Raw genomic sequence first — 72,089 nt, forward strand, 5'->3', positions numbered from 1 at the left:
GAAGGATCTCTGGTCAGCTCCACAGGTTTCTTCCTTCCCTCTAGATTCTGAAATGGAAGAGGAGGAAGGGGAGTCAGACCATGAGTGTGAGCTGTCTGACGATGAGGGGCCTCCTCCTGACCAACCTGCCTCTGCAATGCTTTTCAAACCGGCTTTGTTCGACGTCCTTTTGAGGAAAGCCAAACAGGTGGCCGCCTTATCCGCAGCGTCTAAGCCTGTTGAAACATCAGCTGGCGCTCAACCAGCAGTGCGCCTATTTACCGAGCCCCATCCCGAGTCATGCCACATACCATCATCTCAGATCTTTTTAGACAATATCAAGAGACCGTGGCAGCAACCGACGGCGGCTCAGGGTCCATCAATGTTGGACAGGAAAATGTACACCTTCGACCCTGAGATTGAGGACGTGCTGGCCTTTCCGACCATTGACCAACCGGTGGCCAGCTTAGTTTCAAGCGCGTTAGTTCCGTCTGAGCTCGCAGAGGGCCTCAAACCTGACGATAAGAGGGCCGAAACACTTATAAAGAAGACCCATCAGATGGCTTCGTGGGCCTTAAGAGCGTCGCTGTCCGCTTCGTTCTTCAACAGAGCTTGCATTCTCTGGTTGCAAGAGATGCAGGCCAGGGTAGGACCGGAGGAAGGACGCCTTCGACAGGACATAGGCAAGCTTCTTTTGGCCTCTGAGTTCTCAGCGGATGCTACCCTAACGGCAACCAAATTTGCTTCCCGGGCGATGGCAGCCACATTGTCCTCCAGGAGATTACTCTGGCTGCGTTCCTGGCAAGCTGACGCAAAATCTAAGTGGCGGCTGGCTTTGGCTCCTTATCATGGGGCGGAGCTCTTCGGGCAGGCCTTGGATAAAGTCCTTATCGAGGATAAGGACAAAAAGAAGGTCCTGCCCAAGTCTTCCAAACGAGCAGATCGCCGCCAAACACCATTTTACCGCCGTCAGCCCTTTCGGCAGGAGCCTGCTACGGCGGGCGCACATAATCCAAGGCCGTATTCAGGAGGATTTCACCAGAATACGTTCAGGAACAACAGAGGAGGCTATGGTAACAGGGGGCGGCAGTATCAACCAGCCAAAAAGCCCTTTGGCAATGCAGGCCAGAAGGGGTTCCGTGGCCAAAAGTGACTGCACTACGGGGGTTCGTATCGGAGGCCGCCTGCAGGCATTCTCTTCGGTTTGGGAAGGCTCAACCACAGACTCTTGGGCCATCAACACTGTTTGTCAGGGCCTCAAGCTCAATTTCCTCTGTTTGCCACGTCAACGTTTTGTTCAATGTCCTTGGATTGCATGCCCCCACAAGAGGCTTCTCCTTCAACAAGAGATCCTGCACCTGGAGGACATAGGGGCCATAGAGCCGGTTCCCTTGAACCAGAGGGGCAAGGGTACTACTCAGTGGTATTCGTGGTACCCAAGACTTCAGGGGGATGCAGGCTTATTCTAAATCTGAGGCAGCTCAATGTGTACATAAGGTATGTGCGGTTCAAAATGCACTCGCTCCGTACGATACTTTCTTGCATCAGGAGGGGGGATTACATGACCTCAATAGACTTAAAAGAGGCCTACCTGCACGTACCTGTACACACGGCACATCGGCAGTTCCTCAGGTTCTGTGTCAACGAGCGCCATTACCAATACCGGGCGATGCCGTTCGGATTGTCCTCGGCGCCCAGGACATTCACAAAACTTCTCGACATCCTGACAGCCTCCCTAAGATCCAGTTCAGTGCGCCTCATGGCGTACCTGGACGATATTATCATTCTGTCCAGGACTCCAGAGGGAGCTCGAGCGGACCTGCAGCTGACAATCCAGACCTTGGAGGACCACGGGTTTACCGTCAACTTCCCAAAAAGTCATCTCAGTCCCACGACCCGTCTTCAACATTTGGGAGCGGTCATAGACTCTCAACTGGGCGAGGTTTTCCTTTCAGAGGAACGCCAGATGAAGATTCGGGACATGGTAGGATTTCTTTGCCATCAACGTCAAGTGACCTTGGCCCTGCTATCTCAGACGCTAGGGTCATTCGTCTCCTGCATAGACATAGTCCCTTGGGCCAGATTCCACACCAGGCCCCTGCAGTGGTTCCTCCTCCCTTACCAGCGGATTCGAGCGAGCCACTCACAACGTTTGGTCTCAATCCCAGGGAGCGTCAGGAAGTCGCTCCCATGGTGGCGCTCGCCCGCGCTTCTTCGATGCTCCCCCTTCCTAAAACAGAGGGAGGTGGTGATCACTACGGATGCGAGCCTCAGAGGCTGGGGGGCTCACTCAGAGACTCAAGTGGCTCAGGGAGTTTGGACAATGGCAGACTTAACCGACAACCATATCAATCTTCTGGAGTTGAGAGCAGTCTTTCTGGCTCTCCAGGCATTTCTAGAGGAGTGTCAGGACTCTCGTGTCTTAATTCTCACCGACAACGTGGCGACTCGATCCCACTTGAATCATCAGGGTGGGACGAGGTCAGCCAGACTGATGCAAGAGACGAACATGCTATTCTCGTGGGCAGAGACAAACTTACTTTCAATCAGAGCAGAGCACATCTCTGGGGTAGACAATGTCCAGGCGGATTGGCTCAGCCGGTCCACCATCCAACCGGCCGAGTGGCGTTTGGGGGATCACGCATTTCAGGCGGTGACGAGAAGGTACGGGACTCCGCGGGTGGATCTATTTGCCACAGCAGAAAACACACATCTGCATCGCTTTTTCTCTCGTTTCCCTTGCCCGAGGGCCGAACGGATCAATGCCTTCAGGAGCCCCTGGCCGGCGGGCCTGTTGTATGCGTTCCCTCCGCTATGCCTCATTCACCGTGCAGTGGCCAAGATAATCGCAGAAAGGGCCGAAGTAATATTCATTGCCCCTTATTGGCTGCGCCGCCCCTGGTTTGCGGATTTGATGGATCTGTCAATCACACCACCATGGCGAATCCCGATCAACCTTGTCTCGCTGTCCCAGGGATCAGTCTACCATCCGGATCCCAACTGGTGGAAACTTGCCGCTTGGCGCTTGAAGGGAACAGATTGAGAGCAGCAGCGCTTCCTCCAGCAGTGATTTCCACCATACAGGCAGCCCGTAGACCTTCCACGACAAGGATTTATCAGACCACCTGATCTGCCTTTCATAAATTTTGTGTTGCCACTGGAACAGAACCACAATCTGCTTCGGTAGAACAAGTTCTCTCCTTTCTGCAGACCGGACTGGACAGGGGTCTCGCCCCGAACACCTTACGCAGACATGTGGCAGCTATCTCAACCATCGTCAAGCTGGACGACGGGAGAAGAATTGGCCATCATCCGTGGGTGAGAGATTTTCTCAAGGGGGCAGCTAACATACGACCTCAGAGGGTCCATAGGTTCCCATCATGGGATCTTTCCTTTGTGTTAGATACCCTGACGGCGCCCCCATTTGAGCCTCTCCGCACCATTTCCCTGCGGCTTTTATCCTTTAAGACCGCCTTCCTGGTGGCCATCACATCGGCCAGGCGAGTGTCTGAATTGGCGGCTCTTTCAGTAAGGCCTGACCTTTGTCTGTTTCACCAGAATCGAGTAGTGTTAAGGCTTGACCCTACATTCCTGCCCAAGGTAAACACCTTCTTCCATAGATCAACGGATATTGTGTTACCAGACTTCTGTGCCAGGGGCAACCATCCGCTGGAATTACGCTGGCACAAGATAGACGTACGTCGAGCGCTTAAAATCTATGTGCGTCGCACTGCCGGTTTCCGTCGAACGGAGGCCTTATTTGTGTCTTTCGCATCATCTACTAGGGGTTCTAAGGTGTCTCCTACATCGATTAGTAGATGGGTGACGTCGTGTATTACTACAGCTTACACCTCACGGTCTAAGACAGTTCCCGAGAGCATTACAGCTCACTCTACGAGGAGCGCGGCTACTTCGATGGCGTGGTCCTCTCAGGCACCTTTGGAGGACATTTGCCGAGCCGCAACTTGGGCTACTCCGAATACGTTTGTAAAACATTATAAACTAGACTCATTCGGATCCTCGGAGGCGGCCTTTGGCCGAAGAGTGCTGCAGCGGGTGTGTGATGTCCATACGCCCCTGGTCCAGCCTTCTCCCGCCCTGGCATAGTAATCTTGGGTATATCCCATGTTGGACTCTCCGCAGCAGTGCATTGGAGAAGGACCGTTGAAACTTACCTGAACGGTCTTCTCGATACACTGCGAGGAGAGTCCAAACCCATCCCGGCCATTTGGCCCAGGGGCTCAGTGTTGTTGAAGTTTGAGTTAATAAAGTTGTGTTAATCGCACTACTCCTTCATTTTTATTGACTGAGCTATAAGGGGGTGGCTACAGGGCGGAGCTAATTAATATTATAATTTAACTCAGTCCCTAACCAATCAGGCTGAAGTATCACCCATGTTGGACTCTCCTCGCAGTGCATCGAGAAGACCGTTCAGGTAAGTTTCAACGGTCCTTTTCTCCCAAGCAGAGCAGATGGTACTCGCTGAAAGTCACTTACCTATGCTGAGCTGAATAAAAGTACCGTTCTCAACCAACCCTGCCTCTGGGTTTACTTCACTGGCGACGACGGACGAAAGAAACTACACGTGCAACATGAACAATCTCCAAATCGGCCGGGCTCCTGAGTTCTTCGACCCAGAAAAGACTTCCTGGGACGACTACCTAGCCAGCTTCGAGATCTTCCTCGAGGCAGCAGGAATACGGGACGCCGACGCCGATCGAAGACGGGCCATCTTCCTAAATTACTGCGGTCCAGAAATCCGCGCCCTCGCCCAGACTCTCACCGAACCGCTGCCGGCAAGATCCGTCGCATGGGACGTCCTACAAGACAAGCTCGTGAGCCATTTCAAGCCAACAAAACCAGCCATGGTTTTCCGGCACCAGTTTTCTAGAATGGCTCAGCGCGAAGCGGAATCAATCAACCAATTTGCAACGCAACTTCGAACGGTGCTTGCGAAATGCAAGTTTGACAACCCGGAAGCTCGCCTCACCGATGCCTTAGTCTTTGGCATGAGAAACGCCACGGTCAGGAACAAACTCCTCACCGAAGACGAATCGACCCTACAAACAGTGATTAAGCTAGCACAAACCGCAGAGGTCGCCGACGCCGCTGCTAAAGAGCTGATAGATCACGAAAAGAAAGAAGTCATCGCCAAGATAGACTCCACGTTCTCCCGCGCCGAGGACCCAGATGACCGCAGCCCACCAGCTCGCAACGAGGACAGCTGTTTCCTGCTGCAAGACCAGCCGAGACAACACAGACTTCCTCACCCCGCCGCCCCCTGCGCCGGCTGCCGAGGAAACCATCAGCGCCAACGTTGCCCCTTCTGGGACGCCATATGCCGCCGCTGCAACCGATGCAGCCACATCGCCGAAGCCTGCAGAGCATCAGCACCGGAGGAAACCTTCTCCACACCGCGCCACCAACGACCCCAGAATCAAACACCTCAACCGCGAGAAAACCGACCTTTCCATTTTTCGAGCCGTAAGAACTACTCAGCCGCTAACCGCGACTACTCAAGAGGTAATACTCAATTTTCCGTGAATACCACGGCAACAAAAAATGGGGGCAAGATTGTTATTTCTTTACTTTAAATAACAAGCCTGTCTAACAATGCCTAGCCTGTCTAAATCTGAGCTATTGCAAACCTCGTTGGTAATTAGAGATTTTCAAGGGGGGATAATCTCTGTTCTGGGCAAAGTGAATGTACCTATCGTATTTAAGAATGTTAAATGTACCCTACCCATGATTGTTGTTACAGGGGCTAAACACTCTCTCCTGGGGTTGGCTTGGATGGAACCTTTGGGAATTGAAATTTCTGGTATTTGTCATGTTAACTGTGATAGCATGCCTAACTTTTTACAAGAGTTCCCTGAAGTGTTTAGCCCCACCTTGGGGTCGTATAAAGGGGCCCCTATCTCGTTTTCCATCGATCCCAAGGTCCCACCTGTCCGGCTCAAACCTCGCAGGGTACCCCTTCCGCTACTCCCCAAACTTGACCTGCAGCTGGATAAGCTCATAAGCCAAGGCATTTTAGTTCCTGTGGAGCAGGGACCATGGGAAACACCCATAGTCACCCCTCTAAAACCGGATGGCTCCTTAAGAGTTTGCGCTGACTATAAATCTATGCTTAATAAGGCCCTCCAACACCTCCCTTACCCCATTCCGGTGGTACAACAACTCCTGCACTCTCTGGTGGAAGGGAAAAGGTTTGCAAAGATCAACCTCGCCCAGGCTTATCAGCAGCTGCCGGTCGATGAAGCGACAGCAAACGCGCAAACGATTGTGACCCACAGGGGTGCCTTTAAATGTACCAGATTACAGTTTGGAGTAAGCATAGCCCCAGGGATATTCCAAAGCATAATGGAAAGATTGTTATCAGGGATTAAAGGGGCCATTTCCTATTTTGATGACATCTTAATTGCAGGGGAAAACCAAGAACAGCTCAACAAAAGGATTAGGGAAGTACTCCAGAGACTTCAAGACAAAGGGTTGAGAATTAAGCCTGATAAATGCGTATGGGGAACCAACAGTGTAGAATTCCTAGGTTATGAAATCGACAAGGAAGGTATCCACCCAACCACTGAGAAACTGAGAGCTATTAGAGAAGCCCCAGAGCCACAAAATAAGACTGAATTGCAAGCCTTTTTAGGCCTTCTTAATTTTTACTCCGTTTTTTTAAAACAGAAGGCAACAGCAGCAGAGCCTCTACACCGTTTGCTACAGAAAGAAACCCCTTGGGCATGGGGGAGAACTGAACACGAAGCCTTTGTACAAATAAAACAATTATTGACTTCTAAAAGTGTGGTAGTCCAGTATAGTACTTCGCTACCTATCAGGCTTACGTGCGACGCTTCCCCGTACAGCGTGGGAGGAGTCTTGGCTCACGTTTTGCCTAACAAAACAGAGGCCCCAATTGCTTTCTTTTCCAGAACGATGACCAATACTGAAAGGAACTATAGCCAGCTAGATAAGGAGGCTCTAGCTCTAGTGGCAGGAGTAAAAAAGTTTCATAATTACCTTTTTGGGAGGAGTTTCGAATTGGTTACCGACCACAAGCCCTTATTAGGCCTTTTAGCCCCCAACAAGCCTACTCCTCCATTTATGTCCCCAAGATTAATCAGATGGGCCCTTTTCCTCTCAGGATACCAGTACGAGCTCATCCATAAAGGGGGTAAAACCATCAACCACGCAGATGGCCTCAGTAGGTGCCCCATGCCAGAGTTAGTGGAGGACCCTGCCCCTTCTGCTGATGTCTTAATGATAGAGCTCGAAGACAACCCACTAACTACTGCAAGGGAGGTGGCTGCACATACGCAGCAAGATCCAATCCTAAAACAGGTGGTTAACTGTGTACTAAAAGGATGGCAAAATGACTCTGTGAAACCTGAATTGTGTGACTTCAAAACCAAAAGACTTGAATTGTCATATGTAAAAGGTTGTCTATTGTGGGGGGATAGAGTGATCGTTCCTAAAAGCCTAAGGGAAAAGGTACTTGAAATGTTACATGTGGGCCATCCTGGGATTGTCAGGATGAAAGGCCTAGCTAGAGGGCATTTATGGTGGCCAGGTTTGGATGCTGATATTGAAAATTGGGTAGCCAAATGTGACCCATGCCAAGAATCACGGCCTAACCCCCCCCCAAAACAACTCCAGCAGAGTGGGAGCAACCTGCAGGGCCTTGGTCCCGGGTCCATATTGATTTTGCAGGGCCAGTGGGGTCACAATACTTCCTAATAGTGGTTGATGCATTTTCCAAATGGGTGGAAATCATAGCAATGAACAACATAACCACAAGTGCCACCATCAAGGTTTTGCGCAGACTGTTCACTACCCATGGTTGCCCCGATATCCTAGTGTCTGACAATGGGCCTCAATTAACGGCCAGGCAGTTTGAATTATTTTTAGATAACCTAGAGGTCAGACATGCACTCATCTCACCTTACTCGCCCTGGGCTAATGGGTTGGCGGAACGTTATGTTCGCGTGGCTAAGGAAGCATTACGCAGGTCAGGCCCAGGAGATGTACAACAGAATTTGGACCAGTTCTTGTTAACCCAGCACATTACCCCAAACTCTCACACACACGTGAGTCCTGCTGAATTACTAATGGGAAGGAAATTAAGGTCCCCACTGGATAGGTTACACCCAAGGTTTTGTACTAATGACCCAATATATGTAAACCCGGAAAGACAAATGTATTTGGGACAAAATGTATTTGTAAAAAATTTTGATGGAGGTGTAAACTGGATGAAAGGAATTGTTGTTAAACAGACTGCTCCAAAAACATATATGGTGAAACTGGAGGATGGTCGAATGTGGAAACGGCACATTGACCACATTCGGAAACGCATGGGAAACCCCCTGGAGCAAACCGCTGACAAAGACTCTCCCATTCCAACAGACTATAACTCGCAACCCGATTTACTAGACATTCAAATGGACTTATCGGGTCAGGGAGAATCCTCCAGCGACGCCGAACCATCGTCCTCCTCCGAAGCCATCGTCGTGCCTGCCAGGCCGAATCAACAGGCCGGAGCCCCAACCAGGCGCCAGCCGCGCCGGGGGAGCAACAGCGAGCCAACCTCCACCGCCGATAGCGAGGACGCAACTGAACTGCGCAGGTCGGAGCGAGCCTCGCGGCAACCCAACAGATTGGACGACTTCGTCACATGGCTTTTGTGATGGATGCATCCAACTAAGGAGGGAGGAGTGTTGTATCCTGTAATGGCTACCTTGTATCTCTGTAAATAGTTTGTTCCTTGCTAAAGCGCTGTCTGAGCTGGAAATCAGGAAGTCGCTCCTGATTGGCTCAGACGCGCCCTGCTCTTGCTTTGGTGGGAACCGCAAATGTATAAAAGAAGCGGTTTCTCCCAAGCAGAGCAGACGGTACTCGCTGAAAGTCACTTACCTATGCTGAGCTGAATAAAAGTACCGTTCTCAACCAACCCTGCCTCTGGGTTTACTTCAGGCGGGGTTCGGTCCCTGGTAGGGGCAATGATGTCACTGATTCCCTAGGCAATGGGAACGTTCCAGATTTTCAAAATCACAGTCCCTCACAGCATCCCGAAGGGCAGCCACGTGAGTGATTGACTCCTCCTCTACCTGGATACGACGCCTGAAGTGGAAACGGCATGAAATGAAGAATGGAGCGGGAGCATAATGTTTTTTAAGCTTGTCCATCAACTCTTCCCATGGTACCTCGTAAACCACTTGGGGTGCCAGGAGGGCGCATGCCATGTGGAACATGGGTTAGCCACACGCATTGAGGAAACATGCAGTAAAGCGAGCTTCTGATAGTTCAGTAACATCGTGCACTTTTAGGTAGCGTTCAAAACGGTTGAGGAAACTTTCCCAGGTGTCATTACTGGGGTCAAATGGATCAAAAGAAGCAGGAAACAAACTGTGGCTCACCATGTTTCTTTATTTCTTTATTCTTTTATTGTTATTATTTTCTTCTTTTTTAAAAAAAAAATTTCGTTGGTGATCAGTGGCAAAGAGTTACGGCCCCGGGAGATTGCTGGATATCTGGGTGCTCGGCGGCGATCGGTGGTGGCTTCTGAGGTCACGTGGCTGCCGAGCCACTGGGAGAACTCAGCAGGGCAGCGGGCGGGTTTCCCATTGGCCGCCGAGCGGCTAGGACTCCGCAGCAGTGCCGGTGGCTGGGCGAATCCCGTTGGCCACCGAGCACCTGAGATTCGGTGGCAGCGGTGGCAGAAGCTGGGGGAATCCCGTTGGCCGCTGAGCAGCTGAGAGAGGCGGCAGTGGTGGAGGGTTTCCTGTTAGCTGCTCAGCGGCCAGGACTCAGCGGCGGCGGCCGCTGAGGGAAATCCCTTTGGCCACCGAGCAGCTGAGAGGCCCGGCGGCGGCGGCAGAGGGGTCTCCCATTGGCCACTGAGCAGCTGAGACTCCGGGGTGGTGGCGGCGGAAGCTGGGGGAATCCCATTGGCCGCTGAGCAGCTGAGAGGCCTGGCGGCAGTGGTGGAGGGTTTCCTGTTGGCCACCCAGCGGCTAGGATTGGCGGCGGCCGCTGAGGGAAATCCCATTCGCCACCGAGCAGCTGAGAGGCCCAGCGGCAGCAGCAGAGGGGTCTCCCGTAAGTGTATGTGTCCAACTCCCATCCAGTCAAATTACCCTCCTTTTCACATACTTATTCCTTCCTTCTTTCCATCCTCCCTCCTCTGATTTTACCTTCCTTCCTTCCTTCCTTCCTTCCTTCCTTCAAAACAATATCCTGTCTTCTTTGATGAAGCCACTCCACCACAAAAACATACCCTCTCCCTATGTCTTTCCTTTCCTTTATTTCAACCCAAAGTAAGATTTTTTTTTAAAAAAAGATTGGAGACTCTGAAAAGAAACCAAATGGGCCTTATCTACCTGTATCTGGAAGGAAGAAAATAAGCAGTCCAAAAACTGAGGAGCATGTAGCTTGAACGCATCATAGTGGTGAAAATATCCATTGCTGAGTTTTATAGATGGTTCAATAGGGAAGTAGCCCTGGGCATTCATGTAATTGGAACAAGGAGGTCATGCCTAGGAACCTTGAGTCCAAGTCCACCTGTCATCCATAAACAGTGCTATGTAGAGTGTAGCAAATGAGTAAGGAATTGTACCTGAATTAAATTGAAGGAATGAGGAAAATGATAAAAAAGGAAGGAGCTAGAATGATTTTGCACCACCTTACTCTCTTTCTCTTTGTCTCCTTATAAACCACTTTTTGTTTTGACCACCACAATACTTGGCTGTTTATTTCCACATCTTGAAACCAGAAAATGAAGAAATCTGAATGACAATGTAATGAAATATTTGTTTGTTTGTTTGTTTGTTTGTTCGTTTGTTCGTTCGTTCATTCATTTTGTCGAACAAGTATAGAATTGTAGTTTGTATAAGCGTAACATAAGTTGTAAATAACGATAAAAGAAGACAGTTATGCATGCCCATCTTAAAAAAGGGGAGAGGTGAGCTGTAGGTAATCTGAAGTTAAAGATTTTGGGGTTTGAGGAAGAAACCACAGAGTCCGGTGATGTGTTCCAGGCATTGATCACTCTATTGCTCAAGTTGTATTTTCTGCAATCTAGTTTGGAGTGGTGTACTTTAAGTTTGAATCTATTACATGCTAGTGTGTTGTTGCAGGTTAAGGTGAAGTACAGTGATCCCTCTATTTTCGCAGGGGTTACGTTCCAAGACCTCCCGCGAAAATCGATTTTCCGCGATGTAGCGGCGCGGAAGTAAAAACACCATTTTTAGCTATGGACAGCCAAAAACTACCCCCATGCACCCTTTTTCAAGGCAGCACAAGGAGCCGGGCTTGAAATTAGGGCAGGGAGCAACGAAAGTGCGGAAGCCGACAAAGATTGCTTTGAATGTCGGCTGCCCCCACCACCCCCAGCGCCTCTGGCGCCCTCGCCGCTACCGCCCGCCCGATCCACCCCTCTCACCGGCTTTCTTTGGACACGGGTCCTCCTGCAGCAGCGCTGGCGGCCACCATTCCCCGTAGGCACCCGCCGTTCGCCCGCCCGCCATTCGCCGCTCGCCCGCCGTTCGCCGCTTGCCTGCCCGCCGTTCACCCGTCGTTCGCCCGGCCACCTGCCGTTCGCCCGGCCCCTCGCTCGCCGCTTGCCCGTTCGCCTGCCATTCGCCTGGCCGCTCGCTTCCCGCTCGCCCGTCCGCTCGCCCGCCGTTCGCCTGCCGTTCGCCCGCCGTTCGCCCGGCCACCCGCCGTTCACCCGGCCGCTCGCTCGCCGCTCGAGAGCAAGAGGGGGAGAGATAGAGAAAGAGAGAGAAGGAAAGAAAGAGATGAGAGAGGGAGGAAGAGAGTGTGAGAGAGGAAGAAGCAAGATAGAGAAAGAGAGAGAGAAAGAAAGATGAGAAAGGAAGGAAGAGAGTGAGAGAGAGGAAGAAAGAGAGAGAGAGAAGAGTGGAAGGAAGAGAGAGAGAAATGATAGAAAAAAGGGGAGAAAAAAAGAGAAATGAGAAAATGATTGAAGCAGAGAATGACAGGAAAGAAAGAGAAAGAGACAAAGAAGTGACTCTTGGTGATGACGTATGACGTCATCGGGTCGGAAAAACCGTGGTATAGCAAAAAAACCGTGGAGTATTTTTTAATTAATATTTTTTGAAAAACCGTGGTATAGCGTTTCGTGAAGTTTGAAGCCGCGAAAATCAAGGGATCACTGTAGTCACTAAGAGGAAAACATTTTGGTATATGATTTTATGATTTTATGAACTACTGTTAGATCAGATCGGAGGCGACGCAGTATTTACATTCTGATGGACTAAGGTGTTTTGTTGTGAGAGGAGGAGTGAAGGACTCTTCTTGTGAAATATATCTGGACTATTTTGATCGTATTTGTTGTGTATACTCCCGTTCAGCCTGAGGATTATTCAGATTTCGAAGTGGAGAGTGATTTTAAATTGGCAGATGGGCCTGATTTACAGATAGAAAGGAATATTAGTGAAGAGGAGGATGGGGAGGCAATTGACATAGAGATGCATTCAAGATAGAATGAGGAGAACTAGAATTCCTATATTTTTCTTTTTTATTTATAAACAAAGAGGAACTTCACTGTAGACCGCATTGAAAAAGCAATCCGTTACCTCAAACCTTCCCTATCAGTCGGACCAGACGGTCTTTGTGCATACTTCCTAAAACAGCTTTCTTCTGCTATAGCTGAACCTCTAAGCATTATATTCCAAAAATCCTTCAGGACCAGCACACTCCCCAAGCTATGGTCAAAAACAATAGTCATCCCCATCTTCAAAAAAGGAGACCCTTCTCTCGTTTGACAACTACAGACCAATATCACTATCCTGCGTCTCATGTAAAATCATGGAATCAATTATAAATCAATCAATCACCCTTTACTTAGAATCTAATAACCTACTCTCTAACAAACAATTTTGATTCAGAAAGAAATTATCCTGCAACCTACAACTACTTCACTGCAAAAACATTTGGACTACCCACCTAGATCAAGGAAAATCCATTGATGCAATTTATATTGACTTTTGCAAAGCCTTCGACTCAGTGGTCCACGACAAACTACTCCTAAAACTCAAATCCTATGGCATCTCAGGATTTCTTCACAGCTGGATTACTGCATTCCTGTCAAACAGGCAACAAGTTGTCAAAATTGGAAACGCCATTTCCACCCCGTCCCTGTCAAAAGTGGTGTTCCCCAAGGCAGTGTACTAGGTCCTACTCTTCATTCTCTACATCAATGACCTCTGCGATCATATCGCAAGCAACTGTGTTCTTTTTGCCGACGATGTAAAACTTTTCAACACCACTGACAACACATTTACTCTCCAAAAAGACGTGGACTTTGTCTCAGATTGGTCTAACACCTCACAACTTCAAATATCAACCAACAAATGCTCTACCCTCCACATCGGCAATAAGAATCCACACCTCATATATAAACGGAATAAACAAATTCTCACAGCCAACCCACACTCAGTAAAAGACCTTGGAATACTAATATCAAATGACCTAAGTGCTAAAGCCCATTGCCAAAAAGATTTCTAGAGTTGTTAACCTGATCCTACGTAGCTTCTGCTCCGGCAATCTCACACTACTCACAAGAGCCTACAAAACTTTTGCCAGACCCATCCTTGAATACAGCTCATCTGTCTGGAACCCATACCACATCTCGGACATCAACACCCTTGAAAACGTCCAAAGATATTTCACCAGAAGAGCCCTTCACTCCTCCACTCGAAACAGAATACCCTACGAAAATAGACTAACAATCCTGGGTCTAGAAAGCTTAGAACTACGGCGCCTAAAACACGATTTAAGTATTGCCCACAAGATCATATGCTGCAACGTCCTACCGGTCAATGACTACTTCAGCTTCAACTGCAACAACACAAGAGCACGCAACAGATTCAAACTTAATATTAACCACTACAAACTTGACTGTAAAAAATATGACTTTAACAATCGAGTTGTCGAAGCGTGGCACTTATTACCGGACTCAATAGTGTCAACCCCTAACCCCCAACATTTCTGCCTTAGACTATCCATGGTTGACCTCTCCAGGTTTCTAAGAGGTCAGTAAGGGGCATACATAAGTGCACTAGTGTGCCTTTCGTCCCCTGTCCAATTGTCTTTCCTTTATCTCATATATCATATATATTTTCTTCCTTTCATATATCTTCTCTATTTTTACATATTATCTTTATATATATATTACTTCATGTCTATTCTCTTCCATATGTATTGTGTATTGGACAAATGAATAAATAAAAAATAAATAAAATTACCGGAAGAGAATATAAAAAAAGAGTTGGAAAATATGTCATCTATCGCCATCGTGTGGCCAGACGAAATATAGCATCTGGCTATTTGTTTAAAGACTTTGACATCGCAGTTTAAAAATATACTTTATCTGTTTGATTTTTACACATCTGTTTGGCTTTCACACTGACTGGCTATGAGAAGGAGGATCAGCTATGACATAGAAGGAAGAAAATATTTAAGATGAAATTGACTGAACTGATTTGAAATGATTGGCCTGTTTGATTTGACTGAAAAGACATTGGACAATATAATTTGAAATTAAACACTTTTAAGAGAACCCAGAAGATACTAAAGTTTAAAGCACCATAAAGAAGAAGAAGAGGATTGGTCTTTTCTCACAAAGTTATATGTTATAAAAGGAAATGAGTATGCATAAAGAATTGGAATTATTAATATTTTAATTTTACTGGAGTTTATTATTGAAAAATATATACATCTTATACATATATATAAATATATAAGCAAGAGATATAAAATGTTAAAATGGAAGAACTGTACAAGGGGCAAAAATTTAAATGATTTATGAAATAAAATTGAAAACAGTTATGATTATTGTGATTAATATGGACGAGATAATTGAAAATAGTTATGATTATTTTTGTATGATTATTATTTTTGATATATTTTTTCCTTTTTTGATTGATTGAATTATAAACTGATTATCTGATTTATAGTGATAAATAAAATAGGAGGAGGGAGGAAAAGAAAAGGGAAGAGGGATATAATATTAGGAGGAGGACTAATATGAGATAATAATTAGTATTGATTATGTTAGGCATCATAGTGAAAGACAGATGAAGCAAGGAAAAGTTAAATTGAATAGATTAGGGAAGATTATCACACTGAGTTTGATAGTGGAATATATTTAGAATTAGGGAAAATATATAGATTATGTAAATATATTATACTACAATTATCAGTGAAAGTAATTAGAATAGGGAAGATTGTTGCACTTATATGACAGTGACACATATATTAGGGAAGATAATTATACTGGGATTGGCAGTGGATTTATATATTAGGAATATTGTCATGCTAAAAAAGGTAGTGGAAAACATGCAGATTAGGGAATAATATTACTACATTGGGTTTTCTAATGGAAGATACTTTTCACAAAAAATAATGGAAAAATATGATTTAAATGATATATTGGTATAATTAAAGAAATGAAAGAAATAAAATGAATAGGAAATACATTTTAAATTTCTAACAACAACCCTACCTCCTATGTATATTGACAATGTTATAATTAGATTTACTGTTGCTACACAACAGTAAAAAAAAATGCTTACTGGGCCTTACCAAGAGCAGCTGTGGGCCACTCTAATCATTGCATGATTCATCTTGTACCTGCTTACAAACAAAGATTTAAAGCCACAAAACCAACAATTAAATCAGTGAGGACTTGGACTGACAAAGTAAAGTTAAAGCTACAGGCTTGCTTTGACTGCACAGACTGGAATATTTTTAAAGACACCTCTGCAGGATGAACTCACAGATACTGTAACATCATATGTTAGCTTCTGTGAAGACCTATGTGTACCAACCAGGAACTTGCAAATACAGTGAACCCTCGAGTTTCGCGTCCTCAAGCATCGCGAAAGGGCTATTTCGCGAGTTTTAAACCCGGAAGTAAACTCCACCATCTGCGCATGTGTGCGTAGATGGTGGAGTTCCCCAGCTGGGAAGCTGGGCGGCTTCCCTGGGTCTTTCCCCTCTTGCCCCGTAAGACCCCAGCGGCGGCGCGAGCAACGGTGTGGGCGGGCGGGCGGCACGCGCGGGGACACCCCAGCTTCGCTGCCCAGCTGGGGAGCGGAGCTGGGGTTTCTCCAAGCGCGCGCGCGTTGCTGGGGCCGCTCCCCAGCTGGGGAGCGGATCTAGGTTTCCCCAAGCGCGCGCGCGTTGCTGGGGCCGCTTCCCAGCTGGGGAGCGGAGCCGGGGTTTCTCCAAGCGCGCGCGCGTTGCTGGGGCCGCTCCCCAGCTGGGGAGCGGATCTGGGGTTTCCCCAAGCGCGCGCACGTTGCTGGGGCCGCTTCCCAGCTGGGGAGCGGAGCCGGGGTTTCTCCAAGCGCGCGCGCGTTGCTGGGGCCGCTCCCCAGCTGGGGAGCGGATCTGGGGTTTCCCCAAGCGTGCGCGCATTGCTGGGGCCGCTTCCCAGCTGGGGAGCGGAGCCGGGGTTTCTCCAAGCGCGCGCGCGGCCCCAGCAACGCGCGCGCACTTGGGGAAACCCCAGATCCGCTCCCCAGCTGGGGAGCAGCCCCAGCAACGCGCGCGCGCTTGGGGAAACCCCGGCTCCGCTCCCCAGCTGGGAAGCGGCCCCAGCAACGCGCGCGCGCTTGGGGAAACCCCAGATCCGCTCCCCAGCTGGGGAGCAGCCCCAGCAACGCGCGCGCGCTCCCCAGCAACGCGCTGCGGGCGGCGGTGGAAGTAAAAACACCATCTGCACATGCGCAGATGGTGTTTTTACTTCCGCACCGCTACTTCGCGAAAAATCGATCATCGCTTGGGGTCCTGGAACGGAACCCTCGCGATGATCGAGGGTTCACTGTATACAGTAACAATAAACCTTGGTTCACAGCCAAACTCAAGCAGTTACGTCATTCCAAAGAAGAAGCCTATAGAAAAGGTGATAGAATGCTGTACAATCAGGCCACAAGATATATTAACAAGAGAGATCAGAACAACCAAAAGGAACTAGTCTGAAAAGCTAAAGAATCAATTCTCAACAAATGAACCAGCAATCATGTGGAAAACTCTCAAAAACATCACCGGTTACAGCAAACCACTTTCCCAAGCTGAAGGAGATCAGCAATTGGCAGATGACCTGAATGTGTTCTACTGCAGGTTTGAAAAGAAACCACAGCCCAAGTAGAATATAATATCAAGAAAAAAGGGGAAAATAGTAGAAACAGAAAATTCAACAGGGTCAGATCAAATCAACATCTTACTTCTTAGTTCTTAATTCTTAGTTCTTATAAAATATTAAGCCTCCATTTTGGATATTTTTTACTGTATTCCAAGCTGCAAATATATCACACACAGTCCATTCCCAAAGCGAATTGAAGAAAAAAGGATACCAGAATATTTAAATTTAAAATTCAGTTTAAGTAGTTCTTATCCCCTTGGTTTCAATATGCTAGATAACCTTCCAGGAATAAGTTTAAATAAATTTAAGAGGATTTGGGCTAGTATTCCGTTTGCTGTCTCTGTAATTACGTGAGCTGAGGCCGCTTTCGCTTGTTAAAGTCCACTCAGCTGGCAGGAGTTCTTTTTTTAAAAAAAAAATTCTTCTTCAAGACTTCTCCAGTTTTTCTTTGTTCTTCCTCCTTGTGGAGAAGCCACTATTGCCAAGGGCCGGTGGAATCCGGCCCCCGGATCTTTGCGCCTGACGCTGCGGGTGAATCCTGCACCTGGGGTCAGCGGCGAATACCCCCTCTGATGCACGGAGCCCCCTGTTCTTGATCAGGCTCTCTGGGTCCGATCGTACTGCAAATTTGCGACCACCAGGGCAAAAACGGAGGTCTGGGGACGGAGCTCCGTCTCCACCCTCCTGACATTTTCTTTTGGGAAAAACCTTGTCAATTAAGATATACAGTGGTACCTCATGATACGAACTTAATTGGTTCCAGGAGGAGGTTCGTAAGGTGAAAAGTTCGTAAGATGAAACAATGATTCCCATAGGAATCAATGTAAAAGCCAATAATGCATGCAAACCCTTCAGGAAAATCCCAAACTTTAGAAGGGAGGCGAACAGATGGCAGGGAGGAGCAGCTAAAGGGGGCAGGTGGAAGAAGCAAGGCTAGGCTAAAGGGTGAGTGGGAAGGAAGAAAGGCAAGGGGGGCACCCCTCCCTTTTCTTTCTTAAAAAGACACTCCCCTCAGTGCTTGCAAACACGGCCTTCTCCTAGTTAATTAAATGGAGTCTTTTCCGCACTCCAAGCCACCCCTCCCTTTTCTTTCTTAAAAAGACACTCCCCTCAGTGCTTGCAAACAGCCATTCTCCTAGTTAATTAAATGGAGTCTTTTCCCCACGCCAAGCCACCCCTCCCTTTTCTTTCTTAAAAAGACACTCCCCTCAGTGCTTGCAAACAGCCATTCTCCTAGTTAATTAAATGGAGTCTTTTCCCCACTCCAAGCCACCCCTCCCTTTTCTTTCTTAAAAAGACACTCCCCTCAGTGCTTGCAAACAACCATTCTCCTAGTTAATTAAATGGAGTCTTTTCCCCACTCCAAGCCACCCCTCCCTTTTCTTTCTTAAAAAAAAGGGGGGGAAAGAAACCCCTTCATCTTAGCAGCAGTGGCTTGGGTTTGTAAGATGAAAATAGTTCGGAAGAAGAGGCAAAAAAATCTTAAACACCGGGTTCGTATCTTGAAAAGTTCGTTAGAAGAGGTGTTCGTAAGATGAGGTACCACTGTAGCTATTTTTTTAAAATTCAGAATACTATTTGAACTATCTGGATTTTACAATGGAGTTATTGGATTAAAACCTGTTCTTTCCTTCTTCTTTGGGAAATAAATAAGGACATGTTAGTGACTTAAAATTGGCCTTATATTATTAAATGAAATTAGAACATTGAAAATTGATTTATTTTCAACTTATTTTTAACTTGGATTTGGATTCAATCAAGGGGAAAAAAAGAACATAAGAGTGAACTGTTTCATTTCAACCGCAAGAAGAATAACTTTTAATTTTATTCCTTAAATTCTATTTACTATTAATGAATTGCTATTTTTTTCTTCTTCCTCCCCTTTGTCTGGTGGCCCCTTGCACTTCTGTATCCCCTTTTTATATACTTTGATATTAAGTATTTTTTAATGCTTCTGGATTGTTTAAGACTTGTTTAAAGATATATAGAAATTGCTTTAAATATATTTTTAGCTTGTCTTTTCATAGCTGCATATCCTTTCTTCTTTTTTAGGTTATTTTTTAAGCTTTAGAATATAAATAGACTTGATATCAAAGCAGATTTATAAATAATTGTATTTTTCTTTTGATTTTCTTTCTTACCTACCTTTCCTATTTTAACGAAATTCAAATGAGTGTTTAAATACTGATCTTCTTTTTTATATTAATTGATATTTTTATACTCTTTAATTGATAATAATTAACACATTTGAATATTTTAATTATAATAATTACACTAATTGACTTAGTAATTTAGTGATTTGGTATTATATTTGATATTATATTTCTACATTTTTCAATTGAAAACCAAGTTTGCAGAGCATTGGAAGCATTCCCCTATATATATAAGTTACCCAAGTATTGCTGATATAATTTTTGCCTTTTCTTTTTTTTATCAATTATTGGCTGTATTCTTCTTTTTCTTTTAAAATTTCTTTTATTTTCCATTAATATCATTTTTACAATAACAATGAAATTGTAAGCTTATTAAATTGATGCCATTTTGGAAACAATTAAAATTTATAGGTTTTAAAAGATTTAGAAAAGCACCTAAGATGTCTACTACATCCACTATTATAAAAACTTCAAAAAAACCAAACTCCAACTCGAACTGCTACACCATAAAGCTCCCCCTCACCATCGCCATCTCCCTTATCACAAAGAACAATAACAAGTATGTTGAGCAAGGAGAAGGAGAAAGAAAAAGAAAAAAACCCAGCACAGCCAACTTTGCAGACTATTCAAGACACATTGGCCTTGCTCAAAATTTCTATGAATGCCAACAGAGATGATGCATGTGAAGAAGCTCAAAAACATTATGAAGGGATAAAAGCAGAAATGAGTGATCTAAAGGCTGAAATAGGGAACATGAAGGGAAGTGTACAAGCATTGGACGGGAAAATTGAAGTGATGCAGCAAACTCTAAAGGAAAAGGAACAATGAATGAAAAAGGTTGAAGATACAATGGAAAAGACCGAAAAGAGAATGGATGAATTTGAAGACCACAGTACTGTGGTAAATAGAGGATTTGATGAAGCTATCACTAACTTAGAACTACAACGAGCCTCACATGGGTTGAGATTCCAAAGTGTGCATGAAGAAAAGGATGAAAACTTGGGATCGAAAATGGCAGAAATAGTAGGTGAGATTTTACAGATGGACCCACAGGAAGTAATTAAGGAGATTGATGAAATATACAGAGTCCAAACTAGCTATGCCAGAAAACATAACCTACCAAGAGAGGTGCACATTAAATTTATCAGAAAAACCATAAGTGACGACATCCTGAACTGGTCAAGAGATGAAAGTTTAAAGGACAAAGTCAAAGACGTAATAATATTAAAACAAATGCCAAGAAGAGTATGAGAAAGGAGGAGGGAATTCTACTTCTTAACAAGAATTTTAATCAAAGAAAAAATAATTTTCCAATGGCTGATTTCAGAAGGGGTATTTTTCTATTGGCAAAGATCCAGAATAAAACTAGTGACTGTTGATGAAGCAAAAAACATTTAGGAACAATCTGGTCTATATAGATATGATGTATGATACAGAGAAATTGGAGTGGAAGGAGAGGAGTGGGGTGCGACCTCCAAGGGGAAGGAAGAAACTGAAGATTCTAAGAAAAAACAATCACAACCACAACAAGAATTGGTACTAAGCACTAGACTTTGAGAACCTAGAGAAACAAACAAATAATATAAATAGAAATGTACTCAGATGTAAAAAAAAATTCTGTAAATGTAAATGGATTGAATCACCAAAGAAAAAGAAAACAGATATTTTCCAAACTTCAAAAATTAAGAGCGCAAATTATGATTTTACAAGAAGTCCATATCAAAAATGCAAACAGAGAGTTATTATGTAACCCTAAATTAGTAACCCTAAATTAGGTAATCTGTTTACCAGTGTAGCGGAGAAAAAAAGGAGAGGGATAGCTATTTATATTGATAAAATGATTGAGGTTAAACAACTTTTTAGCGACAATGAAGGCGGAATCTTAATCTTGCAAATAAATTTAGAAACGGGACCTCTCGTTATTATATGGATCTATGCTCCAAATGAAAATCAAAAAATATTTTATAAAGAATTGCTTGAGAAAATATTAGAGTTATCTCTTGAAAACATGCTTATAATTGCAGATTTTAACACGATAGCCAACAGCCAAATGGATTATTCAGGTAAAAAGAAAGATAAGAAAAAGAAAACAATCCTACCTACAACTTTTTGGAAAATGACTTCAGAATTAATCGTGCAAGACTTGTGGTGAAATCGCCACCCTACAGATAAACAATATACTTTTTATTCAAATCCACACAAAATTTGGACCAGAATAGATATGGCATGGATTTCAACTCAGATTTCCGAATATGTTTCAAATGTTGAAATTGAAACAAACAATTGGGCAGATCATAACCCATTGACAATTACTTGGAAGGGAAACCAAGATATTGGAGAATGAATAGAAACATTCTTCGAGACCCTCAATACAAAGATTGGATTGAAAAAGAATTAGATTTTTTTTTAAATTAAATAACAACATAGACACCTCACCACAAAACTTATGGGCTTGAGGGTCATGTGACTGGGTAGGAATGGCTTGCCAGCCATGTAACCAGGTGGGAGTGGCTTCAATGATCATCATCGTTCAAGGTTAAGTCCTCGACTTACAACCTCACCAGTGTCGCTCGTTGAGGTGACAATTTGCTTCGCGTTTCCCCTGCTCTCCTTCCTGCTTTGCCCCATGCCTCAAGCTGGGTAGCTAGGTGAATGGTTGCAGATCAGCTGTTGAGAAAAGAGGGGGGAGGAAAAGGGCCCCCTGCAACTCCTGCCGGTGCTGGTCTCCCTGGATGGGGGGGGGAGGGAATTTAAAAATATCAGAATGTCAAGGAAGAGTCACAAGGTTATTATTGCCACATGATGCCTTTTCATCCCAGCTGCAGGCAGAGTGAGGACTTTTCAATGGGGAAAAGATTGCAGCCAAGAATGCTTTCATGTGGCTCTGCTCTGCTGCTGCTGTGTGCTCCTCGCTTTTTTCCTCTTTCCTCCTTCCTGGCCTTGGGAGGTGGCCACGTGAGGCTGGAGGGGAGCCGGGCAGGAGAGAGGGAAGCTCATCCGAGGCTAGGAAGGAGGAAAGAGGGAAAAAGTGAGGAGTGCAGATGCAGCAGCAGCAGGGACAAAAATGAAAGCCCATCCGAGACTGATAATCACAGAAGTGAGTGCTGCCAGTCAGGTGGAGCTGGGCATGCAGCTTCATTTCCGCTGGTGGAACTGTGTTCCACTCCATCCTACCTACTTTGGGAACCACTGCTGTACTACAATAAAACTTTGAATATTTCCTGAATCTGATATATTTTCTGAATACTCTGTATTGTATGTCTTATTTGCAATGTGGTAAAAAGTGTGATGGAATAAAAGGAGCTGTACAAATCAGAAACTGGATATTAGTGTGTCAAAGCATTCATATGTTTATTTAAGATTATGATTAGAGTCAGATGTATGCAAGGTGTTTCAGTGGGAGACTATGTGGAATTTGGATTCCTTCTTTAGCTGTTGAATCCACTCCAACTGTCAAAGGATCCCATCAGTGAGATCAGGAAATAGAGTCCATGTTATCCTGGAAAGAGAGAGAATCAAAATCAAATTTTCAGCAGAAGAGGCAAATATGTAAATAGTTTGCGTTGGACGGGGAATGAACACTCAAACACAAGAGCTGGATGAAAAATGGGTCACTTTATTGAATTACAAAAGAGACCTGCAGAGGAAGCTAAATGGGGCGGAATACCTGAACACAACATACCTGGGCAACTAATGGGTATACCTCCTTGCTTGGTACGGGTGAAGCATGACACGCCTTCACCCAAATGTGAAAGCCACGCCCAATGTATGGGAGGGCTCACCCCCGTGACCTGGGAAATGATGTGGATGAGCCCAAGCATTCCTTCTTCCCACCACTCCGTCCTGTGAGGAAGCATGAACCCATCACCTTTCAAAAGATGCCAAGTTAGAACACACAGTTTCAACTGACACCCTTTCCGCCTCATTTCTGCTAAATAGTGACCAATAATTTAAAAAAAATCAAATCAACCTAATTACAAACGAATACACCCCTAATCCCTTAAACCTCACACATGACCAGGATGGAGAAGGCAAAATAAAACAATCTGACATAAATTTACTAGATTGCAAAAAATTCCTTCTCAGCCCTTACGGGCAACCTGTTGAAAGACATCCTGGATATAGCAGAGGGTGGGTGGGTAACAAGCCCACCTGAACCCCTAAGTCCAACTTCACAAGGAGGGACTCACAACCTACAATCTCAGGGGGAACGAGTGTACACAGGCGAAGGTTCTCCTTGGCTACAATAGCCACTCCTCCCCCCCTTCTCTGGGATCGAGGCTGATGCCATACCTGAAACCCAGCTGGGCATATTTCTCAGAGAGGGACTCCTCCCTCTGGGCCCCGCCAGGGTTCAGTCACACATGCCAGATCGGCCTCCTCATCCAGGATCAAATCCCGGATGAGTAGAGCTTTGTTTACTACCGATCTGGCATTGAGTAGCAGCAGCTTGAGCCCAGGACCCGGATTACACTCGTCACCAGTACCCCGGGTTGAGCTCACAGCACTGGAACAGGGGATCGCTTTTAAGCAGCGATCCCTTCTTCCTCCAGAATGGCTAGCCCCGTGACTCCCGCCATATCTACATCTCCCCAGCAAGACCGAGATATTCTGGCCCTCTGCCACCTCAGAGATAGATGCCCCCTTCCCTCCTTCCTCTCCATCGCCAGGTAAGCTAAATTCAACATTCATACTATTCCCATTAGTCATATACATATCATCCCATCCACCCCACTCATTAATTTCATACAAATCAGCCCTCTCACCCTAATCTTCCAACCTTGGCACTCTCCCTTCATTCAATTCATATATATCATTCCCACCATTCCACCCTTCCCATTCATCATTCTTAAAAATCCCCACAATAATTTAATACAAAGCTAAAAATTTAAAATATAGAACTAAGTACTATGCAACTATAAATATTAATTATTGTAAATATAGGAAATAGTCAATAATTCATTAATCAAGTCAGCAGCAAAAAAGTGCCAAGATTTAAGTCAGCTGAGTTCTAAAATTGTCCAATATGAATGTCCAAGTCTCTGGTCAAGCACTTTGGTGTTAACTGCTGCCACTGGCCAGGGCTCCCAGTTTCTTTCCATACTCTCGCCGATTACCCTGGTCACCCTCCATTGACCACCATTCTCACCAGTTAACATTTCCAGTCCCCCATGTTCCCAGCGGTATCCAGAGCCTCCACGCAACCACAATATGGTCCGTTGGTGTTCATGATATTCTCCTCCTCGGCATCCTCGCCTTCTCGCAGACCTCCTTCTCCTCCTTCTCCTCCTTGGCAGCCAGCTCAGCTTCTCCATGCAGCCCCCCACCTGACTGGCCCTCCGACACCGAACACTCCCATCATTCAGCGTTCTGACGTCCCTGGTCCGTCCGGTGGGTCTGGCTGCCTCAATTCAGCTGTCTCAATCATTCAGTCTCTCGGCGTTGTGGCTTAGCAGCAGAAGAAAAAACAAACTGCAGGCGGCTCTATTTTAGCTGGCGGATGCCATTTTCCGAGCCCCAGCTGATTCCTCAACAGAATCTCCACGGCGAAAATAATCCAAAGCAAACGCCGAGGAGCAAGGGGCAACGGGATCTTCTCGGGGTTGGACACAAGGATATCTTCCTCTGGGACTCCAAACCCATTCTCTGTCCTCTCTGTCCTCTGTCTTCCCGAATGCAGGTAATACACAAGAGGAGGCAAGAGGCAGCATGCTGCGATGCCGCGAATGACAAGCGGCTCAGCTTTGTCCCTCGGTCGCCATTTTCTGAAGCCCAGCTGACCAAGCTACAGACTCTGGGGGCAGAAAGGGACATGGAGCACAGAGCAATAGAGAATGAGTGTCCTCCTGGGCAGCAAGTGCTCACCTTCTAAAAACTGTAAGTCCTAAATCGAATTAAGCTGCAATTTCCTTTTTTACGATGTTATCTGCCGTAGTCCGGTGGAGCAGCAACTCCACCCTCCTCCTTGCTCCCCTACTGGATATAATATTAAGCTTGAATCTGTTGTGTGCTCTTGTGTTGTTGTGGTTGAAGCTGAAGTAGTCTTTGACTTGCATGACATTGCAGCATATGAACTTGTGGGCAATACTTAGATCATTTTTAAGGCGTTGTAGTTCTAAGCTTTTAAGACCCAGGATTGTAAGTCTAGTTTCGTAGGGTATTCGGTTTCGAGTGGAGGAATGAAGGGCTCTTCTTGTGAAGTACCTTTGAACATTTTAAAGTTAGGAATTTGTTGTTATTCCCTTTACATCCACTGTAATTGAATTTCTCACAGTTCTTTGTTGCTGTAAAAGTGAATAAGCACAGCTTTTCGTGGTCCCACAACTTTGGGAAGTTGACATATCACTTGAGATACAGATGAAAGTAAAAAGAAAAAAAATAAAACGTTTCCATTTCCAAGGGAAAGTGTAAAAAGAGTAAGCTACTTTTAGGTCCTTCCTTAATGAAATTTCTTTTCGTGTTTTTAACATTTTAAATGTTTACTGATTGATCCCAATAATGAGCTCCTATTTCACCTCTTACTAGTACAGAACCTAGATTGCAATATTTCCTTACCTTTTCCTAAACATACGTTTTGGCATTCTTCAATGGAAAAGAAGCTGTTTTCATTCATTGCACATTCAGGATAAATATACGCCGTACATGTCCCAGTTGTCATGTTGAAATAATAGCGCTTCCTAGGAACAAGGCACCAGGTTATTCTTCGGGGAAGTGTACATTTCCTAGGAATTGGATCTGAAATTGAAGAGTTTTTGAATCAACAATTGGCTGACAACACAAAAATGGGCAGGTAGCAAAATTGCTCACTGACACACAGGTGCACCGATCACCTGGGGTGAGCACACGTCACCGTTCCACCTTAGCAGCCCACTTCTGCTTAGAACCCATTCTGCTTGGGTCCCCTTAACTTTTCAGTCCCAGAAATGGTGCTATGGCAGCTGTAAAATGCCTTTTTTCTCCTATTTACAGATAGTCAAATGCTTCTGTTTTTATTTGGGTTTCCCTCCCACCCTGAAAGCAAAAAGAAGCGAGGAGGGAGGGGGAGGAAGGATAGTTCGGAGCCTCAGGCTATGGTTTTTTTCTGCTCCTATATTCTGTTGCTTAGATTAAAAGTTTTACCTCGAGTGTGTGTGTGTGTGTGTGTGTGTGTGCGTGTGTGTGTGTGTGTGAATGTGGGGGAGGAGGAAGGAAGGGACTGGTGCAGACTCACTCTGTGAGATCTTTAGATGGGTAAAACCTGAACAAGGATCCTTATAATGGAAGCTACACTGCTTTTTTTAAAAAAAATTACATTCATTCAAATCCATGTAATAACCTAATGGGACAATTCTTAACTGCTGTATTGACAGGCAATCTAAATTAACTGAAGCAAGGAATCTTTCTTTCTCCATTGTGCAACAGAAATAAGAAACCATCAATTACAGTTTGCTGCAAGTACATATGGCAAAGTCATTTAAAATATTAATGCTAAAAGGGAATAATATTTTTGGGCTCTGGTAGGAAATATTTAAATCCAAAATATGCCTACTAGAAATTGTCACACTGAATTTAAAAAAACATACTGTATTTTCAATTTTTTAAAATTAAGGTTATAGACTACTAAATTAGTTTGTTTCATACATCCAATTGGTTTAAGTTATCCAGCATTACACAATGCCTTTAATATCTAGAAAACCATACATGATTGGTTTGATAAATTAAGGAGCAGAATCATTTAACTTTCCAAGTATGCAGTTTGCAATGGTGATTGGAAGCATGCTTATCGCAGGTTATTGTTCACTAAAGATAATTTAAAAGAGAAGACCAAGTGGGGCAGTGGCAGGGGAGGGCTGCTGCCTGGACAGGGGGGAACGCAGTGGGGTAGCGAAAATGGAGCTCCACTCCGGAGCACCCTATTTACACTGAAAGATGTTGAAAGAAAATGCATAAGCCATGCCCACATTGTGGTAGTACAAATTTTGGTAGCCCTTCATTGGTGGGAGAGAAGAAAAGTGTCAGTGGTACACTGATTGTTATAGGCTGACAGATTCAGGCTTCACATCAGCCTGGGGGACCCCTAAACTGATTGCAATTTAAAAGGGGGAACAGCAGCCTGGCTCAAGCCATTGCACCCCAACATGCAAATCTTTGGCTGCTTAACACTTTTAATCTGGATTTTGAGTTATCCCATTATCACCCAAATAAATTGAATCATAAGATTCTCCAGAACAGGTAGTTATAGCCAAGTTTAACTCTTGTGAATACATTTATTGCATGAGATGGGATTCTCTGAACAGCATTTTTCCCACTTTTAAGTTTGGCAGAGTGGTTAGCCTGCTTATTTTGTCCTTTGTCAGCCACCTGAACTAGAACAATAACATGTGCAAAGTCAGCCATTCCTCTGGACTGCCAAAGCCTCCTTAAGCACCACCGAAAGGCTGCTCTTGCAGCCCACATGGCCAGGATTAAAGGGGAACTGGCAGGAAACTGGCCGGGCCTTCGGGCCGCTCCCAAATTTCCTGGGAAATTTTTTAAGGCTTTGATTCTTAAGTAGAAAATGGTTCTTAAGTAGAGGCAAAAAAATCTTGAAAATCCGGTTCTTATCTAGAAAAGTTCTTAAGTAGGTACCACTCTATTTCTTTATTCAATTTTTTATGCCGCCCTTCTCTTTAGACTCAGGGTGGCTTACAACATGTTAACAATAGCACTTTTTTTAAGAGAGCCAGCATATTGCCCCCACAATCCGGGTCCTCATTTTACCCACCTTGGAAGGTTGGAAGGATGGGTCAACCTTGAGCTGGTGATGAGATTTGAATCGCTGACCTACAGATCTATAGTCAGCTTTAGTGGCCTGCAGTACTGCACTCTACATGCTGCTCCACCTCGCCACCTTGAGGACCATTGCACCCCCATGATCAAAATCCAGATGCTTGGCATCTTGGTCACTTTTACGACAGTTGCAGTCATGGAGTCATGTGATCCAGTTTTGTCACCCACTCACATGACCTTTAAGCCACCCTTGGTCACCTGATCATCAAGCCACTCCCACCCGGTCACATGCATGGCAAGCCACTCCTACCTGGTCACATGATCATCAAGCCACACCCATAAAATAAGGCACTCCCACAATGTAGTAGTAAACATTTTTGCACCGCTTCACTGACTAGAACTCAAAGATCTGTCTCATAGTTTTTGAGCCTGGTCTCACCTGATCTATACTTATACCTTTGATTTTTTTCCTACCCAAATGTAAAGCTTTAATTTTCTCCACATTTCAATTCATCTTGTTGGATTGTGCCCATTGTTCCAGTTTCTCAAGATCTTTTTAGAAGCTGAGTTTATCTTCTGGGTGTTGCCCATTCCCACCAGGTTAATATAAGCTCAAAATGTGATGAGTTCCTCTTCCATTCCCTCATCTAGGACATTTATTTATTACTTATTTATTTATAAAGCAGATTTATATGCCGCCCCTGTCCGTAGACTCGGGGAATCTAACAACAATAATAATAATACAATGTAAACAAATGTAATATTTAAGTTAATTTTAAAAACCCCAATTTAAGAAACCAATCATATATACTGACATAGCATGCATAAATTTTATAAGCCTAGGGGGAAGGGAAAGTCTCAATTCCCCCATGCCTGACGACAGAGGTGGGTGACATAACTGGTCGCTGGGATTCGTATTATAAATATATTGAGGAGTCTTCAGATCAATGATTGTAGACAAGAGTAACATAATACTGCATCTGTATTTATGGGTATGACAATGGAAAGATTAAAATTTCTGCCTTACCAGAACTTAAACATGTATCTCTGCATCTAAGCCAAGTTCTATAGTTGTTTTTATTTCCTTTACATCCACTATAAATGAATTCCTCACAGTTTCCAGTTGCTGTATTAAAATAAAAATGATGATACTCAGCTCTACACCTTCCTACGTCTGGGGAATGATTACACATTTCTTCCCATTTTTCACCTGAAAATATAAAGAGGAAAATAAGACAGACTGTCCTCCTTAAGGAAACCCAGAAGATCATCATGTGAATAGATATTGTATTCTGACTCCAGAGTACAGGGCAATGTGAATATTGAGCATTTACTGGAAAAATAGATCCTGAGCAATCTGCTCCAAAGGTCAGAAAAAATGAAAACCAACATATTGAGAACACTCAAATTTGAGCCATTGCCAATTGCTATTAGAAGCCTTCAAATAACTGCATGCATGCTCACTGGCCAGTTGATTTTTGGCCTCCCGGAATGCGGGGGAGGCTTCTTTTGCCATCCCCAGACTTCAGGAAGCCTACCAGAAGTCTGGAGGCTTCAACGAGGCCTGTACACATTTGCTGGGGTGCAGAGCTGCGGGTGAGCATTGCATTATGGGTGTGGGGATGCAAATTATTTTCTCCTGAAGGAGAAGGGGGGGTCAGACTAGATGGCCACTGAGGCCCCTACCCTCTATCATTCTGTAAATCTCCTGAATGAGAAGGGGGGTCAGACTAGATGGCCACTGAGGCCCCTTCCCTCTCAATCATTCTGTAAGTCTCCTGAATGAGAAGAGGGGTCAGGTCAGACTAGATGGCCACTGAGGTCCCTTCCCTCTCTATCATTCTGCAAGTCTCCTGAATGAGAAGGGGGTCAGGTCAGACTAGATGGCCACTGAGGCCCCTTCCCTCTCTATCATTGTGTCAATCTCCTGAATGAGAAGGGGGGTCAGACTAGATGGCCAGTGAGGTCCCCTCCCTCTCTATCATTCTGTAAATCTCCTGAATGAGAAGGGGAGTCAGACTAGATGGCCACTGAGGTCCCTTCCCTCTCTATCATTCTTTAAGTCACGTGAATGAGAAGGGGGGTCAGACTAGATGGCCACTGAGGTCCCTTCCCTCTCTATCATTCTTTAAGTCACGTGAATGAGAAGGGGGGTCAGGTCAGACTAGATGGCCACTGAGGCCCCTTCCCTCTCTATCATTCTGTAAGTCTCCTGAATGAGAAGGGGGGTCAGACTAGATGACCACTGATGTCCCTTCCCTTTCTATCATTCTGTAAATCTCCTGAATGAGAAGGTCAGACTAGATGGCCTCTGAGGCCCCTTCCATCTCTATCATTCAACTGGTGTGTGTGTATATGAAAGAGCAAACTGTCCCATTCTTTCCTTCCAAAAGTAGCGCTTTGTAAGAACCGTTCTGATTCGATGGTGGTGAAGTGTCCCATGTGGCCAAAAGGCTGTGGCTGAATGTGGATTTTTGTGACCAAAGGGCTGGGGCGAAGAGCTAGGGGCCTTTGGGCGAGGGAGAGAAGGCAGTGGCCGATCAGCTGCTGTGGAGGAAAGAGCTTCATCCAACTGGTGGAGGCAAAAAGTCCCATCCCCTAGCATGCACCCATGTTCTTCCTGCAACCTGCAGCCAAGGAATAAAAGGCTCACCATCACTGGTATGGGATATGAGATATCCTGCTTGAGCAGGGGGCTGGACTAGATGACCTCCTAGATCCCTTCCCTCTATTCTGATTGTGATTCACTTGTTGCTTCTTATTGATGTACAAAAACAGTATCTAAAGGTTTTGGGCAGACTATATTATTAATAGGAAAGCTTATAGTTTTTTAATATATTTGTACAGCAAGGGAAAGATTTCAGTTTCTTCCTTACCATGGCTTGGACATTCACTTTTGCATTGCTCCAAAGATTTGAAGTTATTGGCATTGCCTCCACATCCACTATAAGCAAACATCTCACATTTCTTAGTGTTTAGGTGGAAATAGTAGCGAGTTAATTTTTTTTGGCATCTTCCTTTGTTAACTCCAAGTGTACATTTTGCGCGATATAGATCTGAAAATGAAAAGAAGAACATAAGACAGAGTGTCCCTTTTAAGGAAGTCTAGAAGATCATCTCGTGGAAATATATTGCATTCTGATTCCAGAGTCCACGACAATGTGAATATCTGAGCATCTACTGGAAGGACCTGGGCATCTGGAAGGGAGCAGCTGGTAGGGCTATTTTCTTTCCTTCTCTTCCAGAGACTTTACATGGACCTTTCTTCAACCATTTAAAACTTTGTCAGCTGTCCATTTTCCCAACATCTGAATAATGTTGACACTGCACAACTAAGGTCTGACCTAAATACTGCAGAAAAGGGACTTTTATACCTGAACTCGGAGTCGGGGAGGGATTCATTTAACCATAAGCAGGACATGTCATTTTCTCTTATTTTGCATGCTTTTCCTCTCCCCCCCCCCCCCTTCATAAATTCTCAAGACAACTAGTGGCTTTCCTCAATTCTCTCCTCCCATGTATGTGACAGCTGCCCCTTCCTTGGGAATCTGGCCACATCTTCTATGCCTGGTGAGGAAGGGGCAGACGCGCTTCCCCTTACTCAGCCTCGTCCTCCTCACAAGGCTCCTTCCATCCCATGGGTGAACTCTTCCTGCTCACCTAACTCCTGCAAGGCCAGCAGCAATCTAATAAGTAAGTAAGTAAATAAGTAAGTAAGTAAGTAAGTAAGTAAGTAAGTAAGTAAGTAAGTAAGTAAGTAAGTAAGTAAATATTTTTCGTGTGAACATTATACCAACTACACAGTGTTCACCTCTGTTCCTGCTTCCCGGAGCTTTACATGTCCCAGATTTCTTGAAGAGATCTGCAAGGACCTTCCCAAAGATGTATTCCCTTTGTTTTTATGTGTTTTATGTACATATATCACCTTCTACCATTTCTGCATGTTTCTTTATTATTTTTATTTATTTGTTTATTTATTTATTTGTCAAACAATTATAGGGTGATAATTTGTACATATTAAACATTAGATAAGTAATGATAAAAAGTAACAAAAGAAGACAATAGGACAGGGGCGGGGCACAATGGTGCGCTTATGCAAGCCCCTTACAGACCTCTTAGAAAGGAGGAGAGGTCAATTGTAGATAGTCTAACGTTAAAGGTTTTGGGGTCAGGAGTAGAAACCACAGAAGCAGGTAGTGCATTCCAGGCATTGATTACTCTGTTGCTGAAGTCGTATTTTTTGCAGTCAAGTTTGGAGAGGTTGACATTTCGTTTAAATCGATTTCGTGCTCGTGTGTTGTTGTGGTTGAAGGTGAAGTAGTTGTTAACAGGTAGGACGTTTTGGTATATGATTTTATGAGCTATAATTAAGTCGGAATGGAGACGATGGAGTTGTAAGTTGTCTAAACCAAGAATTTCAAGTCTTGTGGAATTGATTGATTTCAAAACTTTGCAGGTGACACAACACAAGGAGATAGGTTCTGTTGCTTGGATCTCTTTTTTAAAGATAGGGATGACTGTGGCAAGTGACCATAGTGTGGGTAGGGAGCTAGTACTGAAGGATTTATTAAAAATTATGCTCAGAGGTTCAGCCAAGGTGGAAGAGAGCTTTTTTTAAAAGTATGCACATATTCCATCTTGTCCAATAGATAAAGATAGTTTTAGGTTGTGCAATGCCTTTCTAATGTCATCTTCCGTAAAATCAATTTGTGTAAGATCGTTGAGGTTATTTGTGGTGCGATTAGGAAATGTTGGGCATGAGCCATTGTTGTTAACAAAGACTGAGCTGAAGAAGGTGTTAAAGAGGTTGGCTTCGACTGATTCATCATTATGGTCTATGTTGTTTGTTCCTTTAAGGGGTGGGATGGATCTAGAGTTTTCTGAGTTTATTGTTAACAAAGTTGTAGAAGGCACGTGTAGACTTTGTCCATAGAAGGTTTTCTTCTTGGATGATGTGATAATTAGTACATTCAGTCTTTATTTGGTGACACAATTTTTTTTACCGGCTTTTAAAGTTTGAAACATGACCTGCTTTATTTTTGCGCCAAAAAGTTCTTTTTTTGGTTTGGAGCTTTCTTATTTTTATGGGTAATTTGTTTTTCTTAGTTTTGGAGAATATTAGTGGTACATATAATTTGATGACTCTTTGGATTTCAAGTAAAAACATATTGTAGTGGTCTTCAGTAGTGATGCAATCAGAGAAAATTGTGTACCAGTCGAGAGGTGAGAGGTAGGCTTCGATGAGGTTGTAATTGGCCTTTTTGAAGTTATAGTTGGTTGTCCTTTCATTAAGATGGTTTTTGTCAGGGTGTATATTTAGGTAAAAGTCAATCATGCTATGGTCACTGTTAGAAAAGGGTTCTTATATTTGTAGTCCATATATTGAGTGTAGACTGTTGCAGAAGATGATGTCAAGACAATTGTTAAGTCTAGTGTTGTTAGTAACTAGATGACCGAGAAATATAAGAGGATGAGGGTGGGAGCTTGCCCACATTAGTAGTGAGGTTAGTTTGTTCGCGTATGTGATATCATAATCTGGAGCTCTATAACATAGAAAAAAGCGAAGTGTGGTATCTAAAGTCAGTTCAAAGATGATGGTTTCAGGAAGATAAAGTTCTTGTTTAACTTGCACTTTTTAAAGATTGAGTGATGTCTTGTAGAAGATTGCAACACCACCTCCTCTGCGGGATTCATGGTCAGAACGGTAAACTTGATAGACACTTACTGTGATAACGGAGTCAGGGAGGGATTCATTTAACCATGTTTCACAGATAAATATGATGTCGAAATTAGCAGTTTGCAGTAAGAGAAGGAGTTCAGGTATTTTATTAACGATGCTTCTTGAGTTCATCAGTTTACATTTGAGATTAGCAGTGGATGTTGTTGAAGAAGTAAGGGGCATGCATACCTGTTCTGCCGGGCTCTCTGGTATGAGCCTCCCAAAAATTCAAGGGTACAAATTTCAGACACACACACATTTGAAAATTCAAAACAATGTTGTTTCTCACAAAATGCAAAATAAACTAAGCGTTCTTTTGTCTTGCAAAGAGCACTCAGGAAACACAGGGACCAAAAGAAAAAGGGTGGACAACAGGGTGAACACGCAGATTGGCAGGCAAAGTAAGTTGATAGGCCACTGGATTGATGACCTTCTCAATCATGAAAGGGCCCATGAAGCATGGATCCAGTTTACGTCGAGGTAATTCCGACGCGATGTGTTTGGTGGATAACCACACCTGGTCACCAACAGCCAACGGGGGGACGTCTCACCAGGACTGGTCCACCACCCGTTTGTAGTCCTCTTTGGCCTTGATCAAATACTGCTTTACCATCTCATGGACTGCTTGCAGTTCCAATAGGAAATCCTCTGCTGCGGGGACCGGGGAATCTAACAGAGTTAATGGGAAAAACCGGGGATGGAAGCCATAGTTCGCATACAATGGCATGAGTCTGATGGAGGTATCCTGGGAGTTATTAAACGCAAACTCCGCTACTGGGAGGAAGCATGACCAATCAGCCTGCCGGTCTGACACAAAGCAACGCAGGTATTGTTTCAAAATGGCAATGGTTTTTTCTGTTCCCCCATCAGTCTGAGGGTGCTGGGTCGAAGCGAGACAAACTTGGACCTGTAAAGCAGACATAAGCTCTTTCCAGAACCGTGCCATGAACTGAGTTCCTCGGTCCGACACAACTCGATCTGGAAGTCCATGAATCCGGAATACATGTTGCAAAAACAATTTAGCGGTGTCAAGTGATGTGGGTACCCAGTGACAGGGGATGAAATGGACCATTTTTGTCAACATGTCCATCACCACTACGACTGTGGTAAACCGCGATGAGGTAGACAAATGTGTGACAAAGTCCATTGACAGAGCTCCCCACGGACTCGTGGGCATTGGGAATGGCTGTAATAATTCTGGCAGGGCCCCTGTGGCTGACTTGGCCGCACGACACCGTTCACATGTGGGAACATATGAGTTAATGTCATCTTGGACTCGCAGCCACCAAAATGTTCGAGTCACTAAGTCCAAGGTTTTAAACAAACCAAAATGACCCTCCGCAGGATTGTCATGGCATTGGACAGAATCAATCTGTGAAGCGGCCCTGCTGGCACATTCAACTGCCCCTGGTACCAGAGCAGTCCCTCAGCAAATGTCCAGGGAGAATTGGGCCCCATCTCCCTCACCCGCTGTGCGAAAAACCCATCCCCCCCGCTGCATCTCACGGATACACCTCCACAAGTTGACGGGTTCCTGGGTAGCAGCCAGCGCTTTTTTTTCTGAGGGCATGAGATTTCTGGTGTGGTAGGCACACGGAAACAAGGTACCACCTTCGGGACGGGCCTGTAGAAGTACAGTGCTGACGGCAACATCAGAGGTGTCAATCTCAATGACAAATGGCTGGCACGGATCTGTTGTTGCTGCAACAAGGACTCTTTCATGAAAGCGTCCTTAAGAACTACAAAAGCCCACTGCTCCTCCTCACTCCAATGAAACGAGACCTGTTTTTGCAACAACCGGGTGAGAGGCGCGGTCAACTGGGCAAACCCTAGTATGGATGTGCAATAGTCGTTTGCAAACCCCAACAACCTCTGCACATGCCTGACTCTCCTTGGGGGTTGCCAGGTTTTTAGTGCTGACACCTTGCCCGGGTCCATGGCTATGCCCCCTGGAGAAATGACATAACCTAATAATTATATGGTGGTCTGAAGAAACTGATATTTCTCCAGCGTAGCATATAAACGATGCTCTCTCAACCGGAGCAGAACCCGGCACAAATGTACCAAATGACTAGACATGGAGGGGGAGTACACTAAAATGTCATCCAGGTATATGAGCACAAAATGGTCTAACATGTCCCTGAATACATCGTTCATCAAATGCTGGAAAACAGCAGGGGCATTGGTGAGTCCAAAGGGCATCACTGTATATTCAAAATGCCGATATCGGGTACCAAACACTGTTTTCCACTCATCCCCTGTCCTGTTGCTCTCCTATATCTCCTAGACCTTTCTTTCTATTACTATATCTTCTTTTCTATTATTTCTTAAATATATTTTACTATGAGTATCTCCTCTATAACCTTCACCATGTATTTTACTATGTTTATATAGATATATACCCACTAAAACCCTCATTGTGTATTGGAGAAAATAAATAAATAAAATAAATAAATAAATAATCCTCCAATGGAAGGAGAGACAAAAGTTAAGTGACAGAGTGGGCTGCCCAATGGAATCCAAAAGTAATCTTATGGGCGGAGCTTCCATGCCCCTTTGAATTAATGGGATAAAGAGTCTCTCAGCAGCAGCAGCAATCTGGAAGCCACCACAGGATAAAAGGTACTCAGACCCCTGGAGTTCTTTGCTCAGTGGGAGGGTGGGTAACCTGAGTTCAGGCTCAAACTTCTCTGTCAGGAGCCGGAGGGGAGTCCTCTGCAAAGAGCCTGCATCTTCTCTGTCTGGGGTCTGTGCTGCAGTTGAAAATGCTGCACACCAGTTGATTATCGCGTGTGCAGCCGCGCACCTTAGAGGAAACTGTGGTCAGGTGTGACGGCCTTCTCCAGGTCCTCTAAACTAGACAATGCCATTTGGCAGGGCGCAGGTGAAGAGCCTTCTCTGTGAGGGCCCCGGGCCTCTGGAATCAGCATCCCCCAGAGGTTCGTACTGCCCCCACCCTCCTCGCCTTCCTCAAGAGTCTTAAGGCTCATCTATGCTGCCAGGCTTGGGGCGACGAGACACTGAATGGGAATGATATGACGGTCTGGGTATATTCGGGTTTCTTCCCATGTAGGATTTGGAAATTTCTGGCGACGTTTCAACGAGGTCCCACTCGTCATCTTCAGGCTGGTGTTTCTGTCCTTGTGCTAGGGCGAACACTGCGAGACCTGAGCTGCCTTCCTTCTATAAATACTGGTGGCTGGGTGTGGTTTGATGGCTCAGCAATTGCCTGCTGTGTAGAAACTTCCTGGTGAGTCAGTGGGGTAACACCTGGGGTCATTGATATAGCTGAGGTATGCTGATTAGTTAATGGTTGTGGATTAGGCATGATATCCTGAGTAGTTGGAGCTTGCAGGCTACTTGATTGTTTTGCAATGTGTGTTCTGAATCTGGTTTCAGTTTCTGTGGCTGGGATACGTTTGAGGGCTGGTTTCCAGATGTCTGGTAGGCGGGAGGTATCATCCCGCTTGTTCATATTTTGGGGATGTTTTTCTATCTCGATGGCTTCCATGATTATTCTTTTGCTGTAGTGTTCTGTTTTGGAAATTAATTTAGTACTGTCAAAATCAATTTCATGTCCTGTAGTTTTGAAGTGTTGGAAAAGGGAGGAGGTTTTTTCTTTTTTCCTTAATGCATTCTTGTGTTCTGCAACACGTGCATTTACTCTCCTGTTAGTTTGTCCAATATATGTGGCTGGGCAGATTTTACACGGTATTTGATAAACTCCCTGGTTTTCTAGCTGGATATTGTCTTTCGGGTTTCTTAGGATGTTGGCTATTTTTTTATCTGTACCAAAGGCTGTCTTGATGCTGTGTTTACTGATTTTATCTGTGGTGCCTTTGATGTAAGAGAGGAGGGCGATGCCATTGTCCTGTTCTGTGTCTTGGTTCTTGGGGGGGGGGGTCTCTTTGGATTAAGTTGTTGATTGCCTCTCTTTGGAATCCATTGGAAATGAATACATTTGTGAGAATGTGTAATTCAGGTTCCAGGTGGTCTTTGTCGGCTAGGTGTTTGGTTCTGGAAATGAGGGTTTTGGCTACGGAATTGATCTGTGCAGGGTGGTGGTGGGATTTTGTGTTCAAGTAGCGGTTGGTGTGTGTCTTCTTCTGGTAGACAGTATGTCCTAGGGAGCCATTGGTTTTTTTGTAGATTAGGACATCCAGGAAGGGAAGTTTGTTATTGGTTTCTATTTCCATGGTGAATTGTATTTTGGGGTGTAGGCTGTTGAGATGTGTGAGAAAGCTGTCCAGTTTTTCTTTCCCATGTGGCCAAATTACGACAGTATCATCTACATATCTAAGCCAGAGTTTGGGTTTGTGTTCAGATTTGTCCAAGGCGTTGGTTTCAAAATATTCCATGTATAAGTTTGCGATGACGGGTGACAGGGGTGATCCCATGGGGGCTCCTTCCATCTGTTTGTATCTTTGTCCATTGTGGATGAAGTATGTATTCATCAGGCAGTGGTTGGTCAGATCTAAGATGTGCTTCGGGGGGTTGTATTTGTTTTGGATGGCTGTCAGGGCTTCTTTGATAGGCACTTGGGTGAAGAGAGATATGACATCGAAGCTTACGAGAAGGTCACTGGGTTGTAGGTGTTGTTCCTTTATGATTTCTATGAAGTGGATTGAGTTTTGTACATGAGACATGATGGATTCTGCATAGGGCTGGAGTTGTTTGGCAAGAAATTTGGCAAGATCCTGTAGGGGTGAACCTATGGAGCTGACTATGGGTCTGAGTGGTGTTCCTTCTTTGTGTATCTTGGGGAGGCCATAGAGTTTGGGGCATCTGGATGATTTTTCTCTGGGGATGATTCTTTGCTGGATTTCTTCACTGATGGGAGAAGCTTTTATTTTGGATTTGGTAGTTTTTTCCAGGTAGGTGGTAGGATCTGTGCTTAGAGGTTTGTAAGCGGGGTCGTGGAGTAGGTTGGATAGCTTGTCTTGGTAGTCAGATGTGTTCATCACCACAGTGGCATTGCCTTTGTCTGCTGGGAGGATGATTACGTTATTGTCTTTCCTCAAGTTGGTGAGTGCTTTTTGTTCATCTTTATGTAAGTTGCTTCTGGGTGGAATGCTGGAGCAGAGGACATTGGTGACTTCGAGTCTGGTTTTATTGGCTTCATCTTGGTTGATTTTGGTTAGGGTGGCTTCAACTCCGCATATGATGTTTTCAGTGGGGATGAGTTTGGCGACGACTGCAAAGTTGAATCCTTTGGAGAGGACGTTGGTTTCTGCTGTGGTGGTATATAAACAAACAAACAAACAAACAAACAAACAAACAAACAAACAAACAAACAAACAAATGAGCCTCCACTTGTAGCATTACTCCCAGAAGGGCTGCTAGAGTCTGACTTACCCTGTCACTTTCTCCCTGATCTCTTGTGGACTTTTGGCTCACAGCCTCTGATGTGGCATCTCTGGAGCTCTTGTTCCAATCATTTTCTCAGTCACCTCTACTCACCCGGCTCAACTCAACCCTCCATTCTCCTGGTGTGCCTAACACTCCATCTGCCCACTGTTGTGTGAAACCATCCCTTCCTCCCCCATCCCTGCAACTGCTGCTACCACTAACCCTACTGATCCACAAATAATAGAAGTTACAGTCATACAGTTTAAGCAGAAGGAAAAGGATGATAGGAAAGATGAGGAAAAAAACTAGTAGAAATAGAAGTGCAGATTTAGTAAAAAAAATCTGAGTGTTAAGGGAATTATTTGTTTAGTAGAGTGATGGCATTCTGGAAAAAAATGTTCTTGTGTCTAGTTGTCTTGGTGTGCAGTGCTCTGTAGCGACATTTTGAGGGTAGGAATTGAAACAGTTTGTGTCCAGGATGCTAGGGGTCAGTAAATATTTTCACCGCCCTCTTTTTGGCTCGTGCAGTATACAGGTCCTCAGTGGAAGGCAGGTTGGCAGCAATTGTTTTTTCTGCAGTTCTGATTACATAACACAATTTTTGTTCCCAGCTTTTAAATGTTATATTCCAATTGCTTATGTCTAAAACAAATTAAAAATTGCTTACATTCATCATAAACTTCACTTTGGTGACCACAGCAATGAAAATTATGCATTTTTACCATAGAAACAGAGAATTTTGCATCTTCTCATTTATACAGTCAGACTAAGAACACTATATGCATTGCAAATAGACACACAGATTAACAAAAACTGTTCAGAAGTGTGCGGTTTTCCAAGATTTATGACTATACTGCAAATCAGTTTCATGAATCTATCCCCAAATATAGTTGCCCATCATGTTTTTGTTATATTATCCTTGGTAACGGCGTTCAAAGTTCATAATGTCTTGCTGAAAGCGCTCACCATGCTCCTCTGAATAAGCTCTCATGTTCTCTTTGAACTTATCAAGATGAGCATCGAGGATATGGATTTTGAGTGACATCCTGCAGCCCATTGCAGCATAGTCATTTATCAGAGTCTGAACCAGTTGTACATAGTTTTCATCTTTATGATTGCCTAGGAAGCCGCGACCCTCTGCGACAAAACTGTTCCAAGCTGCTCTCTCCTTCCTATTCAGCTTCTTGGGAAATTTACTGCACTCTATGATCTTCTTGATTTGAGGTCTGACGAAGACACCAGCATTGATCTTTGCTTCAGACATCTTAGGGAAAAGATCTTAGAGGTAATTGAAAGGTCTTGACTCCTTATCTAGAGCCCTGATAAATTGTTTTATGAGCCTCAACTTGATGTGTAGTGGTGGCATCAGCACCTTGCGTGGGTCCACCAGGGGCTCCCACTTTACATTGTTCTTCCCCACAGTGAACTCTGCCTGCCATTGCCCACTTACTATGCAATCCCAATCAATTAGATCCTGTCTCTCTGTCTCTCAGGAAGGGCTATAATGGCCCTATATAATTGTAGTTATACAGCTACCTACAATTCTGTACAGTCCCAGAAAGTTCTAGATAATTCTGGACAGTTCTAGAAACCTTGATAGTTCTCACAATTCCAGAAGCTTCTTAAGTATCTTGAAATATTGCAAATATCTTTAAAAGTAGGTCAATTTCAAAATATCGTTGTGCTGACCAATGTTCCCTCTAATTTTTTTTCGATGTGGGCAGAAAAGTATAGTGTCAGAGCGACAATCCCTTTGGGGCTGGGCGGCATAGAAGTATAAATAAATAATAAATAAATAAATAAGAAAAAAAATTCCCTTCTTTTTTTATTAAAACAAATTAATAATAAAACAAACCCGAAATCTATTACTATTATTACTATCTTCTCCTCTTTTTCCATCTCTGTCTCCTCCCCCCTTGTGTGTGTATTTGTGTGTGTGTGTGTATGTGTGTGTGAACTCTTGAACCATTTCCAATAACACGTGAGCTATTGGAAATGGTTCAAGAGTTCACACACACACACACACAAACACACACACAAACGGCTGGGATTTTTTTCTCTGTTATTATTTGGGTGCTTTTTACCATATGCTTTAAATCAAGAGTCATTTCTCTCTCTTTCTCTCTCCCCCTCTTGCTCTCTCTCTCTTTTTCTCACTTTCTCTCTCTTTCTATCTCTCTCCCCCTCTTGCTCTCTCTCTCTCTTTCTCTCTCTCTCGTTTTCTTTCTCTCTCACTCTTTCTTTCTATCTATCTCTCTTGCTTTCTTTCTCTTCTCTCTCTTACTCTCTCCCCCCTTTCTGTCTCTCTCTCTTTCTCACTTACTTTCTCTCCCTCCCTCTCTCTCTCAGCGAGGGGGCTGCGAGAGCACTTTCTCCGAGCGCTTCGGGAACACCTGCCCTGCCTCTATTGCAGCCCCCTTGCTGAAAGTCCGGGACGAAAGCGCTCCCAACAAAGGGGCTGCGAGAGGGGCAGGGCGGGCATTCCCGAAGCGCACGGAGAAAGCCCTCTCTCGCAGCCCCCTGGCTGGGAGCGCTTTCGTTCCAAAGAGAAGCGGCAGCCGCTGGAGAAGTCGCACCCCAAGGTAGAAGGCGGAGGAGGAGGAGAGGGGGCGGATCGGGCGGGCGGGGGGCAGGGCCGAGAGGCCAGGAGCGTGAGGGGGCCGGAGGCACCGTGGGGAGGCAGGAGCGGCTGCGGCTCCCTTTCCTCCTACTGCCAGCACCTCCCTGTCCCTGTACCCCCCCCGCGGGCTGGCAGGGGGACAGGGTGCGCGCGCCCATGGAAAAGGGTGCCTGGGGGGGTATTTTGGGGTGTGCGCACGCGCACGTGCGCAGCTTACGGGGAACACTGGTGCTGACCATGAAAGCAAAGTTCACAGGGAATAATAACTTTTTTCTATTCATTTATGATACAAACAATCAGGAAAACACACTTAACAACTGGGAACAATTTTTTTAAAAAATTGTAACATGGTCCTCTGAAGTCTGTGTCAGTCTTGTTGGGTTGCAGAAACAAACCAGACAGTTATAGAGGTGCAGATGGCAGACTCAATGATTCCTCTGTACAACTGTATCAGCAACTCCTTGAGCAGTTTGAGCTTCCTGAGCTGGAAAGATTAGGGACCACTGCACTGTAGGATATCCAGCTAGACATCCATACAGTTTGAACAATGAGCAGATCTATTGGGAAAATACTATGTGTAGTTTACTCACTATGATCTACAATAACTACATATCTTCATAGTGGTTAAGCAGTGCAAAATAAAACATAGCGATGTGTAACAATGTTGTATTTAATAAATTGCAAGCATATGGAAAGAGTTAGGGTAGGAAATGCCTTATATATTTTACACTTTTAAACACCCACCAATCATTCCAACTATCCTTCAGCCACAGCTATCTCCAAAAGTGTTGAGTCTGAGGGAGGAAAGTCGAGAAAATATTCCTGTCAAGTTTGGAGAGAAAAAGAAGGTCTTATCTACCTACCTTTAGAAGAGACATCCCGAAAGTAGAAAATGAGCAGTCCAAAAGTGAGGAGCACGTAGATTGTATTCTTCATTGTCCTGAAAGGAAGAATCCAATGTTGAGTTGAGTCATTTTATAAGATGCTCAATAGGGAAGTTTACCTCTGCATCCATGTAATTGGAATGAGGAGGTCATATCTAGGGACCCTGAGTACGGTTCCACCAATCATCCATAAACAGTGCTATGGATTTTAACAAATGAGTAACAAATTATACCTGAATTAAATTGACAGCATGAGGAAAGAGATGAAAGGACAAAGCTAGGCTGACTTTTGCATCACCTGCTGCTCTTACACAACCATTTTTTCTTACTTCGTGACATAGTCAAGGAAGAACTACCAACTATCTTTCTACCAGCATTTCAATTGTGGGGTGGGGGGTGTCAATGGATTTAGTTTAGCATGGTTCCATCAAAAACACCAGCTCCCACAAATTTGAATTATGCCCTCATCCCTAAAAGGAGTCCTTCTTCATCCACCTAAATGGCTTTCATGAAAATGGAGCAGTCCCTCAATCAGTGCTGATAAAATAATGGGAAAAAAAAGAATGCTATCAGAGGTGGATTCTAAATTTTTACTGCCAGTTCTGTGGGCGTGGCTTATTTGTGGGGTATCTTGATGGTCATGTGATGTGGGCATGGCTTCGGAAGGCAAGGAGGGTTGGGACAGTGCGAATCTCCAGGGGGAGCTGATTCCATAGGACTGGGGGCCCCACAGAGAAGGCTCTTCCCCTTGGTCCTGCCAGCTGACATTGTCTGGCCGATGGGACCCTGAGGAGGCCAACTCTATGGGACCTGACCAGACGCTGGGATTCGTGCGGCAGAAGGCAGTCTCGGCGATAATCTGGCCCTATGCCATTTATGGCTTTCTAGGTTATAACCAACACTTTGAATTGTGTCCAGAAACTAATTGACAGCCAATGCAGTACCTGGAATGATGATGAGAGAGCCGCAAGAGCCATCGTGGGGCTTCCCAGATTCGCCCACATTTCTATAACACTCCGTAGCTTGCATTGGCTGCTGATCAGTTTCCGGTCACAATTCAAAGTGTTGGCATTGGACCAGAGTACCTCCGGAACCGCCTGCTACCGCACAAATCCCAGTGACCATAAAGGGAAGGTTGGAGACAGGATGATAGTTATTAAATACGGGTGGGTCCAGGGAAGGCTTCTTGAAGAGGGGGTGCACAAGTGTATCCTTGTAGGGAGCCGGGAAGGACCCCCTCCCTCAGGGAAGCATTGGTAATCTCCTTGATCCAGCTCAATGTCACCTCCCTGCTGGCCGAAACCAGCCAGGAGAGACTCGGGTCCAATAAGCAAGTGGCGGAACTCACAAGCAATGGCCTTGTCCTTGTCAAGTGAACAATAAGACATCTGAGAAAATAAATGAACTTCCACGTCATATTTCTTTAGCTGAGTCATATTTATTAACAGAGCCAAATTAGATTCAGCATGCTTCATTCCAACTTAAGGTCCCTTAAGATTACATCCAGGTCAAAAAGCTCATCTACCATCCCGACACGGACAATCATGTGGACAATTCCAATGCAGAGACTTCTAATTCCTTCCTGTGTTCAGTTACTTTAGATTCTGCGTGAAAGAATGTGTGCTACATGGCATATTCTCTCACTTTTAAAAAAACCATTTTTTTTCTTTACTGTGTCAGGCCAGCCTTTGAATTCACATTTTAACCTTGGGCCTGACAGTCCTCTTCATCAGGTGTCACCAGGTCAAACTCGCTCCAAACAGGTAGACTAAGACGAGCCCCTGTCACCTCGACTGACTTATTGTCAGCCGACACTGCATTCCAATTGGAGTCAAGGCCAGTCCGGATCAGAGGTATTTTATCTGCGAAAAAGTTGTTAAAGGTCTCAGCACTACCCTGCAAGGGTTCCTCAACATCCCCCTGGTTAAGGAGGGAGCGAGTCACGGGATTCCGCAGACACTATCATGCCGATATTGTAAACACTTCTCGACCTGATCGCCACTTTATAAATCAAAATATGAGCTTTTACAAGTGGTTGGTCAGATTCGGATATGGTTTTCTCTCTTCTGGCGTTTCATTCCCTCGAGCTTCTCATTAAACCAATGAGATCTCCAGTGGTCTGTTGCCACAGAGAGGTCACAAGGGCGCAATTCGGTTTAGAGCCTCCGTCACAGGCGTATTACAGGCTGCAGCACGAGATACTGCTGAACTGTACAAGCGAATCTGGCAAAACCCCAAGCATGATTTTGCTTCCTGGGCATGTGCAGAAGGAAAAACATGCTGGAATGTGCATGCACCCCCAGGCAAAGCAAAGCACTGCGCAACACACTGGTAGCGGCAGAAATAGAAATCTGCCCCCGGTGAGAACCAATATAAGTGCAAAAACATTTCAGTTATATTTCACAAATAAAATAAAATAAAATTTATTACAAATAAAATGTAATACTTCCTGCATAATGTGCAAAACAATAATTAGTATTATGGCTGATGTTTGACAGCAAGCCTAAAAGTCAAAGATTACAAGAGTGTGTCTTTGTATGTATGAAAAACATCACATACCAGGAGTACCATATTAAAATGGACTAATATAACCTGATATACAAAATAAACACACACATATTTATGCTCTGGACTATAGACATTGAATGCATGTAAATCCCTACTAAATATGTGGTAGCCCTGGGCAAAAGGAAGACAGTAAAATCACTGTAGGTGTAGGGACAATGTAAAATATTAACACATGATAAATAATGAAACAATTAAAAAATAATAGTAGATAGCTTTCTCTCCCCCTCTCCCTTCCTTCCTTCCTCTTCCTTTCTTTCTTCCTTCCTTCCTTCCTTCCTTCCTTCCTTCCTTTCTTTCTATTTCTCTGTCTCTTTTACTTTTATTCTTTCATTCTAAATCATTCTAAGGTTTAGGATGAATTATATCTTTCTCCAAAACATAAAACAACAAAACCTCTAGGTCAGTATCAAACAAGGGATGGAAGGCAAGCCAGGCTAGGAGGTATCAGAAAGGAAGGCTAGGATGAGAGATGTCTATGGGGATTCACAGTCATCCAAGTTGCCCCAAAGATGCTTTTTTTTTTCAAGAGGCAGCTGGACTTTCTGCTTTTTCTTCTAAGACCTTTCACTTCACCTCCAAGAAGCTTCTTCGGTTCCTCCCAGAACAGGGGTCAGCAATCTTAAATACTCAAAGAGCCATTTGGACCCATTTTTCACAGAAAACCAAACACCAAGACCCACAAAACATAAGTGTTTGTGTCCAACTCCCATCCAGTCAAATTAGACCCCTTTTCCCATCCTTATTCCTTCCTTCTTTCCACCCTCCCTCCTCTGATTTTACCTTCCTTCCTTCCTTCCTTCCTTCCTTCCTTCCTTCCTTCCTTCCTTCCTTCCTTCCTTCCTTCCTTCCTTCCTTCCTTCCTTCCTGGAAAAAATGCCGTGTCTTCTATGATGAAGCCACTCCACCACAAAAACATACCCTTTCCCTATGTCTTTCCTTTCCTTTATTTCAACCCAAAGTGAGATATTTTTAAAAAAAGATTTGAGACTCTGAAAAGAAACCAAATGGGTCTTATCTACCTGAATCTCTAAGGCAGAAAATGAGCAGTCCAAAAAGTGAGGAGCATGTAGCTTGAACGCATCATAGTGGTGAAAATATCCGTTGCTGAGTTTTATAGATGGCTCAATAGGGAAGTAGCCCTGGGCATTCATGTAATGGGAACAAGGAGGTCATGCCCAGGAACCTTGAGTCTAAGTCCACCAGTCATCCATAAACAGTGCTATGTAGAGTGTAGCAAATGGGTAAGGAATTGTACCTGAATTAAATTGAAGGAATGAGGAAAGTGATAAAAAGGAAAGAGCTAGAATTGTTAAGTCCTCTGAGAAATGAGGCCTAACTGTCCCTCTGGACACAACACCCCTCTCCACCTGGTTAGTGCACACAAAGTCCTCTAAATATGAGGGACGCTTGTGTGGTCTTTAAGAACGGCGGTGTTGTATCCTGTAATGGCTACCTTGTATCTCTGTAAATAGTTTGTTCCTTGCTAAAGCGCTGTCTGAGCTGGAAATCAGGAAGTCGCTCCTGATTGGCTCAGACGCGCCCTGCTCTTGCTTTGGCGGGAACCGCAAATGTATAAAAGAAGCGGTTTCTCCCAAGCAGAGCAGACGGTACTCGCTGAAAGTCACTTACCTATGCTGAGCTGAATAAAAGTACCATTCTCAACCAACCCTGCCTCTGAGTTTACTTCACTGGCGACGACGGACGAAAGAAACTACGCGTGCAACATGAACAATCTCCAAATCGGCCGGGCTCCTGAGTTCTTCGACCCAGAAAAGACTTCCTGGGACGACTACCTAGCCAGCTTCGAGATCTTCCTCGAGGCAGCAGGAATACGGGACGCCGACGCCGATCGAAGACGGGCCATCTTCCTAAATTACTGCGGTCCAGAAATCCGCGCCCTCGCCCAGACTCTCACCGACCCGCTGCCGGCAAGATCCGTCGCATGGGACGTCCTACAAGACAAGCTCGCGAGCCATTTCAAGCCAACAAAACCAGCCATGGTTTTCCAGCACCAGTTTTCTAGAATGGCTCAGCGCGAAGCGGAATCAATCAACCAATTTGCAACGCGACTTCGAACGGTGCTTGCGAAATGCAAGTTTGACAACCCGGAAGCTCGCCTCACCGATGCCTTAGTCTTTGGCATGAGAAACGCCGCGGTCAGGAACAAACTCCTCACCGAAGACGAACCGACCCTACAAACAGTGATTAAGCTAGCACAAACTGCAGAGGTCGCCGACGCCGCTGCTAAAGAGCTGATAGATCACGAAAAGAAAGAAGTCATCGCCAAGATAGACTCCACGTTCTCCCGCGCCGAGGACCCAGATGACCGCAGCCCACCAGCTCGCAACGAGGACAGCTGTTTCCTGCTGCAAGACCAGCCGAGACAACACAGACTTCCTCACCCTGCCACCCCCTGCGCCAGCTGCCGAGGAAACCATCAGCGCCAACGTTGCCCCTTCCGGGACGCCATATGCCGCCGCTGCAACCGACGCGGCCACATCGCCGAAGCCTGCAGAGCATCAGCACCGGAGGAAACCTTCTCCACACCGCGCCACCAACGACCCCAGAATCAAACACCTCAACCGCGAGAAAACCGACCCTTCTGTTTTTCGAGCCGTAAGAACTACTCAGCCACTAACCGCGACTACTCAAGAGTTAACACTCAATTTTCCGTGAATACCACGGCAACAAAAAATGGGGGCAAGATTGTTATTTCTTTACTTTTAAATAACAAGCCATGTTCTATGGAGGTTGACACGGGGTCTAAATACACCATTATGCTGTGGGAAAAGCTTAAATTGTACATGCCTAGCCTGTCTAAATCTGAGCTATTGCAAACCTCGTTGGTAATTAGAGATTTTCAAGGGGGGATAATCTCTATTCTGGGCAAAGTGAATGTACCTATCGTATTTAAGAATGTTAAATGTACCCTACCCATGATTGTTGTTACAGGGGCTAAACACTCTCTCCTGGGGTTGGCTTGGATGGAACCTTTGGGAATTGAAATTTCTGGTATTTGTAATGTTAACTGTGATAGCATGCCTAACTTTTTACAAGAGTTCCCTGAAGTGTTTAGCCCCACCTTGGGGTCGTATAAAGGGCCCCCTATCTCGTTTTCCATCGATCCCAAGGTCCCACCTGTCCGGCTCAAACCTCGCAGGGTACCCCTTCCGCTACTCCCCAAACTTGACCTGCAGCTGGATAAGCTCATAAGCCAAGGCATTTTAGTTCCTGTGGAGCAGGGACCATGGGAAACACCCATAGTCACCCCTCTAAAACCGGATGGCTCCTTAAGAGTTTGCGCTGACTATAAATCTACGCTTAATAAGGCCCTCCAACACCACCCTTACCCCATTCCGGTGGTACAACAACTCCTGCACTCCCTGGGGGAAGGGAAAAGGTTTGCAAAGATCGACCTCGCCCAGGCTTATCAGCAGTTGCCGGTCGATGAAGCGACAGCAAACGCACAAACGATTGTGACCCACAGGGGTGCCTTTAAATGTACCAGATTACAGTTTGGAGTAAGCATAGCCCCAGGGATATTCCAAAGCATAATGGAAAGATTGTTATCAGGGATTAAAGGGGCTATTCCCTATTTTGATGACATCTTAATTGCAGGGGAAAACCAAGAACAGCTCAACAAAAGGATTAGGGAAGTACTCCAGAGACTTCAAGACAAAGGGTTGAGAATTAAGCCTGATAAATGCGTATGGGGAACCAACAGTGTAGAATTCCTAGGTTATAAAATCGACAAGGAAGGTATCCACCCCACCACTGAGAAACTGAGAGCTATTAGAGAAGCCCCAGAGCCACAAAATAAGACTGAATTGCAAGCCTTTTTAGGCCTTCTTAATTTTTACTCCGTTTTTTTAAAACGGAAGGCAACAGCAGCAGAGCCTCTACACCGTTTGCTACAGAAAGAAACCCCTTGGACATGGGGGAGAACTGAACACAAAGCCTTTGTACAAATAAAACAATTATTGACTTCTAAAAGTGTGGTAGTCCAGTATAGTACTTCGCTACCTATCAGGCTTACGTGCGACGCTTCCCCGTACAGCGTGGGAGGAGTCTTGGCTCACGTTTTGCCTAACAAAACAGAGGCCCCAATTGCTTTCTTTTCCAGAACGATGACCAATACTGAAAGGAACTATAGCCAGCTAGATAAGGAGGCTCTAGCTCTAGTGGCAGGAGTAAAAAAGTTTCATAATTACCTTTTTGGGAGGAGTTTCGAATTGGTTACCGACCACAAGCCCTTATTAGGCCTTTTAGCCCCCAACAAGCCTACTCCTCCATTTATGTCCCCAAGATTAATCAGATGGGCCCTTTTCCTCTCATGATACCAGTACGAGCTCATCCATAAAGGGGGTAAAACCATCAACCACGCAGATGGCCTCAGTAGGTGCCCCATGGCTGAGTTAGTGGAGGACCCTGCTCCTTCTGCTGATGTCTTAATGATAGAGCTCGAAAACAACCCACTAACTACTGCAAGGGAGGTGGCTGCACATACGCAGCAAGATCCAATCCTAAAACAGGTGGTTAACTGTGTACTAAAAGGATGGCAAAATGACTCTGTGAAACCTGAATTGTGTGACTTCAAAACCAAAAGACTTGAATTGTCATATGTAAAAGGTTGTCTATTGTGGGGGGATAGAGTGATCGTTCCTAAAAGCCTAAGGGAAAAGGTACTTGAAATGTTACATGTGGGCCATCCTGGGATTGTCAGGATGAAAGGCCTAGCTAGAGGGCATTTATGGTGGCCAGGTTTGGATGCTGATATTGAAAATTGGGTAGCCAAATGTGACCCATGCCAAGAATCACGGCCTAACCCCCCCAAAACAACTCCAGCAGAGTGGGAGCAACCTGCAGGGCCTTGGTCCCGGGTCCATATTGATTTTGCAGGGCCAGTGGGGTCACAATACTTCCTAATAGTGGTTGATGCATTTTCCAAATGGGTGGAAATCATAGCAATGAACAACATAACCACAAGTGCCACCTTCAAGGTTTTGCGCAGACTGTTCGCTACCCATGGTTGCCCCGATATCCTAGTGTCTGACAATGGGCCTCAATTAACGGCCAGGCAGTTTGAATTATTTTTAGATAACCTAGGGGTCAGACATGCACTCATCTCATCTTACTCGCCCTGGGCTAATGGGTTGGCGGAACGTTATGTTCGCGTGGCTAAGGAAGCATTACGCAGGTCAGGCCCAGGAGATGTACAACAGAATTTGGACCAGTTCTTGTTAACCCAGCACATTACCCCAAACTCTCACACGCACGTGAGTCCTACTGAATTACTAATGGGAAGGAAATTAAGGTCCCCACTGGATAGGTTACACCCAAGGTTTTGTACTAATGACCCAATATATGTAAACCCGGAAAGACAAATGTATTTGGGACAAAATGTATTTGTAAAAATTTTTGATGGAGGTGTAAACTGGATGAAAGGAATTGTTGTTAAACAGACTGCTCCAAAAACATATATGGTGAAACTGGAGGATGGTCGAATGTGGAAACGGCACATTGACCACATTCGGAAACGCATGGGAAACCCCCTGGAGCAAACCGCTGACAAAGACTCTCCCATTCCAACAGACTATAACTCGCAACCCGATTTACTAGACATTCAAATGGACTTATCGGGTCAGGGAGAATCCTCCAGCGACGCCGAACCATCGTCCTCCTCCGAAGCCATCGTCGTGCCTGCCAGGCCGAATCAACAGGCCGGAGCCCCAACCAGGCCCCAGCCGCGCCGGGGGAGCAACAGCGAGCCAACCTCCACCGCCGATAGCGAGGACGCAACTGAACTGCGCAGGTCGGAGCGAGCCTCGCAGCGACCCAACAGATTGGACGACTTCGTCACATGACTTTCGTGATGGATGCATCCAACTAAGGAGGGAGGGGTGTTGTATCCTGTAATGGCTACCTTGTATCTCTGTAAATAGTTTGTTCCTTGCTAAAGCGCTGTCTGAGCTGGAAATCAGGAAGTCGCTCCTGATTGGCTCAGACGCGCCCTGCTCTTGCTTTGGCGGGAACCGCAAATGTATAAAAGAAGCGGTTTCTCCCAAGCAGAGCAGACGGTACTCACTGAAAGTCACTTACCTATGCTGAGCTGAATAAAAGTACCGTTCTCAACCAACCCTGCCTCTGGGTTTACTTCAGGCGGGGTTCGGCCCCTGGTAGGGGCAATGATGTCACTGATTCCCTAGGCAATGGGAACGTTCCAGATTTTCAAAATCACAGTCCCTCACAGCATCCCGAAGGGCAGCCACGTGAGTGATTGACTCCTCCTCTACCTGGATACGACGCCTGAAGTGGAAACGGCATGAAATGAAGAATGGAGCGGGAGCATAATGTTTTTTAAGCTTGTCCATCAACTCTTCCCATGGTACCTCGTAAACCACTTGGGGTGCCAAGAGGGCGCATGCCATGTGGAACATGGGTTAGCCACACGCATTGAGGAAACATGCAGTAAAGCGAGCTTCTGATAGTTCAGTAACATCGTGCACTTTTAGGTAGCGTTCAAAACGGTTGAGGAAACTTTCCCAGGTGTCATTACTGGGGTCAAATGGATCAAAAGAAGCAGGAAACAAACTGTGGCTCACCATGTTTCTTTCTTTATTTATTCTTTTATTGTTATTATTTTCTTCTTTAAAAAAAAAAATTCGTTGGTGATCAGTGGCAAAGAGTTACGGCCCCGGCAGATTGCTGGATATCTGGGTGCTCGGCGGCGATCGGTGGTGGCTTCTGAGGTCACGTGGCTGCCGAGCCACTGGGAGAACTCAGCAGGGCAGCGGCCGGGTTTCCCATTGGCCGCCGAGCGGCTAGGACTCTGCAGCAGCGCCGGTGGCTGGGCGAATCCCGTTGGCCACCGAGCACCTGAGATTCGGTGGCAGCGGTGGCGGAAGCTGGGGGAATCCCGTTGGCCGCTGAGCAGCTGAGAGAGGCGGCAGTGGTGGAGGGTTTCCTGTTGGCTGCTCAGCGGCCAGGACTCAGCGGCAGCGGCCGCTGAGGGAAATCCCTTTGGCCACCGAGCAGCTGAGAGGCCCGGCGGCGGCGGCAGAGGGGTCTCCCATTGGCCACTGAGCAGCTGAGACTCCGTGGTGGTGGCGGCGGAAGCTGGGGGAATCCCATTGGCCGCTGAGCAGCTGAGAGGCCTGGCGGCAGTGGTGGAGGGTTTCCTGTTAGCCACCCAGCGGCTAGGATTGGCGGCGGCCGCTGAGGGAAATCCCATTCGCCACCGAGCAGCTGAGAGGCCCAGCGGCAGCAGCAGAGGGGTCTCCCATAAGTGTATGTGTCCAACTCCCATCCAGTCAAATTACCCTCTTTTTCACATCCTTATTCCTTCCTTCTTTCCATCTTCCCTCCTCTGATTTTACCTTCCTTCCTTCCTTCCTTCCTTCCTTCCTTCAAAACAATATCCTGTCTTCTATGATGAAGCCACTCCACCACAAAAACATACCCTCTCCCTATGTCTTTCCTTTCCTTTATTTCAACCCAAAGTAAGATTTTTTTAAAAAAAAGATTGGAGACTCTGAAAAGAAACCAAATGGGCCTTATCTACCTGTATCTGGAAGGAAGAAAATAAGTAGTCCAAAAACTGAGGAGCATGTAGCTTGAACGCATCATAGTGGTGAAAATATCTATTGCTGAGTTTTATAGATGGTTCAATAGGGAAGTAGCCCTGGGCATTCATGTAATTGGAACAAGGAGGTCATGCCTAGGAATCTTGAGTCCAAGTCCACCTGTCATCCATAAACAGTGCTATGTAGAGTGTAGCAAATGAGTAAGGAATTGTACCTGAATTAAATTGAAGGAATGAGGAAAGTGATAAAAAGGAAGGAGCTAGAATGATTTTGCACCACCTTACTCTCTTTCTCTTTGTCTCCTTATAAACCACTTTTTGTTTTGACCACCACAATACTTGGCTGTTTATTTCCACATCTTGAAACCAGAAAATGAAGAAATCTGAATGACAATGTAATGAAATATTTGTTTGTTTGTTTGTTCGTTCGTTCGTTCGTTCATTCATTTTGTCGAACAAGTATAGAATTGTAGTTTGTATAAGCGTAACGTAAGTTGTAAATAACGATAAAAGAAGACAGTTATGCATGCCCATCTTAAAAAAGGGGAGAGGTGAACTGTAGATAATCTGAGGTTAAAGATTTTGGGGTTTGAGGAAGAAACCACAGAGTCCGGTGATGTGTTCCAGGCATTGATCACTCTATTGCTCAAGTTGTATTTTCTGCAATCTAGTTTGGAGTGGTGTACTTTAAGTTTGAATCTATTACATGCTAGTGTGTTGTTGCAGGTTAAGGTGAAGTACAGTGATCCCTCTATTTTCGCGGGGGTTACGTTCCAAGACCTCCCGCGAAAATCGATTTTCCGCGATGTAGCGGCGCGGAAGTAAAAACACCATTTTTAGCTATGGACAGCCAAAAACTACCCCCACGCACCCTTTTTCAAGGCAGCACAAGGAGCCGGGCTTGAAATTAGGGCAGGGAGCAACGAAAGTGCGGAAGCCGACAAAGATTGCTTTGAATGTCAGCTGCCCCCACCCCCCCAGCGCCTCTGGCACCCTCGCTGCTACCGCCCGCCCGCCCGATCCACCCCTCTCACTGGCTTTCTTCGGACACGGGTCCTCCTGCAGCAGCGCTGGCGGCCACCATTCCCCGTAGGCACCCGCCGTTCACCCACCCGCCATTCGCCGCTCTCCCGCCGTTCGCCATTCGCCTGCCCGCCATTCACCCGCCGTTCACCCGGCCACCTGCCGTTCGCCCGGCCGCTCGCTCGCCACTTGCCCGTTCGCCTGCCATTCGCCTGGCCGCTCGCTTGCCGCTCGCCCGTCCGCTCGCCCGCCGTTCGCCTGCCGTTCGCCCGCCGTTCGCCCGGCCACCTGCCGTTCGCCCGGCCGCTCGCTCGCCGCTCGAGACCAAGGGGGGGAGAGATAGAGAAAGAGAGAGAAGGAAAGAAAGAGATGAGAGAGGGAGGAAGAGAGTGTGAGAGAGGAAGAAGCAAGATAGAGAAAGAGAGAGAGAAAGAAAGATGAGAAAGGAAGGAAGAGTGAGAGAGAGGAAGAAAGAGAGAGAGAGAAGAGTGGAAGGAAGAGAGAGAGAAATGATAGAAAAAAGGGGAGAAAAAAAGAGAAATGAGAAAATGATTGAAGCAGAGAATGACAGGAAAGAAAGAGAAAGAGACAAAGAAGTGACTCTTGGTGATGACGTATGACGTCATCGGGTTGGAAAAACCGTGGTATAGCAAAAAAACCGTGGAGTATTTTTTAATTAATATTTTTTGAAAAACCGTGGTATAGCGTTTCGTGAAGTTTGAAGCCGCGAAAATCAAGGGATCACTGTTTTCACTAAGAGGAAAACATTTTGGTATATGATTTTATGATTTTATGAACTACTGTTAGATCAGATCGGAGGCGACGCAGTATTTACATTCTGATCGACTAAGGTGTTTTGTTGTGAGAGGAGGAGTGAAGGACTCTTCTTGTGAAATATATCTGGACTATTTTGATCGTATTTGTTGTGTATACTCCCGTTCAGCCTGAGGATTATTCAGATTTCGAAGTGGAGAGTGATTTTAAATTGGCAGATGGGCCTGATTTACAGATAGAAAGGAATGTTAGTGAAGAGGAGGATGGGAAGGCAATTGACATAGAGATGCATTCAAGATCGAATGAGGAGAACTGGAATTCCTATATTTTTCTTTTTTATTTATAAACAAAGAGGAACTTCACTGTAGACCACGTTGAAAAAGCAGTCCGTTACCTCAAACCTTCCCTATCAGTCGGACCAGACGGTCTTTGTGCATACTTCCTAAAAAAGCTTTCTTCTGCTATAGCTGAACCTCTAAGCATTATATTCCAAAAATCCTTCAGGACCAGCACACTCCCCAAGCTATGGTCAAAAGCAATAGTCATCCCCATCTTCAAAAAAGGAGACCCTTCTCTCGTTTGACAACTACAGACCAATATCACTATCCTGCGTCTCATGTAAAATCATGGAATCAATTATAAATCAATCAATCACCCTTTACTTAGAATCTAATAACCTACTCTCTAACAAACAATTTTGATTCAGAAAGAAATTATCCTGCAACCTACAACTACTTCACTGCAAAAACATTTGGACTACCCACCTAGATCAAGGAAAATCCATTGATGCAATTTATATTGACTTTTGCAAAGCCTTCGACTCAGTGGTCCACGACAAACTACTCCTAAAACTCAAATCCTATGGCATCTCAGGATTTCTTCACAGCTGGATTACTGCATTCCTGTCAAACAGGCAACAAGTTGTCAAAATTGGAAACGCCATTTCCACCCCGTCCCTGTCAAAAGTGGTGTTCCCCAAGGCAGTGTACTAGGTCCTACTCTTCATTCTCTACATCAATGACCTCTGCGATCATATCGCAAGCAACTGTGTTCTTTTTGCCGACGATGTAAAACTTTTCAACACCACTGACAACACATTTACTCTCCAAAAAGACGTGGACTTTGTCTCAGATTGGTCTAACACCTCACAACTTCAAATATCAACCAACAAATGCTCTACCCTCCACATCGGCAATAAGAATCCACACCTCATATATAAACGGAATAAACAAATTCTCACAGCCAACCCACACTCAGTAAAAGACCTTGGAATACTAATATCAAATGACCTAAGTGCTAAAGCCCATTGCCAAAAAGACTTCTAGAGTTGTTAACCTGATCCTACGTAGCTTCTGCTCCGGCAATCTCACACTACTCACAAGAGCCTACAAAACTTTTGCCAGACCCATCCTTGAATACAGCTCATCTGTCTGGAACCCATACCACATCTCGGACATCAACACCCTTGAAAACGTCCAAAGATATTTCACCAGAAGAGCCCTTCACTCCTCCACTCGAAACAGAATACCCTACGAAAATAGACTAACAATCCTGGGTCTAGAAAGCTTAGAACTACGGCGCCTAAAACACGATTTAAGTATTGCCCACAAGATCATATGCTGCAACGTCCTACCGGTCAATGACTACTTCAGCTTCAACTGCAACAACACAAGAGCACGCAACAGATTCAAACTTAATATTAACCACTACAAACTTGACTGTAAAAAATATGACTTTAACAATCGAGTTGTCGAAGCGTGGCACTTATTACCGGACTCAATAGTGTCAACCCCCAACCCCCAACATTTCTGCCTTAGACTATCCATGATTGACCTCTCCAGGTTTCTAAGAGGTCAGTAAGGGGCGTACATAAGTGCACTAGTGTGCCTTTCGTCCCCTGTCCTTTCCTTTATCTCATATATCATATATATTTTCTTCCTTTCATATATCTTCTCTATTTTTACATATTATCTTTATATATATATTACTTCATGTCTATTCTCTTCCATATGTATTGTGTATTGGACAAATGAATAAATAATAAATAAATAAAATTACCGGAAGAGAATATAAAAAAAGAGTTGGAAAATATGTCATCTATCGCCATCGTGTGGCCAGACGAAATATAGCATCTGGCTATTTGTTTAAAGACTTTGACATCGCAGTTTAAAAATATACTTTATCTGTTTGATTTTTACACATCTGTTTGGCTTTCACACTGACTGGCTATGAGAAGGAGGATCAGCTATGACATAGAAGGAAGAAAATATTTAAGATGAAATTGACTGAACTGATTTGAAATGATTGGCCTGTTTGATTTGACTGAAAAGACATTGGACAATATAATTTGAAATTAAACACTTTTAAGAGAACCCAGAAGATACTAAAGTTTACAGCACCATAAAGAAGAAGAAGAGGATTGGTCTTTTCTCACAAAGTTATATGTTATAAAAGGAAATGAGTATGCATAAAGAATTAGAATTATTAATATTTTAATTTTACTGGAGTTTATTATTGAAAAATATATACATCTTATACATATATATAAATATATAAGCAAGAGATATAAAATGTTAAAATGGAAGAACTGTACAAGGGGCAAAAATTTAAATGATTTATGAAATAAAATTGAAAACAGTTATGATTATTGTGATTAATATGGACGAGATAATTGAAAATAGTTATGATTATTTTTGTATGATTATTATTTTTGATATATTTTTTCCTTTTTTGATTGATTGAATTATAAACTGATTATCTGATTTATAGTGATAAATAAAATAGGAGGAGGGAGGAAAAGAAAAGGGAAGAGGGATATAATATTAGGAGGAGGACTAATATGAGATAATAATTAGTATTGATTATGTTAGTCATCATAGTGAAAGACAGATGAAGCAAGGAAAAGTTAAATTGAATAGATTAGGGAAGATTATCACACTGAGTTTGATAGTGGAATATATTTAGAATTAGGGAAAATATATAGATTATGTAAATATATTATACTACAATTATCAGTGAAAGTAATTAGAATAGGGAAGATTGTTGCACTTATATGACAGTGACACATATATTAGGGAAGATAATTATACTGGGATTGGCAGTGGATTTATATATTAGGAATATTGTCATGCTAAAAAAGGTAGTGGAAAACATGCAGATTAGGGAATAATATTACTACATTGGGTTTTCTAATGGAAGATACTTTTCACAAAAAATAATGGAACAATATGATTTAAATGATATATTGGTATAATAAAAGAAATGAAAGAAATAAAATGAATAGGAAATACATTTTAAATTTCTAACAACAACCCTTCCTCCTATGTATATTGACAATGTTATAATTAGATTTACTGTTGCTACACAACAGTAAAAAAAATGCTTACTGGGCCTTACCAAGAGCAGCTGTGGGCCACTCTAATCATTGCATGATTCATCTTGTACCTGCTTACAAACAAAGATTTAAAGCCACAAAACCAACAATTAAATCAGTGAGGACTTGGACTGACAAAGTAAAGTTAAAGCTACAGGCTTGCTTTGACTGCACAGACTGGAATATTTTTAAAGACACCTCTGCAGGATGAACTCACAGATACTGTAACAATCATATGTTAGCTTCTGTGAAGACCTATGTGTACCAACCAGGAACTTGCAAATATACAGTAACAATAAACCTTGGTTCACAGCCAAACTCAAGCAGTTACGTCATTCCAAAGAAGAAGCCTATAGAAAAGGTGATAGAATGCTGTACAATCAGGCCACAAGATATATTAACAAGAGAGATCAGAACAACCAAAAGGAACTAGTCTGAAAAGCTAAAGAATCAATTCTCAACAAATGAACCAGCAATCATGTGGAAAACTCTCAAAAACATCACCGGTTACAGCAAACCACTTTCCCAAGCTGAAGGAGATCAGCAATTGGCAGATGACCTGAATGTGTTCTACTGCAGGTTTGAAAAGAAACCACAGCCCAAGTAGAATATAATATCAAGAAAAAAGGGGAAAATAGTAGAAACAGAAAATTCAACAGGGTCAGATCAAATCAACATCTTACTTCTTAGTTCTTAATTCTTAGTTCTTATAAAATATTAAGCCTCCATTTTGGATATTTTTTACTGTATTCCAAGCTGCAAATATATCACACACAGTCCATTCCCAAAGCGAATTGAAGAAAAAAGGATACCAGAATATTTAAATTTAAAATTCAGTTTAAGTAGTTCTTATCCCCTTGGTTTCAATATGATAGATAACCTTCCAGGAATAAGTTTAAATAAATTTAAGAGGATTTGGGCTAGTATTCCGTTTGCTGTCTCTGTAATTACGTGAGCTGAGGCCGCTTTCGCTTGTTAAAGTCCACTCAGCTGGCAGGAGTTCTTTTTTTTTAAAAAAAAATCTTCTTCAAGACTTCTCCAGTTTTTCTTTGTTCTTCCTCTTTGTGGAGAAGCCACTATTGCCAAGGGCCGGTGGAATCCGGCCCCCGGATCTTTGCGCCTGACGCTGCGGGTGAATCCTGCACCTGGGGTCAGCGGCGAATACCCCCTCTGATGCATGGAGCCCCCTGTTCTTGATCAGGCTCTCTGGGTCCGTACTGCAAATTTGCGACCACCAGGGCAAAAACGGAGGTCTGGGGACGGAGCTCCGTCTCCAGCCTCCTGACATTTTCTTTTGGGAAAAACCTTGTCAATTAAGATATACAGTGGTACCTCATGATACGAACTTAATTGGTTCCAGGAGGAGGTTCGTAAGGTGAAAAGTTCGTAAGATGAAACAATGATTCCCATAGGAATCAATTTAAAAGCCAATAATGCATGCAAACCCTTCAGGAAAATCCCAAACTTTAGAAGGGAGGCGAACAGATGGCAGGGAGGAGCAGCTAAAGGGGGCAGGTGGAAGAAGCAAGGCTAGGCTAAAGGGTGAGTGGGAAGGAAGAAAGGCAAGGGGGGCACCCCTCCCTTTTCTTTCTTAAAAAGACACTCCCCTCAGTGCTTGCAAACACGGCCTTCTCCTAGTTAATTAAATGGAGTCTTTTCCGCACTCCAAGCCACCCCTCCCTTTTCTTTCTTAAAAAGACACTCCCCTCAGTGCTTGCAAACAGCCGTTCTCCTAGTTAATTAAATGGAGTCTTTTCCCCACGCCAAGCCACCCCTCCCTTTTCTTTCTTAAAAAGACACTCCCCTCAGTGCTTGCAAACAGCCATTCTCCTAGTTAATTAAATGGAGTCTTTTCCCCACTCCAAGCCACCCCTCCCTTTTCTTTCTTAAAAAGACACTCCCCTCAGTGCTTGCAAACAACCATTCTCCTAGTTAATTAAATGGAGTCTTTTCCCCACTCCAAGCCACCCCTCCCTTTTCTTTCTTAAAAAAAAGGGGGGGGAAAGAAACCCCTTCATCTTAGCAGCAGTGGCTTGGGTTTGTAAGATGAAAATAGTTCGGAAGAAGAGGCAAAAAAATCTTACACACTGGGTTCGTATCTTGAAAAGTTCGTTAGAAGAGGTGTTCGTAAGATGAGGTACCACTGTAGCTATTTTTTTAAAATTCAGAATACTATTTGAACTATCTGGATTTTACAATGGAGTTATTGGATTAAAACCTGTTCTTTCCTTCTTCTTTGGGAAATAAATAAGGACATGTTAGTGACTTAAAATTGGCCTTATATTATTAAATGAAATTAGAACATTGAAAATTGATTTATTTTCAACTTATTTTTAACTTGGATTTGGATTCAATCAAGGAAAAAAAAAGAACATAAGAGTGAACTGTTTCATTTCAACCGCAAGAAGAATAACTTTTAATTTTATTCCTTAAATTCTATTTACTATTAATGAATTGCTATTTTTTTCTTCTTCCTCCCCTTTGTCTGGTGGCCCCTTGCACTTCTGTATCCCCTTTTTATATACTTTGATATTAAGTATTTTTTAATGCTTCTGGATTGTTTAAGACTTGTTTAAAGATATATAGAAATTGCTTTAAATATATTTTTAGCTTGTCTTTTCATAGCTGCATATCCTTTCTTCTTTTTTAGGTTATTTTTTAAGCTTTAGAATATAAATAGACTTGATATCAAAGCAGATTTATAAATAATTGTATTTTTCTTTTGATTTTCTTTCTTACCTACCTTTCCTATTTTAACGAAATTCAAATGAGTGTTTAAATACTGATCTTCTTTTTTATATTAATTGATATTTTTATACTCTTTAATTGATAATAATTAACACATTTGAATATTTTAATTATAATAATTACACTAATTGACTTAGTAATTTAGTGATTTGGTATTATATTTGATATTATATTTCTACATTTTTCAATTGAAAACCAAGTTTGCAGAGCATTGGAAGCATCCCCCTATATATATAAGTTACCCAAGTATTGCTGATATAATTTTTGCCTTTTCTTTTTTTTATCAATTATTGTCTGTATTCTTCTTTTTCTTTTAAAATTTCTTTTATTTTCCATTAATATCATTTTTACAATAACAATGAAATTGTAAGCTTATTAAATTGATGCCATTTTGGAAACAATTAAAATTTATAGGTTTTAAAAGATTTAGAAAAGCACCTAAGATGTCTACTACATCCACTATTATAAAAACTTCAAAAAAACCAAACTCCAACTCGAACTGCTACACCATAAAGCTCCCCCTCACCATCGCCATCTCCCTTATCACAAAGAACAATAACAAGTATGTTGAGCAAGGAGAAGGAGAAAGAAAAAGAAAAAAACCCAGCACAGCCAACTTTGCAGACTATTCAAGACACATTGGCCTTGCTCAAAATTTCTATGAATGCCAACAGAGATGATGCATGTGAAGAAGCTCAAAAACATTATGAAGGGATAAAAGCAGAAATGAGTGATCTAAAGGCTGAAATAGGGAACATGAAGGGAAGTGTACAAGCATTGGACGGGAAAATTGAAGTGATGCAGCAAACTCTAAAGGAAAAGGAACAATGACTGAAAAAGGTTGAAGATACAATGGAAAAGACCGAAAAGAGAATGGATGAATTTGAAGACCACAGTACTGTGGTAAATAGAGGATTTGACGAAGCTATCACTAACTTAGAACTACAACGAGCCTCACATGGGTTGAGGTTCCAAAGTGTGCATGAAGAAAAGGATGAAAACTTGGGATCGAAAATGGCAGAAATAGTAGGTGAGATTTTACAGATGGACCCACAGGAAGTAATTAAGGAGATTGATGAAATATACAGAGTCCAAACTAGCTATGCCAGAAAACATAACCTACCAAGAGAGGTGCACATTAAATTTATCAGAAAAACCATAAGTGACGACATCCTGAACTGGTCAAGAGATGAAAGTTTAAAGGACAAAGTCAAAGACGTAATAATATTAAAACAAATGCCAAGAAGAGTATGAGAAAGGAGGAGGGAATTCTACTTCTTAACAAGAATTTTAATCAAAGAAAAAATAATTTTCCAATGGCTGATTTCAGAAGGGGTATTTTTCTATTGGCAAAGATCCAGAATAAAACTAGTGACTGTTGATGAAGCAAAAAACATTTAGGAGCAATCTGGTCTATATAGACATGATGTATGATACAGAGAAATTGGAGTGGAAGGAGAGGAGTGGGGTGCGACCTCCAAGGGGAAGGAAGAAACTGAAGATTCTAAGAAAAAACAATCACAACCACAACAAGAATTGGTACTAAGCACTAGACTTTGAGAACCTAGAGAAACAAACAAATAATATAAATAGAAATGTACTCAGACGTTAAAAAAAATTCTGTAAATGGATTGAATCACCAAAGAAAAAGAAAACAGATATTTTCCAAACTTAAAAAATTAAGAGCGCAAATTATGATTTTACAAGAAGTCCATATCAAAAATGCAAACAGAGAGTTATTATGTAACCCTAAATTAGTAACCCTAAATTAGGTAATCTGTTTACCAGTGTAGCGGAGAAAAAAAGGAGAGGGATAGCTATTTATATTGATAAAATGATTGAGGTTAAACAACTTTTTAGCGACAATGAAGGCAGAATCTTAATCTTGCAAATAAATTTAGAAACGGGACCTCTCGTTATTATATCGATCTATGTTCCAAATGAAAATCAAAAAATATTTTATAAAGAATTGCTTGAGAAAATATTAGAGTTATCTATTGAAAACATGCTTATAATTGGAGATTTTAACGCGATAGCCAACAGCCAAATGGATTATTCAGGTAAAAAGAAAGATAAGAAAAAGAAAACAATCCTACCTACAACTTTTTGGAAAATGACTTCAGAATTAATCGTGCAAGACTTGTGGTGAAATCGCCACCCTACAGATAAACAATATACTTTTTATTCAAATCCACACAAAATTTGGACCAGAATAGATATGGCATGGATTTCAACTCAGATTTCCGAATATGTTTCAAATGTTGAAATTGAAACAAACAATTGGGCAGATCATAACCCATTGACAATTACTTGGAAGGGAAACCAAGATATTGGAGAATGAATGGAAACATTCTTCGAGACCCTCAATACAAAGATTGGATTGAAAAAGAATTAGATTTTTTAAAAAATTAAATAACAACATAGACACCTCACCACAAAACTTATGGGCTTGAGGGTCATGTGACTGGGTAGGAATGGCTTGCCAGCCATGTAACCAGGTGGGAGTGGCTTCAATGATCATCATCGTTCAAGGTTAAGTCCTCGACTTACAACCTCACCAGTGTCGCTCGTTGAGGTGACAATTTGCTTCGCGTTTCCCCTGCTCTCCTTCCTGCTTTGCCCCATGCCTCAAGCTGGGTAGCTAGGTGAATGGTTGCAGATCAGCTGTTGAGAAAAGAGGGGGGAGGAAAAGGGCCCCCTGCAACTCCTGCCGGTGCTGGTCTCCCTGGATGGGGGGGGGGGGAGGGAATTTAAAAATATCAGAATGTCAAGGAAGAGTCACAAGGTTATTATTGCCACATGATGCCTTTTTATCCCAGCTGCAGGCAGAGTGAGGACTTTTCAATGGGGAAAAGATTGCAGCCAAGAATGCTTTCATGTAGCTCTGCTCTGCTGCTGCTGTGTGCTCCTCGCTTTTTTCCTCTTTCCTCCTTCCTGGCCTTGGGAGGTGGCCACGTGAGGCTGGAGGGGAGCCGGGCAGGAGAGAGGGAAGCTCATCCGAGGCTAGGAAGGAGGAAAGAGGAAAAAAGTGAGGAGTGCAGACGCAGCAGCAGCAGGGACAAAAATGAAAGCCCACCCGAGACTGGTAATCACAGAAGTGAGTGCTGCCAGTCAGGTGGAGCTGGGCATGCAGCTTCATTTCCGCTGGTGGAACTGTGTTCCACTCCATCCTACCTACTTTGGGAACCACTGCTGTACTACAATAAAACTTTGAATATTTCCTGAATCTGATATATTTTCTGAATACTCTGTATTGTATGTCTTATTTGCAATGTGGTAAAAAGTGTGATGGAATAAAAGGAGCTGTACAAATCAGAAACTGGATATTAGTGTGTCAAAGCATTCATATGTTTATTTAAGATTATGCTTAGAGTCAGATGTATGCAAGGTGTTTCAGTGGGAGACTATGTGGAATTTGGATTCCTTCTTTAGCTGTTGAATCCACTCCAACTGTCAAAGGATCCCATCAGTGAGATCAGGAAATAGAGTCCATGTTATCCTGGAAAGAGAGAGAATCAAAATCAAATTTTCAGCAGAAGAGGCAAATATGTAAATAGTTTGCGTTGGACGGGGAATGAACACTCAAACACAAGAGCTGGATGAAAAATGGGTCACTTTATTGAATTACAAAAGAGACCTGCAGAGGAAGCTAAATGGGGCGGAATACCTGAACACAACATACCTGGGCAACTAATGGGTATACCTCCTTGCTTGGTACGGGTGAAGCATGGCACACCTTCACCCAAATGTGAAAGCCACGCCCAATGTATGGGAGGGCTCACCCCCGTGACCTGGGAAATGATGTGGATGAGCCCAAGCATTCCTTCTTCCTACCACTCCGTCCTGTGAGGAAGCATGAACCCATCACCTTTCAAAAGATGCCAAGTTAGAACACACAGTTTCAACTGACACCCTTTCCGCCTCATTTCTGCTAAATAGTGACCAATAATTAAAAAAAATTCAAATCAACCTAATTACAAACGAATACACCCCTAATCCCTTAAACCTCACACATGACCAGGATGGAGAAGGCAAAATAAAACAATCTGACATAAATTTACTAGATTGCAAAAAATTCCTTCTCAGCCCCTACGGGCAACCTGTTGAAAGACATCCTGGATATAGCAGAGGGTGGGTGGGTAACAAGCCCACCTGAACCCCTAAGTCCAACTTCACAAGGAGGGACTCACAACCTACAATCTCAGGGGGAACGAGTGTACACAGGCGAAGGTTCTCCTTGGCTACAATAGCCACTCCTCCCCCCCTTCTCTGGGATTGAGGCTGATGCCATGCCTGAAACCCAGCTGGGCATATTTCTCAGAGAGGGACTCCTCCCTCTGGGCCCCGCCAGGGTTCAGTCACACATGCCAGATCGGCCTCCTCATCCAGGATCAAATCCCGGATGAGTAGAGCTTTGTTTACTACCGATCTGGCATTGAGTAGCAGCAGCTTGAGCCCAGGATTACACTCGTCACCAGTACCCCGGGTTGAGCTCACAGCACTGGAACAGGGGATCGCTTTTAAGCAGCAATCCCTTCTTCCTCCAGAATGGCTAGCCCCGTGACTCCCACCATATCTACCTCTCCCCAGCAAGACCGGGATATTCTGGCCCTCCATCACCCCAGAGATAGATGCCCCCTTCCCTCCTGCCTCTCCATCGCCAGGTAAGCTAAATTCAACATTCATACTATTCCCATTATTAATATACATATCATCCCATCCACCCCACTCATTAATTTCATAAAAATCAGCCCTCTCACCCTAATCTTCCAACCTTGGCCCTCCCCCCTCATTCAATTCATATATATCATTCCCACCATTCCACCCTTCCCATTCATCCATTCTTAAAAATCCCCACAATAATTTAATACTAAAAATTTAAAATATAAAACTAAGTACTATGCAACTATAAATATTAATTATTATAAATATAGGAAATAGTCAATAATTAATTAATCAACTCAGCAGCAAAAAAAAGTGCCAAGATTTAAGTCGGCTGAGTTCTAAAATTGTCCAATATGAATGTCCAAGTCTCTGGTCAAGCACTTTTGTGTTAACCGCTGCCACCGACCAGGGCGCCCAGTTCCTTTCCATACTCTCGCTAGTTACACTGGTCACCCTCCATTGACCACCATTCTCACCAGTTAACATTTCCAGTCCTCCGTGATCCCAGCGGTAACCAGAGCCTCCACGTAACCACAATATGGTCCGTTGGTGTTCATGATATTCTCCTCCTCGGCCTCCTCGCCTTCTCGCAGACCTCCTTCTCCTCCTTCTCCTCCTTGGCAGGCAGCTCAGCTTCTCCGTGCAGCCCCCCATCTGACTGGCCCTCCGACACCGAACACTCCCATCATTCAACGTTCTGGCATTCCTGGTCCGTCCAGTGGGTCTGGCTGCCTCAATTCAGCTGTCTCAATCGTTTTTATCAATCCAGTGCCCGTCTAACTCAATTCAGTTTCTCAGTGCCGTGGCTTAGCAGCAGAAGAAAAAAGAAACTGCAGGCGGCTCTATTTTAGCTGATGGCCGCCATTTTCCGAGCCCCAGCTGATTCCTCAACAGAATCTCCACTGTGAAGATAATCCAAAGCAAACGCCGAGGAGCAAGGGGCAACGGGATCTTCTCGGGGTTGGACACAAGGATATCTTCCTCTGGGACTCCAAACCCATTCTCTGTCCTCTCTGTCCTCTGTCTTCCCGAATGCAGGTAATACACAAGAGGAGGCAAGAGGCAGCATGCTGCGATGCCGCGAATGACAAGCGGCTCAGCTTTGTCCCTCGGTCGCCATTTTCTGAAGCCCAGCTGACCAAGCTACAGACTCTGTGGGCAGAAAGGGACATGGAGCACAGAGCAACAGAGAATGAGTGTCCTCCTGGGCAGCAAGTGCTCACCTTCTAAAAACTGTAAGTCCTAAATCGAATTAAGCTGCAATTTCCTTTTTTACGATGTTATCTGCCGTAGTCTGGTGGAGCAGCAACTCCACCCTCCTCCTTGCTCCCCTACTGGATATAATATTAAGCTTGAATCTGTTGTGTGCTCTTGTGTTGTTGTGGTTGAAGCTGAAGTAGTCTTTGACTTGCATGACATTGCAGCATATGAACTTGTGGGCAATACTTAGATCATTTTTAAGGCGTTGTAGTTCTAAGCTTTTAAGACCCAGGATTGTAAGTCTAGTTTCGTAGGGTATTCGGTTTCGAGTGGAGGAATGAAGGGCTCTTCTTGTGAAGTACCTTTGAACATTTTAAAGTTAGGAATTTGTTGTTATTCCCTTTACATCCACTGTAATTGAATTTCTCACAGTTCTTTGTTGCTGTAAAAGTGAATAAGCACAGCTTTTCGTGGTCCCACAACTTTGGGAAGTTGACATATCACTTGAGATACAGATGAAAGTAAAAAGAAAAAAAATAAAACGTTTCCATTTCCAAGGGAAAGTGTAAAAAGAGTAAGCTACTTTTAGGTCCTTCCTTAATGAAATTTCTTTTCGTGTTTTTAACATTTTAAATGTTTACTGATTGATCCCAATAATGAGCTCCTATTTCACCTCTTACTAGTACAGAACCTAGATTTCAATATTTCCTTACCTTTTCCTAAACATACGTTTTGGCATTCTTCAATGGAAAAGAAGCTGTTTTCATTCAATGCACATTCAGGATAAATATACCCCGTACATGTCCCAGTTGTCATGTTGAAATAATAGCGCTTCCTAGGAACAAGGCACCAGCTTATTCTTCGGGGAAGTGTACATTTCCTAGGAATTGGATCTGAAATTGAAGAGTTTTTGAATCAACAATTGGCTGACAACACAAAAATGGGCAGGTAGCAAAATTGCTCACTGACACACAGGTGCACCGATCACCTGGGGTGAGCACACGTCACCGTTCCACCTTAGCAGCCCACTTCTGCTTAGAACCCATTCTGCTTGGGTCCCCTTAACTTTTCAGTCCCAGAAATGGTGCTATGGCAGCTGCAAAAAGGCCTTTTTTCTCCTATTTACAGATAGTCAAATGCTTCTGTTTTTATTTGGGTTTCCCTCCCACCCTGAAAGCAAAAAGAAGCGAGGGGGGAGGGGGAGGAAGGATAGTTCGGAGCCTCAGGCTATGGTTTTTTTCTGCTCCTATATTCTGTTGCTTAGATTAAAAGTTTTACCTCGAGTGTGTGTGTGTGTGTGTGTGTGTGTGTGTGTGCGTGTGTGTGTGTGTGTGAATGTGGGGGAGGAGGAAGGAAGGGACTGGTGCAGACTCACTCTGTGAGATCTTTAGATGGGTAAAACCTGAACAAGGATCCTTATAATGGAAGCTACACTGCTTTTTTTAAAAAAAATTACATTCATTCAAATCCATGTAATAACCTAATGGGACAATTCTTAACTGCTGTATTGACAGGCAATCTAAATTAACTGAAGCAAGGAATCTTTCTATCTCCATTGTGCAACAGAAATAAGAAACCATCAATTACAGTTTGCTGCAAGTACATATGGCAAAGTCATTTAAAATATTAATGCTAAAAGGGAATAATATTTTTGGGCTCTGGTAGGAAATATTTAAATCCAAAATATGCCTACTAGAAATTGTCACACTGAATTTAAAAAAAACCCTGTATTTTCAATTTTTTAAAATTAAGGTTATAGACTACTAAATTAGTTTGTTTCATACATCCAATTGGTTTAAGTTATCCAGCATTACACAATGCCTTTAATATCTAGAAAACCATACATGATTGGTTTGATAAATTAAGGAGCAGAATCATTTAACTTTCCAAGTATGCAGTTTGCAATGGTGATTGGAAGCATGCTTATCGCAGGTTATTGTTCACTAAAGATAATTTAAAAGAGAAGACCAAGTGGGGCAGTGGCAGGGGAGGGCTGCTGCCTGGACAGGGGGGAACGCAGTGGGGTAGCGAAAATGGAGCTCCACTCCGCAGCACCCTATTTACACTGAAAGATGTTGAAAGAAAATGCATAAGCCATGCCCACATTGTGGTAGTACAAATTTTGGTAGCCCTTCATTGGTGGGAGAGAAGAAAAGTGTCAGTGGTACACTGATTGTTATAGGCTGACAGATTCAGGCTTCACATCAGCCTGTGGGACCCCTAAACTGATTGCAATTTAAAAGGGGGAACAGCAGCCTGGCTCAAGCCATTGCACCCCAACATGCAAATCTTTCGCTGCTTAACACTTTTAATCTGGATTTTGAGTTATCCCATTGTCACCCAAATAAATTGAATCATAAGATTCTCCAGAACAGGTAGTTATAGCCAAGTTTAACTCTTGTGAATACATTTATTGCATGAGATGGGATTCTCTGAACAGCATTTTTCCCACTTTTAAGTTTGGCAGAGTGGTTAGCCTGCTTATTTTGTCCTTTGTCAGCCACCTGAACTAGAACAATAACATGTGCAAAGTCAGCCATTCCTCTGGACTGCCAAAGCCTCCTTAAGCACCACCGAAAGGCTGCTCTTACAGCCCACATGGCCAGGATTAAAGGGGAACTGGCAGGAAACTGGCCGGGCCTTCGGGCCGCTCCCAAATTTCCTGGGAATTTTTTTAAGGCTTTGATTCTTAAGTAGAAAATGGTTCTTAAGTAGAGGCAAAAAAATCTTGAAAATCCGGTTCTTATCTAGAAAAGTTCTTAAGTAGGTACCACTCTATTTCTTTATTCAATTTTTTATGCCGCCCTTCTCTTTAGACTCAGGGTGGCTTACAACATGTTAACAATAGCACTTTTTAAGAGAGCCAGCATATTGCCCCCACAATCCGGGTCCTCATTTTACCCACCTTGGAAGGTTGGAAGGATGGGTCAACCTTGAGCTGGTGATGAGATTTGAATCGCTGACCTACAGATCTATAGTCAGCTTTAGTGGCCTGCAGTACTGCACTCTACATGCTGTTCCACCTCGCCACCTTGAGGACCATTGCACCCCCATGATCAAAATCCAGATGCTTGGCATCTGGGTCACTTTTACGACAGTTGCAGTCATGGAGTCATGTGATCCAGTTTTGTCACCCACTCACATGACCTTTAAGCCACCCTTGGTCACCTGATCATCAAGCCACTCCCACCCGGTCACATGCATGGCAAGCCACTCCTACCTGGTCACATGATCATCAAGCCACACCCATAAAATAAGGCACTCCCACAATGTAGTAGTAAACATTTTGCACCGCTTCACTGACTAGAACTCAAAGATCTGTCTCATAGTTTTTGAGCCTGGTCTCACCTGATCTATACTTATACCTTTGATTTTTTTCCTACCCAAATGTAAAGCTTTAATTTTCTCCACATTTCAATTCATCTTGTTGGATTGTGCCCATTGTTCCAGTTTCTCAAGATCTTTTTAGAAGCTGAGTTTATCTTCTGGGTGTTGCCCATTCCCACCAGGTTAATATAAGCTCAAAATGTGATGAGTTCCTCTTCCATTCCCTCATCTAGGACATTTATTTATTACTTATTTATTTATAAAGCAGATTTATATGCCGCCCCTGTCCGTAGACTCGGGGAAGCTAACAACAATAATAATAATACAATGTAAACAAATGTAATATTTAAGTTAATTTTAAAAACCCCAATTTAAGAAACCAATCATATATACTGACATAGCATGCATAAATTTTATAAGCCTAGGGGGAAGGGAAAGTCTCAATTCCCCCATGCCTGACGACAGAGGTGGGTGACATAACTGGTCGCTGGGATTCGTATTATAAATATATTGAGGAGTCTTCAGATCAATGATTGTAGACAAGAGTAACATAATACTGCATCTGTATTTATGGGTATGACAATGGAAAGATTAAAATTTCTGCCTTACCAGAACTTAAACATGTATCTCTGCATCCAATCCAAGTTCTATAGTTGTTTTTATTTCCTTTACATCCAGTATAAATGAATTCCTCACAGTTTCCAGTTGCTGTATTAAAATAAAAATGATGAAACTGAGCTCTACACCTTCCTACGTCTGGGGAATGATTACACATTTCTTCCCATTTTTCACCTGAAAATATAAAGAGGAAAATAAGACAGACTGTCCTCCTTAAGGAAACCCAGAAGATCATCATGTGAATAGATATTGTATTCTGACTGCAGAGTACAGGGCAATGTGAATATTTGAGCATTTACTGGAAAAATAGATCCTGAGCAATCTGCTCCAAAGGTCAGAAAAAATGAAAACCAACATATTGAGAACACTCAAATTTGAGCCATTGCCAATTGCTATTAGAAGCCTTCAAATAACTGCATGCATGCTCACTGGCCAGCTGATTTTTGGCCTTCCGGAATGCGGGGGAGGCTTCTTTTGCCATCCCCAGACTTCAGGAAGCCTACCAGAAGTCTGGAGGCTTCAACGAGGCCTGTACACATTTGCTGGGGTGCAGAGCTGCGGGTGAGCATTGCATTATGGGTGTGGGGATGCAAATTATTTTCTCCTGAAGGAGAAGGGGGGGTCAGACTAGATGGCCACTGAGGCCCCTACCCTCTATCATTCTGTAAATCTCCTGAATGAGAAGGGGGGTCAGACTAGATGGCCACTGAGGCCCCTTCCCTCTCAATCATTCTGTAAGTCTCCTGAATGAGAAGGGGGGTCAGGTCAGACTAGATGGCCACTGAGGTCCCTTCCCTCTCTATCATTGTGTCAATCTCCTGAATGAGAAGAGGGGTCAGACTAGATGGCCACTGAGGTCCCTTCCCTCTCTATCATTCTGTAAGTCTCCTGAATGAGAAGGGGGTCAGGTCAGACTAGATGGCCACTGAGGTCCCTTCCCTCTCTATCATTCTGTAAGTCTCCTGAATGAGAAGAGGGGTCAGGTCAGACTAGATGGCCACTGAGGTCCCTTCCCTCTCTATCATTCTGTAAGTCTCCTGAATGAGAAGGGGGTCAGGTCAGACTAGATGGCCACTGAGGCCCCTTCCCTCTCTATCATTGTGTCAATCTCCTGAATGAGAAGGGGAGTCAGACTAGATGGCCACTGAGGTCCCTTCCCTCTCTATCATTCTTTAAGTCACGTGAATGAGAAGGGGGATCAGACTAGATGGCCACTGAGGTCCCTTCCCTCTCTATCATTCTTTAAGTCACGTGAATGAGAAGGGGGGTTAGGTCAGACTAGATGGCCACTGAGGCCCCTTCCCTCTCTATCATTCTGTAAGTCTCCTGAATGAGAAGGGGGGTCAGACTAGATGACCACTGATGTCCCTTCCCTTTCTATCATTCTGTAAATCTCCTGAATGAGAAGGTCAGACTAGATGGCCACTGAGGCCCCTTCCAAAAGTTCTTTTTTTGGTTTGGAGCTTTCTTATTTTTATGGGTAATTTGTTTTTCTTAGTTTTGGAGAATATTAGTGGTACATATAATTTGATGACTCTTTGGATTTCAAGTAAAAACATATTGTAGTGGTCTTCAGTAGTGATGCAATC

At 43.9% G+C, this 72,089-nt stretch overlaps 1 protein-coding gene across 1 annotated transcript; it reads right to left on the reverse strand.

Moving 5' to 3' along the window:
- Window positions 1-22,632: 22,632 nt before the first annotated feature.
- On the reverse strand, window positions 22,633-58,874 carry LOC139174768 (thrombin inhibitor hemalin-like). Its single transcript, XM_070765320.1, has 6 exons — window positions 58,626-58,874; window positions 42,602-42,678; window positions 30,927-31,106; window positions 29,078-29,260; window positions 25,858-26,037; window positions 22,633-22,801 (listed from the first exon to the last, which is right to left on the reverse strand). Exons 2-6 carry the CDS (start codon window positions 42,672-42,674, stop codon window positions 22,797-22,799), a joined length of 621 nt encoding a protein of 206 aa, XP_070621421.1. The 5' UTR covers window positions 42,675-42,678; window positions 58,626-58,874; the 3' UTR covers window positions 22,633-22,796.
- Between the last annotated feature and the right edge of the window lie 13,215 nt (window positions 58,875-72,089).

The sequence above is a fragment of the Erythrolamprus reginae genome, chromosome 12 (genome assembly GCF_031021105.1).
Source record: "Erythrolamprus reginae isolate rEryReg1 chromosome 12, rEryReg1.hap1, whole genome shotgun sequence".
Lineage (NCBI taxonomy): Eukaryota > Metazoa > Chordata > Lepidosauria > Squamata > Dipsadidae > Erythrolamprus > Erythrolamprus reginae.

Excerpts from the sequence above, each read along its gene's own strand:
- LOC139174768 (XM_070765320.1), bottom strand. The coding sequence starts at position 42,674 with ATGAAGAATACAATCTACGTGCTCCTCACTTTTGGACTGCTCATTTTC. Across the intron at positions 31,107-42,601 it reads TCGGGATGTCTCTTCTAAAG|ATCTATATCGCGCAAAATGT; the intron begins GTAGGTAGATAA and ends TTTCATTTTCAG. Across the intron at positions 26,038-29,077 it reads AGATACATGTTTAAGTTCTG|ATCCAATTCCTAGGAAATGT; the intron begins GTAAGGCAGAAA and ends CTTCAATTTCAG.